The 62,829-nt window shown below is 41.1% G+C and overlaps 2 protein-coding genes across 5 annotated transcripts; one reads left to right on the forward strand and one right to left on the reverse strand.

Moving 5' to 3' along the window:
* The first annotated feature begins 475 nt into the window (after window positions 1-475).
* klf12b (Kruppel like factor 12b) lies at window positions 476-44,421 on the forward strand. 4 transcript variants are annotated; one of them, XM_058619856.1, is made up of 6 exons: window positions 476-641; window positions 19,335-19,417; window positions 25,954-26,506; window positions 32,049-32,184; window positions 38,974-39,131; window positions 39,879-44,421. In XM_058619856.1, the coding sequence occupies exons 2-6, from the start codon at window positions 19,352-19,354 to the stop codon at window positions 40,058-40,060; spliced, it is 1,095 nt and encodes a 364-aa protein (XP_058475839.1). In that variant the 5' UTR covers window positions 476-641; window positions 19,335-19,351; the 3' UTR covers window positions 40,061-44,421. The 4 variants fall into 4 exon arrangements, with proteins under 4 accessions (XP_058475839.1, XP_058475829.1, XP_058475848.1 ...); XM_058619846.1 differs by lacking the exon at window positions 476-641 and adding an exon at window positions 661-899; XM_058619865.1 differs by lacking the exon at window positions 476-641 and adding an exon at window positions 6,230-6,318.
* Window positions 44,422-45,682: 1,261 nt separating this feature from the next.
* klf5b (Kruppel like factor 5b) lies at window positions 45,683-50,803 on the reverse strand. The gene is made up of 4 exons (XM_058651958.1): window positions 50,398-50,803; window positions 48,437-49,358; window positions 47,934-47,993; window positions 45,683-47,578 (listed from the first exon to the last, which is right to left on the reverse strand). Exons 1-4 carry the CDS (start codon window positions 50,575-50,577, stop codon window positions 47,400-47,402), a joined length of 1,341 nt encoding a protein of 446 aa, XP_058507941.1. The 5' UTR covers window positions 50,578-50,803; the 3' UTR covers window positions 45,683-47,399.
* Between the last annotated feature and the right edge of the window lie 12,026 nt (window positions 50,804-62,829).

The raw sequence follows: 62,829 nt of genomic DNA on the forward strand, positions 1-62,829 counted from the left end.
TTGTCAAGGGAAGCAGCTAATCCTCAAATTTAGAAGCTGCAGAGGAAATGTTAATGAAAAAAAGACAATTCCTTATCAAATAGTTCCTTGGTAAAAAAGAAAAGAAAAAAAAGAAAGAAATTTTTACAGTTCCACTGTCAGTAACTCCCACTTTTTTAAAATTTATTTTAGGAAGCAACGTCATACGTTTTTATTTTCAATTTCAGTTCAATTATATACATATATATAGTTTTAATTTTATTTAACTTTTAGAGAAGGGTCACTTAAAAACAGATCCAAATATTTAGTCTCTGCAACTGTGGCACGACTAAGAAAATAAATATATAGTTGGCTAAATCAACAAAGTTCAAATTTCTAAACTAAACCCACTTCTCCACACCTTCTCCTCCTCCTCCCGTCCCCTTTAAACGGGGAGGTGCTCCGGTGCGCACCCCCAGCCCGCGGATCTCCGCTGCGCTCCGGGAGGGGCAGAGAAGGACCTCGGTGTGGCTGAGAGCGCGGACACGTCGGAAACCTCCCCGGTGGGGCCCCCATGTAATTCGATGCATGCTGTTAAAGCTTAGAGTATATTGTCTTCCCTTTTGCTTATGAAGCCTCCACCCACTGGCCCACCCTACATTTAGCGGATCATGTGACTCGGGGTAAGTCATTTGCAAGTACAACAGTTCTCTGTGCGCTCCCATTCATTTCCTGAGAACTGCCTAAGCTGAGCAGCTGAGAGGCAGAAGGGGAGGGTGCTGATCACTCACACACTCACACACACACACACTCACACACACTCACACACATACATACAGTACATACACGCACAGTGAGAGGAGAGAAGAGGGAGAGGAGGCGAGGAGACAGAGAGGGAAACACTGTCCTATAGTCTCCACGGCTCTGCAGCTTCTGACAAGGTCTGTGCATTTTTCCTCACCCTGTTCCTCTTCTGCTGCTGCTGCTGCTGCTGTTTGCTTCATTTGTGTCACAGTGTTGGGCTTTGTGCTCAGTGCATCCTGTTTAGCTGTCATTGCTCTGTCAAACCAGATGACAACTCAGATCACATACGTGTCTGGTGTCTGTCAGTGGAGGGGAAAGAGTCTGCCTGCATTCTGCTCGACTGGACATGTAACTCTCTCAAACCTAAGTGAATTCATAAAAGCTGTCATGACAAGTGAAGGGGGACAAAAAAAGTGATTATACACTGACTGAGTGGCTGTGGACATGCAGAGCATCCTGACTTTACAGTGCAGGCACCAGCTGTGGAATCTTTGTGTCACTTATTTACCTCGAATCAACTTCAAAACACAGCTTATCAGTGCAGCACTGTTAGTGCCGTGACGTTGAGTGGATTTTGCGTGGAGTGTGGAGTGAGACACACACTCTCCCTCAGCACTTCTCACTGGAAAGAAAAAAAGTTTGCTGCTTGTCAAGAGTTTTGTGACTTGTCTGTAGAGCGTTGTTTTGTGCGTGTGTGTTAGTGTGTGTGTGTTTGTATGTGTTGTTTGACTGACCTTGTCAGGAGCAGTAGTCCTCATAGAGACCAAAACCTGGTCCAGAACCTAATTTCTGAGGAACTGGTTAAGTTTGGGGCTAAAATTTAAATTGTGGTCAGGTTAAGTTTAAGGTTAAGCATTAACTGGTTGTGGTTAAGGTGAAAGATGAGGCTTTGTTTAAGCTGTCACTGCAGTGTCATAGGAAGAAAAGTTCCGCAAACCTCGGTGTGTGTGCGTGCGCGTGTGTATGTGTGTGTGTGTGTGACTGTGTGAGAGAGAGAGAGAGTGGTCTATGGTAGCAGCTTAAAGATACAGAGAGAAGGCTGTTAGCAATGGGTTAAACATTAGGAGGCTCGGGTAGCGGAGGAAGGACACTGGGGGGGAGGTGTGTGTGTGTGTGTGTGTGTGTGGGAGTGTTGCAGGGGTGGTGTCTTGGATGTCATCGCCAGTGCTCTCACTTCCAGTGTAATAGTCATTGGTATTGATGGGTGGCTGTCAGAGAGGCAGAGAGCCACCAGGCTGGGGAGAGTGGCCGGGGGCTGGCCCTTGGCTGTTATTTTCAATTACAGGGGACCAGGGCAGAGCTGACAGCAAAGGCATTTGTACATCCAGAGAGGGGAGGAGGAGGAGGGGTGTGTGTGTGGTGGCAGGAGGACAGGAGGGAGGGAGAAAGCTGGTGGTGGTGGTGGGGGGGATGAGACTCTGGCCTCTGCTCCTGGGTTTGATGTGGAAACTGAGCACTGACCTCTGTGACTTTACCCTGCGTTAAGGAGAGGCCCTGCTTTGCCTTTAACTGTGTAACAGCCATGGGGTGTGAGTTTCTATGAATTTAGGTGGGGGTGTTATCTACAAAAAAATGATGAAGGGGGTGATGGGCTATTATGTGTAGCAGAGACCTCCTGTAGCTCACGGATGTTCAGCGAGTGAGATTAGTGCCCATTTAAACTCTCACTTAAATCCATTTACAAAAGGGCCTTCTCCCTGTGCATGAATAAGCAGGCTGATATCACCACTCATGTGGAGATTCTATATCCAGGAGGAGCTGGTACAATACTCGGCATCGATATCTCTCCAATACTCGCTGGAAAAATCACTGGATTGAGTATCACAAAAAAAAGAAAGAAAAACATGAAATGTAACCAAAAGACTCAATCTGCTCTAAATTCTTTACTAAGCACAGGCTGTAAAAATGTGGGCTGTTCTTTTCTTCTTTACAGGAGCAGAATGTTTGTTATACAGTTGGAACACTGTTTTGGAAATGGCTGGTTGTGACCAGGTGGTAGATGCATCAGCGTAAGTGTGTTGTAAAAAGCTTGATGATTTAAAAGATTGTATCATATCAGTTGATACTCAAGGTTGAGTTTTTGGTGTTGCTGGTGTTTAACCACCTTTGCTTTACTGTATTAGCAAATTATTAATTGTAATTGCAAATTTCCCCATGTAGGAAGAATCAAGGATTATCTTATTTTAGAGTGTAGAAAAGTCATGTCTCTAAAAGTATTATTTTTCTCAATTAATCCATTAGTTGTTTGGTACATAAAAAGATAATGATGAAAATGATGATTAATGCTTTTCACACATTAAAATTACATCATTAAGTAGACATAATCAGCCCATAAACCAGAAAATATTCACATATAAGATGCTAAAATCAAAGAATGTTTGTTTTTATTAATACAAAAATTATTAAAATATTTATATAAACAGTCTTGTGAAAATAAGCATATTTTTGCAGTGTATTTTACTGCTAAAATAAGTCTTTCAGCCGAATTGACTGTGACGCATCATCAAATTTGTGTCTGAGAGCCTCATTGACAGCTCAACACGAAAGTCCCAGAAACAATGGTGGTGTAATATGACTGACTGATGTGCACTCCTAACTGTATCAGCAGTGCATGTGTAGTTTTTGTAAAGAAGGGAACGAAACAGCGTGAAGCAGCAGCAGCAGCAACAGATTGAAGCGACTGTTGTGCTGAAGATATTTCACATTTTCTCACAGTGGCACACATGGTAATATGTCCACTTACTGATGCACAGAATGAAGTTCATTTGAATAGTCACGCATGTTGGAAAAAGTAAACAAACTATATAGTCACAGGACTCAACCAAACAATTACAATCATCGGAGTGGTTTGTGGCTTTTTTTTTCTTTCAGCATTTTCCATAAAGCAGGTTTTATTCAGTTGTTCTTTTCAACTGTTTTGATTGGCATTTTCAGATAAACAAACACTGGCCACTTTGGTAATTCCTTTTCCCTGTCCTGCACTGCAGGTCATATGAGTTAAAGCTCCATAGGCAAGAAAGCTGGAAAAGTGTAGGATCTCCGTCCTTAACCTTTCCCACAACGTGATTAAAGACACTGGGCTTCATACACAGACAGACAAACTCCTCATCTCCAAAACAGTTCACAGATATTGACATGCATTTTATTGCGTTCATTATTTCACTCTCTTTTAGACTGTTTTTCCTTTTTTTAAGTTGCTTTACAGCAAAAGCATTTAACCTAAAGAATGTGTACAGCAGCTTAATAGAACAGCCAATAGCAGAGCCATCCGTCTGAAATGGTCAAAGTCTCCTACTATGAATCAGATTTCCTCAAGGCTGGAGACACAGCCCAGAGGAGGCAGTAGAGAAGTTTGAAGACGTTAATGATGTGAGATTTGTGTGTGGACAATCTATGGAGGTTGCTTTCCATGCAAGACAAAACAATTGGGAGATTGGTTTGGTGCGATGCGTTACACAAGAGGAGAAGGACTCGCTTGAGAAGAAGCAGGAACCTACAGAGATTCAGATTTTCCCCCGGAGTTTCACCTGCTGCGTTCTCATATGAGCTCACCAGGACATTAACTAGAGATTATACTGGGGAGCTGGCAGAGTAATCTATCAAGAATCCGTGTTCACACATACAGCCCTCTGGAGAATTTCTGAAGAATCGGCAGAGTTCAGTGGGTGTCTGAAATCGGCTTATTAGTATCTAGCTATCAGATCACTTCATTTAGATTATGCTGAAAGGTTACTTTGGAATAATACCTCAATAATGCCTAAGGATACTCACTATCAGTATAGGTCCAATATACTAATCAAAGTCACTGGATCAAATATTGGGCGAAAAAAACAATAATCAAATTTGATTATGTTCCATAAACCCCAGATATCTATGGAATTAGATTTGTGTCATTATTTTAACACTTTGAACAAACAAAAAAATTAAATCGATATTTTATTTGCAATTTGTGTATTTTGATTTTGTTCATAAAGTGTTGCTTGCTTCGTGAAAAGTGTTGTTTGAAAATATTGACACAAATCTTATCCCATAGATATCATGTTAATGCTTCAATCAGCACAGGTGACATGCAAGAGAGATGTGCTCCACCACAGTCATGTGACTACGATGTGGGTGTCGGCTGCATGTGTCTGCCTCACTGATGGAACATGCATGGAATTTTTTTTTTAAACTGCTGGTTATAGCTAGGCGGTAAACGCTAAGTTGATTCAAAAGAAGTAAAAGACTTTATTGATGGCTATCGATATCTGTAGAAATTCAAGGTAGTGATATCAGTATTGGACATGAACAGGTTGTATCGAGCCCTCCCTAATCGCGCCAAAACATATTGCCTACCCCAACTTTAAATTTGATCATATTAAAAACCCTACTGATGTTATCATGAACACTATATTGTGACACAGCCCAAGCTGTTTTCCCATCACAACTGCAACAAACTGGTGCTGCCACTCTGATCCCTTGAATGGCTCAACCCCCTCTTCCCATGGACATGGTCCAAGAGCTTATGATAGAGATCAATGCAGGTGGTGGTGGTGGTGGTGGGGGGACTCAATTAAAAAACCAGTCACTACAGGATAGAGGCTATCTGTCCATCATCACTGCTCTGCCCAGCACATTTAATTGCCCACAGTACCCCCCCTCCCCCCATAAAGGCATCATCTGTCTGCCACAGATCACAACACACAAATTGAGATTGTGTTGACAGATTCAATCTTTCAGAAAGAAGCGCTTTGCTCCTGTCTGTCTGCTCCAACAACGCATAGGCTCACTGCCTTATTCAGGGCGATGTGAAATTCCTCGCATTACCCCTAATCAGCTGGGTTAACTGCTGGCATATTGACTGACTGACTGTGCCATTGATCCAGGTGGGTGTTATGGAGTGTATCGTCATTGATTGCAGATAGGCTGCACTGGGCTTTGTGGAAAATTCTCTGCCATAGGAGACACAGACTCAGAGACACACACTGGCCCATCAAAAGACCAGCGACCACACAGTCAAGATCATGTGTGAAACAGACAGCAGCCAAACAGATGCATTTGCATATTGGTAGATGTACCTGATTATGTGGCTAACTAAATCAATGGGACAAAAAAGTCATAGGTCGAGAGGGTAAAGCATCCATCTGGAGTTATTTTGCAGCTGTTTTTGAGCAGCGCAGTGAGACATGGTGCTGGTAGCTGCGTATAACTTCATGTTTGTGAAAGAAGACTAATATTTGTCCGTGATAGCTGTGAACCAATCTCCCTGAGCTGTGATTTCATCATGTCAGGTGATGACAAAATGTTCTTTTCCCTTTTGCGCTTTCCCCCGTGGATCCAATCTTTGACCCCGTTGTCCAGCCCACATTTGTTTACCAAAATTGAGTTATGGGTGTACATGGAGTGCTGGGGCATGTGTGTTTTGTGACTGAGTGAGAGAGAGAGAGAGAGAGAGAGAGAGAGGGAGAGAGAGCATTCATGGAAAGTATTGTGCAAAGCAGTGAGGTTGATAGTCTAAACAGTGATCACAAAGAGAAAGAACTTAACTTGGATCATTTCAGCATGACAAACATCACTGTGAGTATTTAGCATTTTTTTCAACTATTACACTTCAGCGCAACCAAACATGTCTTTTGATAAAAACCTGTTGTCAAACAGCTGCAAGGGGAGGTAAATATTCAGGTGGTTATTTACTCTGACCAGCGCATTCTTCCAAGTTCTGTTCATATGACACAATCTCTAGAGTGGAACAGTCAGTGCTTACTGGAAGTGACTCATATAGCAGAGTTTGCCCCCAGACTCTGATTTAAGTTTGCTCAACATGTTTCTGTGGCTCACATGGAAATGCATGTCAATATGTCTATCTGTGGTTATGTTTCCTCTTTCAACCAAGTAGCTGCTTGCTTTAGCCAAATATGGTTATTTTAATAGAAGAAGAGAGAAAAGGAAGGAAGCCAAGATAAAGTGGATGGAAGAGCATTCGTAGTCCTCATTTTCCGATTGTTTTGGACCATTTCTGAGCTTGTATTACAGGAAGCGTTTCCCCTTTACACAGACTTTGGGTGGCTGCATCTCTCCAACCTCAGTGCAGATGATTTCAGCAGACCTGCGCAGGGATGCTGCATGGATCTCTGTTTTGTTTCTAGTTTCACTGTAGGTCAACTTTAGTGGGAGGAAATTACGCAAACAACATGTGGAATCCATTTGGGGTGCCCGTGGCATTCCATGAGCTCTTTGGCTTTTGCTGAACCCACTGTTGGTTAATACTATGTGCCATGACGGCACTCGATTGGCTGCTTTAACCAGGTATCGGCACGGCAGCACATCAGTTAAAAAACAGAGGAAAAATAATCAAAGTGAAGGCATGATTTGATGAGTAATGGAGGTAAACACAGCTGCTGGCTTTTACTGAGTGGTGCTGGAGAGCTGGATTGGGTCAAACCAAGGGGAAAAAAAAACTCAGCGAGCGAAAATAACTGTGCATGCATTTGATGTAATAAGTGTCAGAGTGTAGGAATGTTTTGGTTGGGTCCATGATATGCTCTTTCCATATGCAGTGTGTCGGTGTGGATTTTGGTTGTGTCAGCACAAAGAGGGGAGGTTAGATGGGGTATAGGCACATGGTGGTGCTGCATCGAGAGGACTTGGCAAGACAATTAAAGACTAAGGGCGAATGCATTAATGCTTGTGCGTTTGTTTATAGGTCTGCATGCATGTTTCTGTTTCTATTACAAGACATGACAAGTGAGAAAAAAAGATCAGAGGGAAAGAACTGGAAGAGTGTTGGAGATGGTATATAGTAGATGAGTCAGTGAATTAGTGCTTGCATTGTACAATCATTGTAAGACATCTAGGTCGATCTTTTAGAGTGCATGTGAGTGCACATGTGCACATTTAATTCAGCAGACAAGCCGTTGTAAGTTGTATATACACAGTGCATATGTTGGGGGAAGGGGCCACAAACACATGCTTAGCACACACATACACAAACTATCAGAGCCTGGGGGATAAAAGGCAGTAGCCTACTCAAAGAATTCCCCATTAGGACAGGAGTGTACTGTCATCCCTTGAGAGAGAGGAGGAAGATGGAGAGGGAGAGAGAAGGAGAGTATGTGGGTGGTTGGCGGTGATAGTGGTGGTGGGAAGGATGCAGGTTATTGTGAGGATGCTAATCTAATGCATCCCACCTCAGTGTTCGTGCAGCAGATGAAAGCACCCGCCGTATAAGTGAGCGCAATGCAGCCGTAACCCTTGCATGAGGGGAGCAAAGCCTGAGTGCCATGATTCACTTGCTTATATCTTCATATGTACTCCCATGGGCTTTTATTCTAAAAAAAAAAAAAAATATATATATATATATATATATATATATACTGTTTGTATTGTAGTAGTGTATTACAATGTCTATTCATTGGTTTTCCAGTATTTTATTTCCAGTGAATTCTGTGCCAAAGGTGCATCTTTGACAGTTACAGATAATTGCTGCAGTGTGGTCACCTCAGCCTCGGATATGTGCACTGAGAGTAAATAAGAGACGAGGACAGAGTTACTTAGTGCATCTTTTATTGATCCACTGGAGCTAACCTCTTTCCCTCCATCTTCCTTCCTCTCATGCACACATACAGCATGGACCCACAGTGTGAAAACCTATAACCACAGACATTGTGAAATGAAATGAATATTGTGCTGTCTTCCTGAAATGCTGTGCCAATTGCTCCATGTGTTTATGTGGCTTTGCTCAGCTTCACCTCCCCCTCCTTTTGGTACAAGTGAGGTTTTTGTGTCAGAGGCTATTTTAGATGCACAGCCACTGACCCCGCTGCATTTATCGAGGTGAGTGCATGTGTGTGAAGGGAGGTCACCCGATTATGTTGAAACAAGAAGAGCTCATAGCGTATTGGCTCTTAGGGAGTTACTTTGTATGGAGTAGTTTGTGTTTTTTTTTTTTGGTTTTTAAAACAGTCCAGCCCTCACATAGAATATTTGAATAGGAATAATGTACTTATTATTTCTTGTATAACATAAAATGCTTTTCAATTGGATTTTAACTGTCTAGAATGGTGTCCCTAATTGCTTTGACTTATGAGCCGAAGCTCACTCGAGTAATGCCAGCTCACTTTAGAGCTGTCATGGTCACAGCATGTTTAGCTGTTCCTCTGCTGCATTTGACGCACATGATGCAAGAGGATGTCAGACTCTTCGTTTACCACCCTCTGGAGCACTGTGAGGGAGTGTGTGAGTGTGTGTAGCCATTTATGTGCATCTGCGTTCGTGTGTGAGAGCATACTGTAGGTGTGTGTGGGAGGCTGTTTGTGTTGATCAGGCATCCTTATTCTTCTTTGATGAGCACAGATGAAATGTTGCGAGACATGTTTGTGTGTGTGCATAAAGAAATCTAAGATAAATGTGGTTCACTGTGGGTGCAGGTAAAGGTCACAAGATTTGTTTTCGTGTGTGTGTGTGTGTGTCGTGAACAGAGCAAGTGTTCAGGAAGTCATCTTGTGTTTGACGCGCAGACACAGACAAACCAGACAGCCACCAACTCCTTGTTTCGCTTTGAATGTTTCCGCTCAGAATAAATAGCTTCTTCATTTCCCACAGTTACACAAGACCTTAGAAGGCATTTGTCAGTGGATGCACAGATCTGTTCACAAGCACTGTCACATAAAACAAACGCAATCATCACAAAAGACTTCTCCGTGTCCAATTGAAACATGACATTTCATAATTATTCACAGGTGTGGGTTTTTTTCGAGTGTTAGTACTGGACAAGTGCATGTGTGATAGATTTTTTTTGTTGCAATTTTGGAGCAAATTCTAACTTTATTTTAAAGTAAAACTTCAAGCTTGTTTTGAAAATATGCTGCAATATTAGTATTGTGTGTGTGTGTGGGGTATGCATGTGTGTGTGAAGGGAGTGGACTTGAGCTACATCCGGCGACCTCATCCCCCTCATCCCGACAGGATTACTGACACAGGATCCCCCTGCCCCTGGCAGAAATAGCAAGGACCCAAGGGCAATCCACCAGAATATGGGAACTTCCGTGGGTGTTTGTGTGAGAGTGTGTGTGTGTGTGTGTGTGTGTGCATGTGTGTTTATGTTTGTGTGTGGGTGTGTTGTCTGTGTATTTACATGGGTATCAGCTCTTCAAACAGAGCTGTTTCCTCCCAGGTGCTGAGGTCTCTCAAACATGAGTTTCCTGCTCTCTCTCTCTCTGTCTCTCTCTCTCTCTACACTCACACACTCTTACATATCCTGCTGTTCCTTCATTTCTCTTGCTGTAGTAACAGTTTATATTAGACTCTGTGTTGTATATAAAGGACATTTTTCTCTATTATTTTTCTGAAGACTTTAGGAGTCAAACCAACAAATGGCACACCACATTGTTTCTGAGCCCATTTCCACATACTGCACCAAACCCTGCGAACCCATGCTCATTAAACTCAAACTATCATTAAACTTTATGGAACTAGTGACACAATGTAGTGTTTTTCTATACTGGGTTACAAACACAAGTTTTGCAGCATTTCAAACTGGGTTTCATCACAATGGCGCTTGATTTGTGTTCTGAGGTACAGATCAATCAAATCAATACTCTCACTTTGCCATTTCCACTCAGTCCATGCAAATGGTTCTGATGTCCATCTTTGGGGCCGTCTCGCTCCATTGCCCTCTGCGTCTTTGGTTTTTATAAATGCCTCGCTTTTGCTTTACTAGGCATTTTGTGACAAGCATTCTGTCGATAATATCCTCCCTCGCTAGCAGCCTGAGTGTGGTCATGCAAGGCGTAATCATTAAGGAGACGTCAGAGCCATATATTGTTGCTGGTGACAACCTATTGATAAATGATCCTATACTATGTGCTGTTGTGACGTCAAGAGGAACCATTATAAATATATTTTTTTAAATCTGGTTACATGACTTGTGAACTGAAACGACAGTTGAAGCTTGGATACAATCAAATCAGAGACAGAATGACACTAATTTAAAAAGACTGGATGTCCACACACTTACCACTTGTGCCTCACACGTTAAGGTGGTTCTAGATTTGAGTCTTGGTTTGATCGTGGCTTTCAGCATCAGAGTGGGTTTTCTCTAGAGCCTCTTTCAGACTAAAATTAGCAGGCATACCCAACCATTGTGAACACTTATCAGTGGTTGGTCTGCATTGTGTTTTTTTCTCCCGGCACTTCATCTCAACTGTGCTAATAGTAACATCGGGAACGTGCTGTCAACAAAATGAGTTAGAGGAAGAAGAAAACAATACCACCGTGGTGTTCAGTGACAAAGTCACAGTGGTTGCTATTCCTTTACTTTGGTCCCTTTTTCAGTCAACTTTCTTTCAACTGAAAAAATATTGAACACAATCCCGAGCTGTAATAAGTAAGGTTCACCACAATATGTAGGGCTATTTACTGGCTGGAACATAAACGCACAACATAGTGTCACACAGGAAATGAAGCAGAAATTTGCATTGCTGCCAAAAATAAAGAAGAAGAAGATGTTAGTAAATTGATGTAGGTAGTGAAGCCACGTGCATTGCAGAGTGATTTGACCAGGGAGTGATAGCTGATTAAACACATTCTAACTGGTCCAAAAACCCTGTTTAAACCCAGAGCTAAACGTGACAGGCCTGGCGACTTCTCCAGAGTCTATTAGTTCAGTGTCAACCGGTTAGCTTTCCCCGTGACCCACAAAAGAATAGACGGTGCACCTCATGGATCGATGAAGCTCCCCTGGCTTCTCAAGTTTGGTTGGATGTCCCAGAGATGAAAACATCCACAACATGAGAATTGCATTCTGTCTCATAATAGCTGTGTTCATGGAGACAGAGCTGTGCTGTTCCTCTGAGGGACTGTTTTATTCCCTGGGGAAACACGAGGAGTTTTGAGGTAAAATGTATCACTTGAGTGCATCTTGAAGGTTTTTTTAATCATAAAGGGAACACACTTCTTTCAATGCAATGCACACACACTGGTTTGATGCCGTTGTACTTGTTGATGCTATTTGGTTAAAGGAAGGCTGAATTGTTCTATGAAGGGAGAAGTAGCAGCACTCTGCTCTCTTGAGTTCAAAAATGTCCCAGAAGCATCCGAAAGACTTTGCCTATTGCGCCTGCCAAGGAAAACACGGCTTATGAAATGGAAATTCTGAGACCATTCACAGAGTGCCAGGAATGATTAGAAAAAAAAAAGACTGTGTCCATCTCAGAACATCCAGGAGTGAAGTTTTCAGGGAAAACTCGCATTCACAACACCACTCGAACACAGAAACATATCATCAACCCTGTTTACCTTATATGTGCTGTTTGGAGTTGGAAAGTTCTGAAAGTAGGAGTGTTACTCAGCCTGTGAAAGCACTTATTGTACGGAGTGTCTTCTGAAGCTCAGTGTTTTAGTTTGTCAAGTCCGATTTAGCAAGACATGATGATGCCACCACTTTTCTTAATAGCGGAACACCAGTGTGTTGTAAACTGTGGACATGTGGATGTGTTTATGAGAAATGTACAGTGTGGGAAATGTAGGATCCAGTCATTTTAAATGTGAGTTTAAAATGACTGATTCGATTTTTTAAAACCTGGCTTTTGTTAGCCTACAAATATAATGGAATTTGAATGCTACATTGCAGGAGAAAACCCTAATTCAATCCATTCCCATCCAGTTTTATTTATAAAGCACATTTAAAAACAAAGTCCGCTGTATTTTTAAATGGACTGCTGTACAGCCACATTAGAATAAAATGTAATATAGTATAACATAAAACAAGTAAAAGGTATAAAAAGCCATAAGATACCAATGAAGTAAACCATGTTTCGGGATGTGTGTACTTTTGGAGATGTTGATCACCCCATGTTTTGAAAATCCATAGGGTTTTAAAGCTTGGCAGCTTTTAAAAGACAATATTGAGCACTGCAATTATAAGCAATAACAATTATTTCAGGAAATGGGTCAGAAACGTATACAGAAACATACTACATCTGCAAAATCCTTATCTATTATTTATCATCAGAGAGGATGGACTAGATGAGCCCAGACTGGCCCTACTGTCACCTATACTTGATCCTGCTTTTCAGGATTGGTTTCGTACCAATATGTGATACCTGTATCACATCTCTAATGTCCGTGTTTTGTTTTAGAAGGGCATCACTCGCCTCTATGGGTTGAAGGTTCAACTCTGTTGAATCTTTGACCACACTATGTGCTGTTCTTCTTCTTCTTCTTCTTCTTTTTTGGCTTGGTGTGGTTGCTCTTTATGTAGTAACTCTGCAGGGAACGATTTGAATGACTCTCAAGATCAGAATGAGGCCAAGAAGATGAGGTCATGAACAGACACAGCCTAACATGAAGCAGACTGAGGTTGAGATCAACATCAGCTGTGATTCGGTTGTTGCTCTATTGTGTCTGCACTGCGAGGAAACGAGCGAAATGCGTGTTTTCGACAAACATGTATTAGACCCTTATTTTCCAGCGTTGTCAAAGGTGTTATTCAGCCAAGACTTAGTCTAATGACTATATCCTGGTCATACTCAGCTTTCATTGCTTTGCATAAAGTTTCTGCACTGAGTGACTCAAAAGAGAGGATGCAGGGAAGTGTGCTGGTGAGCGAGATGCAAGCTTGTTATCAGACCAGTGTGTCACATAGGGGCGTCCAGGGGCACAGAAGGGGGAAGTGAGCTGTGGCGAAAAGGCCAGTGGTGTATAATACAGGCAAAACACACAGGAAACGCAGTTCACACCAGCATGAAGCACTTTCCTTTTTATTTAACATGCTTTTGCACTTAAACACAAGTTAATTATTTGGTTCTAATTTGCAATATTTCAATGTTTTTCTTTTCTTTACAGTTTCCTTCTCTTCTCTCTCCCTTTTCCTTTCTATCTTCTCTTTGGTAGTGGACCGGTTGGGAGGGGGTTTGTTGGCATTCTTGCACCGTGTGCTCTGTGTTTGACCGGGCCTTGGCTCAGGTCCATATCCCCTCTCTACCCTCTCTCGCTTGTCTGACTAGAGCCCCTCCTCCTACCCACTAACCCACCACCCCCAACCTCTTCAACTCCCCTCAGTTGCTTCCCTAACCGCTGCTCCTGCCAGCAGCCCTGCTCCTCGACAAGCCCCCACCCTCGTACACTTCCCTTACTATCACCTTCCCTAATCCTTCCTCATGTGTCTACCATAATTCATCACCAACCCCCCAGCCCTCCAGCCCACTAGCCCCCCCCCTTATCCTTTTCCACCTCTCCTCCATCGCAGACCGTGGCAGCAGGTCCAGCCTCTGTGACACAGATGCACCCAGTTGCTCTGGGCACTCAACATGGGAACAAAGCATTGGTGGGGCCCGTCTGTTACAGTGTGTTTCTTGTTGTGCGGTGCCTGTGTGTGAGTGAGAAGCAGAGATGCAATAGAAAACAGAAGAGTAAACACTAAACTGCTTTCATGCACTTGGTTGAGCTTACTTTTTCCTTACATACAATGATGCTTTTGAGATGCTGAGGAAACAGACTAAAAACAAACAACAAAGTCCTGCACACTCTAGAGCTAGATGCATACATTTGTACTTTACGTGATGACGTTTCAGCCCTCAGGCCCTCTGTCAGATCAGACACATTGTGACATGGCTCCCACTTATAATGTAGGTCACTCCTTCTTGACATATGTGCTGGCAATCACAACAACTAACCTCCACCTGTTGGGAGGGAGCAATCAAGCAAGAGACTGAACACTGACTATGAGATTAAGTGTGTGCTTTGATGTATCATTGTACAGTTGAATAATTATTAATAATACAAATAATAACAATAATACAAAACATTATTTATGTAGCACTTTTCTTAACAATGTGTTACAGTGTTTTTATTATTATACTATATACTATATACTATATTAGTATGGCGCTAAATCACATTATCTCAAGGAAAGGCAGCGAAAAGCAAAGAAACCCTGAAACAGATCACACAATGAGCAAACACACACAAAAAAAATCTTGTATGACAGAACCAGACACTCAAAAATGTGCATCGGCCAGTTGGGTAAAAATGGGGGACAGAGAAGAGGTGGGGGGCAAAAAAGGAAGCAGAATGAAGGAAAGAAGAAAGGGCATTATGGAGATACAAGAGAGAGACCAGGGTGGGGTTGCACCAATTTGGCGTGTCTCTACTAAATTCAGAATTTAGTTATCGCTAAAGGCTTAGGAATTACTTGCTAGTTTGCAGCTATTCGTTAATTAACTTTGGTTGCACCAGACCAATATACACAATCCCGTAGGTCGTAAACTCATACTAATGTGCACGTGGGTACTAGTCGCATTAAGTGACGGCAACAGGCTGTCCACTCAATCAGCATGCAAAGCAGAATGTGAACAGTGCCCATCGAGATGCTGGCATGAAACCACTGCTCGGCACACAGTGCTTTTGTGTCTTCCACCACACTCTGCATGGACCCTGTGGCAAAATATCTCAATGAAATTCAAACTTGAAGAAACTAAGGCAGAGGCCTTTTCAGCTCTAAGTCCATGATTTAGATTTTTTGTCATGTCAAAAACAATAAATATCTGTTTCATCGTACTCATCTAAAGGGTACAATCTGTTGCGGATGACAGGTTCTTCTTCTGGTAGTGTCATCATCCTCTCTAAATTAGCCCTTATTCTCTTTGTGCTCCTTTCTGATGGCAGCTAGCTAGATCATGCTAGACTTACACCACCCATGGGGTGTAATTAGTAATTACTAAACTCTACGCAACTGCTAGTAAAAGTGGTGCAACACATTTTAATTTTGATTTTAATTTAGGTGGATTTAGTAAACACTAACGTTTCTGAGTTATAGGCGGTGTAACTGGCCTCAAGAGCAGATAGAATGGGAGAAAATGAATAAACGAATGAAGACCAGTACATGAGAACAAATAACAATCAAGAATGCAAAGAATCTCCCAAGTGTAGGGTCAGGAAAGACCGATCTTGATCTAAACAAGTACAAATCACTTGTTTCCAAAAGCTTTGATAAAGTTTTTAAGAAGAGATTGAAGTAAAGGTACATCTATACAAGTAATAAAAGGTGTTTTTTTGGTATATTGATGTTAAAACCTTGCCAGTACATCTATTAATTAATAATAAAAAAAAAACTAATCATGTTAAATGCTTCAGGTCATAGTCAGTGTTCAGTCCCTTGATTGATTGCTCCCTCCCAACAGGTGGAGGTTATTTGTTGTGCTTGCCACCACATGTGACAAGTAGGAGTGACCTACATTATGTGAGTGCCAGTGTCACAATGTTTCTGATCTGGAAGAAGGCCCAAAGACCAAAATGTCATCAGTTTGCATGGGTTTTCTCCGGGTTAGTTGGTTTCCTCCCACAGGCCAAAAAACATATGGGGCAATATGGGGTTAAGTAAATTAGACACTCTAAATTGACCGTAGGTGTAAGTGTGAGAGTGAATGGTTGTTTGTTTCCATATGTGGCCCTGCGATGCACTGGCAAACTGTCCAGGGTGTACCCCGCCTATCGCCCTGTGTCAGACCCTCATATGGAGGATAAAACAGTAGAAAATGGATGGATGGATCAAGAGTGTTCAAGACTTTGTTCCACTCCTAACGTTCTCCTCAATATGATATGAGTTTCATGGCTGCATGAGCAAACACTCTGCGATACAATTAAGCAGTATCTGTCTTCACACTCCATATGAACTCACTGTGATTTACACCACCCACTCATCCAAACACACACCTTTGAGCCTTTGTCCAATGAAAACACTTCCCGTTTGGCTATTAACAATGAACGATTACTGGAAGAGAATCCATCTTCATTTAATTCAAAACTAGAAGAAGTCGAAAGTGAAAAAAAGAAGCTAAAATGCATGAACTGAGCCAGACAGCTGCTCTTGAAGATTATTGAAGGTTCTTTTAAATAATAGTATTTCTTTTCTTTTGTTCTTTATTTTTTGTTTAGATTATTGGGTTTAATGTGGTGCAACATCTGTTCATAGGAGTGGATGATGTCACCGTATCATGGGGTCATTGCTAGGTTTCAGAAGGTCAGCGGTTTTCTGTCGATTTTCTTTCATCAATTGATTCAGCTCGTCTGTTCAGAGTTGCTTTGGCTGAGCCTCGTCTTTTCTCTCCAGTAAGTTGCTATCTGCAGTCAGCACAGAGCAGATAGCCATCAGCGAGATGGGAGATAGAGGACCTGAGGTCACAGATGTGGATATGAGGTGGGAGTTGCAGTTCGTACTTGCGAAATGCATTAACAGCCACACAAATAAGCATAAACTGAAAAGCGAAGAGAGCAGCATACGCTGAAATATTCTTTTTTTTATTTTGAGCTTTTTCGCTGATAGAACTGGCCTCAATCTTCACCTGCTCCCTTTACATTTTTTTTTCCTCTCTGGATTTTTGGTGGGGATGGAAGAGTGGGAGGGTAGGAGGGAGAAATGAGATGCCTCAACACTCCACTGCCCTCCACTCCATCCAACTCCCCCACACACCTGGGATGGCCATTTCATTTCAGAGTGCAGCAAATGGAAAGGTGATCTTAATCTACCCTGTTTCCCTCTAACCCCCTCCCTCTCTTCATCTCCCACACACAGAGCCTCATACACTGATGGACAGCACACTGCTGCTTGCTTGAGCTTGCAGCTAGGACACCGAATGTAGTGATAGAGAAGACTAGATACACAAACAGTTATTACTTTGCACAAAATTCTCTTCATTTCAAACTCAATCTTTGTTTTCTTTGTATTCTATTGTTATTCGTTCAGGCTTGTCATCCCCAAACTGTCCCTGGCAGACAGATATGATCCTTTCATGGGAGCAAAAAGCAGTTGACAACTGACTTCAGTCAAAGTATTTCATCATGGCCCTCTGTTAGCTCATTACTCAGTGTTAGGTCTCTCACCGCTGTTAAGCTCTTTGGTCGTTACAGTCACAAGCAGTGCTATGCACTTGCCATTGATTTCCTATGAATAGCGTGCTGCAGGCCAGTTCATTAGGAAGGTGCTCACACACCACTGGATTAACTGGGCTGGAGGCTCATGGGGAGAGTTTGTTGGTTGCGCAGTTTCTGCTTGGCAGATTTGAAAGGTGTTCATGACCTACGTGGTTTTCAGTGAGAGGAGCATGAAATTTATCAAACAAAACAAACAAAGACAGAAAGTGAACTTCAGCTCATGGGACTATCGAGCTTATCTAAAGTGTGTCCTTGTTAGGAGAGCGAATGCCTCGGCCAATATGATGGTTTTCTTGAGTAAAGCAAACCTCACTCTTAGTGCGCTGCATCTTCTAGACACATGGCTTGAGGCTGGACGGAGGCTGAAGCTCCACCTGCCCAGCTGTTACTATGGCAACACTATCTGGGCCTACCAAGACCTGAAGCCGAAGGACATCCTGGACAACAATACAATAGGAGCACAGGCAGGGTACCTGAGGGACTTAGACCTGAGAGGCGAGATCGGGGTGGGTGTGTGTGTGTGTGTGTGTGTGTGTGTGTGGGGGGGGGGGGGGGTGTTGCAGACCGAGTAAATCCTCCCTCTCTTTTTTGCTCCCTCTCACACACAAACACAGTCAGGATTTGCTAGAGAATCTAAGAGGTAGTGGACCAATACTTGGCATTAAAAGAACCCGTTGTGGCAATTTCAAATGAAACCTTTGAAAAAAAGTCATGTCTTTTGTTAACTGCTGCATTTTTAAGTGGATTTTCCGGTGAGTACTAAAACTTGATTATTGGACGGTCCACATGGATGCTTGTGCGGTGTCGTTATATGTTCAGGCAGCCAGCTGCATAGAGAGAATACATGTCACTTATGACCGTCTGAGCTTTCTTCTGCACAATAGTCATGATGTGGCGGCGCTGCTGACTGCTCGGGCCAGGCCACACATCCAGCTGCTGGTGCCAACAGTTAAGAGAGATGTTTAGAGTCTATTTGCCTTGCTTGCATTCCTCCATGTACTGCTGCTAAAATAATGAGAGGGAGGGTTACCTCAGGTCAGCCCCAGCTGAGAAATACGGAACATGCATTGTTGTCACTGGCTCCATCTGTGTATTCCTCTTAAAGCCACAGCGCAGAGTTGTGGAGACAGCCACTAAACAGCAGTGCAGCGCTCAGAGGCAGCACAGCGAAGGATAAATATTTAGATGCATAAAGAAATCTGATTTTGCTTATGTAAGCAAGTCCCTATTGTGGTATTAATATTACATATATCATGACATATAGTCAATTGCCAAATTTGTTTTTATTTACAGTGTGTGCTCCGAGATTAAAGTCAGTATTCATGTGTTTTCACTGTTGCTGTTGAGAAACTCCATATCAAAGCATGTATTTGTACAGCATTGACGCCTTAAGAGGATTTTATTCAGTTCCACAGCAGCCTACAAGACAATTGAAAACCTTAAATATGGAGAAGGGGGAGTCCTACTCTGCTAAGTGTATATATAGTTTGCATCTTTTGTCTTAGAACTTTTTAACAGTTTGCAACATGAGTTTGTGTCTATTTCAAATGTGTTTATTTCTCAGTGGGTGTAAGCTCAACATTGCCGATGTCCATGCGTGAGTGTGGGACCTGCTTAGTCATGCTAAAACACCCGTCTTACACCTCCTCTCTGTCCCTTCACAGGCAGCCTCAGAAACAGGATGTTAATGCTTGACGGAATGCCTGCAGTCCGAGTCAAAGCTGAGCCCCTGGAATCGGAACAAGGGGTAAGAGAGCAGTTGTTTTCCAGACAATTCCCTTTTTTCCTCCTGCTTTCCTTTCCTTCTATCCTCCTCCCGGCAATGGGCCGATAATCACTCCCAGGCCTAAGCAAGTGAGTGAGAGAGTAGAGTGAGTGTGGGGGCTAGAGGGATGGTCGGATAGCATGGTAGCAAGCAGGAAGGGGAGAAGAGTGTACAAGAGGAGGGGAGCTACAGCTGGGGCAGGAATGCTTTGGGAGAGTTTCGGGGAGGTGACTGGGGCCAGCTGAGAGTCTGTGCTGGCTGGGGGTGATTGCACAGATGCAGTCACTGCTCCGGGGAGGAGGGTCACATGGGAAACTCTAAATCTTATCCATCTCTGTCTGTTCCTGCTACTTTATGTATCTCAGTTTTCCTACATTGCCCTTTTGTTTCTCACAGACACAATCTTCCTCTGCAAGCACTATCTCTATTATCATTTTGGTGTTTTATATGCAATTGAACAGTGTGTAGTGACCATGTAGGGTATAATGGAGTTACCTCATGCAGGCTTTTCAAGGTCCACATACAGTATCAGGGCTCTCTGGTTTGACATACCTAGAAATAAAGTGGTCTTGTTATGGTGAAGCTGTTGCTAGGTTACCAGGGCTTTGTGTTGCTTCCACAGCTGTGTGTTCAGTAGGCGCAGGCCACTTAATTTTTGTAATCATGAATTAGTGTTCAGTTATTACTGATCTCCACTCATAACGCATCAGTAATATCTAGGGCCATAATATATCACCAGACAGGCGAAAAGCAGCACCTTTTCAGTCGAGGCGAATCCAAGAGCATTAGCCTGTGATGGATGAGAAAATGACATACTACCGATAACCCATCAGGTTATCTCAAGTCTTGTAGAGAATTGTTTGGCCGTGGACGTGCTGTGTCTTGATAAGAGCTCGCTCCGTCTCTCCACAGACAGAGAGGCGGCAGGTGGTTACCTTGTGCATATCCTGCTCTCATATGTGGCTCAAGGGCTTTCTAGCTGTGTTCTAACATTGCTACCAAAAAAAAACAGGGGTTTTTGATGTTGCTCTCCATACATGTAGTGATGTCAGCCACACACAGGATGTGAGCTCAGCAGCCCACACAGCTTTCAAGTGCACTGAGATCCAATCTTGCCCTGTAACAGGCTGAGCTTCCCTTTAGATGCAGACAGACAGTTCAGGCCGCTGCAGAAATGTGGTCTTCATTTGGGTGGCGGGGGGCCAAGGGTTTGCTGGAAATGGTCTGCCTCGTTAGACCGCCTGCACGGGTCTGGAAAATCTGGCCAGCTAACCAGTATCCCCTAATAAAGACAATGGCATGAGGACAGAGACAGGCAGGGCGGGTCGAGCATATCTTTATATGTGTGTCAGTGTGTGTCAGTATGTGTGGGTTTAAGTGTGTTTATACCTGTCAGAATGAAAGTGGGGGTGGATTACGTTTTCCATCTGCACTGGTTGAGATCTGCTCTAGAAAACAAACCCAAAAATGCAAATAAGTTTCTGTTTTTCACTTTTGTTGAACACAACACATTGTTTTTGTGACCTTTCCACACAAGTCTTGCTCTTTGTACACATGGGCCACAGATGATTGGCCACATTACCAGGTTCCTAAAATGAATATAATCCTCACTGTCACATTCAGGGTGACACCGTGAATGTGAGCCTTTAAGAGGAAGCACATTATTTGACGGTTATGAATCATTATTGTTGCTAATTATTATTGAGCACAGCAATGAGGTTGTAAAATGGCTACTGAAAATGTCACTTTTGGCTGCTTTGAAAGGAAAATGACACAAAAGTTAGCCTAAATAAATCTGTTCTCAGTAGCCATTATCCTTTCATGGAATGCTTCCTAATTGCTTTTATGAAACCCGCTACTAGCATTAGATCAGTTTAATGATGATTTAATCTTTACTAATCTGAATATTGGTAGTCTGTCCAAAATAAAGTCTTCTTCTTTGTCGGTCAGTATGGATTTTTGGTTTAGGTTCTAACATAACATGTATATAATAAACAACTATTCCTATGATCTTTTAAATATTTTGTATTGGAATTTGAGAACAGTATATACAGTTGAAAATAACATATATACGGCGTGAAGAGGATTTGCATTTGCTTTACACACACTTAAAGTGATGTCCAATGGGCAAATATACCCACTCTGGGTTGCATGCACCGGAGTGTATTTACCACATTCTCTTCAGAATAATAGAGTGTCGGGACTATACTCGCGGTTGGCAGGAGAAGTGTTTTCCCTCAGATTCCTGTTTATTTTTTTCTGTCATTGGCAGAAGTTGCGTTGCACACAGTCAAGTGCACGCACCGAGAAAGACAAGATTTCCAAAACACTGATACAGTATCAGCCTCAGTGGATCTAATGGCTTCAAAGCCTTCAGGCAGTTTAGCTGCAGGCAGTCTGTGACACTCATCCTACATATAGCACGCAAACACAGAGATCACATGCAAAAGCAGCTGGAGGATAGCTGGAGGCTCTGTCAAGAAAGGCTACAGCAGGAGCTGCTGCAAAAGAAGCAATCCTTCTTGTTTCTTTCACGTTTGAGTTTGAGATCACAAACATACACGTGTTCTTTTTTTATTTTTATTTTTTTTTATGGAATAGTAACCGTAGCTGTTGGATAATCTGCAAAATCAGTTGCGAACGAAGATCTTTTGGATAAATCTAAACTTTGCTCACAAGTAGGGTCAACAGTGACTCAGAATTGCTAACGACCCAAGGCTGCATCACAGCGTGTCTACAGAGACGGCATTCTCACCACATCTTTCAGTTGTTTACATCACATGTCTGGCGGAACAAATATCCTTCTGTCCACAGAGTGAAGCTGAACTAATAATGTTTTTTTAGATTGTAAAAAGACACTTGTAAAATATCCCAAAGGCTGCAAGTTAGAGCTGTCAGCGGTTTCACAAATCCATGCCATCCTCAGTGTTTGTCATTCATTCATTCATCTTCTACTGCTTTATCCTCCACATGAGAATGAGGGGTCATGCTCAATATGCATTTATGAATGACTAACCATTAAACTACGTATTATTACTAAGTATTATTACTTTACTTATTTAACTCAGTCACAGTATTTGTGAAATATCCTTTTTTTTGATTATTTCACTATGACAATATGATAAAATGCCAAATGCTTTATACATGTTGGAAGCAATTCTTACCTTGCCATATCATATTTACTGCACTAGAATTTACACTTGTGGTCAATAACTCAGTGGTATCTCATGTGGTAATGCTCCACCAATATAATAAAATAGTAAATGAAATGACAGAAAAATAGGCTACGTAATGGTTCAAGTTGACTGAGTGCTGTTAATACGTAAATGCCACCTGAAACACACTTAATCATAGTGATGTATGTCGTCTATATGAGTCTGTGAGCCACTCTCAGTCAGTTCTGTGTGTGTGTGTGTGTGTACAGATGGAGGTCTAAAGCTGCTCGGCTGACACGCTGATCACACTCTGCCTCCCGTGTAGACTTGGTGTTATGAGTAGACAAACTCAGAAACTGAGCGTTTGCGTGAAGTAGAGTTGTTGGTATCTGCCGCTTCATCCATGCTTTGCTGAGAGCGGGCCATTTATTAGACGATGAATAAAACCCTGCCATAGTCATACAAATGTAGAAGACAACCATACATCCTGACAACATGCTATTCCATCTTATTCCTGGAAGCACTCGTGGAGAAATAATTATGAGTGAGACTTCTGTAGCAGAAGCGGAAGCAGTAATAAACTAGTCCTTTCCAGTGGCTGTGGCTGCTATATGGCGTCAGGATTGCGTTGTTGTTGCAATGCATGAGCATCCTGCAGTTTGACAATCAGCCGTTGTTGAGATCCAGGCTTGATAATGTGGGAAACTAAGACTCTGACTTTGCTCTTTGTCTGCCTTTTATATAAATAAGATCGCGTTCCACCTCTTTTCATCCAAATGCCACTGATCACTACTGATCAGTGATTGAGCTTTTTGCATTTTTTTCTTTATTTGGGAAATGTATTGTTCTCGTGTGATATTTACACACAGCAGTTAAAAGAGTCCATTTAACTATTTATGTTGAGTAACACAAATCCTTTGACTCTCATACTGCAAAATGTACTGTGTAATAAAAGGCAGTGAGTGATGACGTCATCTCTTTTCAGGCAGAACAAGTTCAATTTTATAATTGCTCCGTTGCAGCGTCCAGTTACCATGGAAAACACTGGTTCTGCTTTAGTGATAGAACACGCCGGAAGTCACACTCGAAACTCACAGACTATCATGGGGTCATAGGAATATGGTGGCTGCTCCTACACCTGAAACTAGTACTACTGTTAGTGTTACTACTATTACTCAAGCTCCTCTTTTTAAAGCCTTTGGTATTGCTGACTTTCTGACATCTAAAATGTGCATCTGTGTGTTTGTGAAGGGGGATTAGTTCACTGAGCAGAACCCTTATTACTGACTCTTTGAGAGCCCCCTGAAAAAGGCAGTGTCTTATCCGCCAAATATAACAGAGTAACAAAACATTTGCTATAAATGGTCAATTCCTTGAAAGTGCCTCTGAGCGAACTGTTCTACAAAGAAAAAAAAAGAGTAAACTATCAGTTTCCATGAAGGAGGAGCGATGATTTCATCATCATAATTCATCTTATCACATTTTGGCTGTGGTTAAGCATTTTGCTGCGGTGATACCTGCAGCTTCACGAAAGATAGATGACATCTTTCTCCCCAAAGAATGCTGTCCAGTACGGAGGATGCTTGGTGGGTGGTATTATGAAGCCATAGTGTGCTGTGAACCTTGACCTGGCACTGCTGAACCTGAGCTGAACCTCACAAAAGTCCAGAGGTCACCGGGGGGCATATTTCATGGGGCAGGGTTTGTTTTCCAACTGGGGAGGAGTCACACAGTGAGAAGAAGCTCTTTTTGATTCATGGGGTCGTAACATTTCCTGTAGGCTGAAAACGAGAATACAAGTCTGGAGTAAAAATAGTACGAAATGGAAGAACACACACACACACCACCACCACCACTCAGTAAAATTCGTAATACACCACAGAGCCCTTCTCAGCCAATATTACATAAGGGGACAAAAATGTGAGTCTGAAAAACAAAAGTGAGGATGAAAATCCACAGTGCACAACATTTTTCATTGTCAAGTTTTTCTTTAGTTATTCTTCAAAATCCTGGATGTGAGTCACTGAAAGAACAAAACACTGGGAGGATAAACACTCACTCTTAACACCCATCCCACGCTGAATATAGTGAGTTTAGATCCACTTCATTTCACGTACCATGGTTATAACAAAAGTTTTGGAAGACCGTAAACAAATAGTAGCAGCGTGAGTGTTGTTGTTCTTGCTTTTGTATGTTCCCCATCATCTTTTTCCAAGTAAACCGGTTCCTGAAACTTGCGCAGACAGATGGAGCAGTTGCGTTGCAGTCTGCTTGGCGTTAAGTGAAAGATATGTTGAGGGATACACTGAGCCACCAGCGTTGGCCTTAGGAGGCTCATCGCTGAGAGACAGAGAGAGAGACGGTCAGGAAATTGAGCCCATATGATGTTTTTCCAGCGTCACAAAGGAGATTTAGGAGAGATACTAGGGGAGCCAAGAGAGCTGCGTTTCTGTGGGAGTGATGGAAAACAGGAGGAAGAGAGAGAGAGAGAGAGCAAGAGAGAGAGAGAGAAAGCAACCCACGCCAAGGAAAAGAAAGAGAGAGGGGGTGAAGGGAGGCGTATGTGAGAGACACTATCTTTACTCCTGTATTTCATCTGTGTATGACATCATGCTAACTAAGAGGACTTCATGGGAGGAGTTGTGAGCAAGAGGAAATTTACTTCTCCTTTCACAGCATTTTGTAAACTTTTCTTCCACATCGTGCAGTTCTGTTGTACCCGAAACTAGTTGTTTTTAAAAGACAATTGTCTTGAATTTATCAGTATATCAGTACATGTGAGAGTGCCAATTAACACAAGACATAAGTGAAAACAATCACTTTTAAACAAATAGATTTAAAGTTTCTTTATTCCTTGTGTCCCTGTATGTATGCAAGTAAAGGTTTGTATATTGGTCAGGCCGAGTCCTCACTGCATGCGTGTTCAGCGTGTCTGCGCTCGTCATTTAGGTGCACATGTTGAATGTTTTGAGCAGCCACACGTGAACCGCTCAGCTCTCAGATGTGTCTCACGCTGCTCTTTTTGGAAATAGGAGTCTACTTTTTCCCCCTGAGCTGTGCTTGTCTCACAGCAAAATAGAGAGTGCAAGTGAACTTTCACCACAGTTTCATTTGACCATTTTCAAAGTAAAAGCACTCTAGCCTTTCAGTGCCTTGAATCCTTGATCATAAAATATTTGCAGGATTGACAGATGTTAGGGTTCACAGTGAAGAGATTCTTAGTCAAATACTGATGATTATTTCAAATATTTCCAAGTATATTTTTTATTTAATTTGAAAGGCAAAGTCTATGTAAACATAGCAGTAACATCAAGACAATGAAGTGACAACATCTAACCTCACTGTTTCTCTCACCTCCCACAGTCACCTAAAGTGCGCCCTTATTCTGCGATGGACGGCGTCCCTTTCTTCCTCAGCAGAGTTAAACAGGAAGCTCCCGATGACCTGCTCGCTCACAACCTGCACTTCCACACGCAGACCGAGCCTGTTGACCTGTCAATCAACAAATCCCGGCCCACCTCCTCATCCACCACCCCCACCACTACAAACTTATCATCATCCCCTCTCAGATCCGCCTTCTCCCCGTCGTCTTTATCGTCGTCATCGTCCTCCTCCTCTTCCTCCTCTCCATCAGTTATCACCTCAGCCTCATCGGTGCTCACACCAGGCCCTCTTGTTGCCCCTGGCGCCGGGGTGAGAGGTCAGCCATATTTGCACATCCTGCACTCTGTGCCGCCGCCTCCATCCAGCCCTCTGAGCCTGCAGGGAGCCGGGAAGCTGGGCAGCCATGTTCACCGCATTCCGGTCGTGGTACAGTCGCTGCCCCTCATGTACACCACTGCGGTTCGATCACCCTCAAGCCTCAACAATGCCATCGTGCTACCTCTGCTGGACGAGTACAAGAGCCAGGGCAAAGGTGAGACCATGTTTTTCTAATTGTACTTGATATGCAGACGGCATGTGTAGTGTTGCATTACTGCCTTCTTCATCTCTTTCCTTTGCCTATTCCTTTTTGTTTTCTCTTGAATTGCTGTGGTACGTGGCCTTTTAATTAAGCATTCATATTGTTACCCATTATTTAGGTTTAGTTTGATCTGAATGACTTTAAGCTACTGCCTCATTAGTTTTACATTGCTACTTAAGCTGTATGATGTGTTTGCAGATATGAACTCAGAGCAGACATTTTGCAGAGTTCACGTTCACAGTAAATGAATGCAGCAGCGTGTTATCAGGGTCAGACACTCTCACGATAGCAAGAGAATGTACGGAACATCCGTGCCGGAGGTGATGCCTGACTATAGCATGGAGAACATCCGCAGCACACTTGTCCCTCACTTTGCTTGGAATTATCTTGACCTTTATCCTCTGTGAAAATATCTTTGTGCCTTTTGCCTTCTACCCTCTTTTGCCCCTCTGTGTAATATCAGGATTTAAATGCACGTTTGAAAGCAGCTTTAAGAGACTTTAGCCTTCAGCTTTAATTTAGACTCGGACTGGGTGTAGAATTTTAATACTTCTGTGGCATGGCTCGAACGTCAGGCTGGCTATTGAATTTCAATGCCTTCGTGATGTCATTCAAAATTAAATTTTGATACCTATGGGGTTAATCTCTTTAGTGTCAGTGAGGCAATATGAGCATGCTGTTTGACTAATATCACAAAGTGCTGGTGATTGGCTGTCTTGAGGTGCGATGAAGCTCATTCCCAAAGAAGAACAGGGAGGTGAGGCCTGACACGTGTGCGTTTGCACTGTAATTTGAGAGGCTGGTGCTTGTTTAATGAATGAACCAACGCCGTGGAGAGCTAAAGCGACACGACAAAGCAAACGAAACACTCGAGCGTGCACGAAATAAATATGAGAGCGGAACGTTGCTTCGTAGAAGAAGACGATCGGGCCAGCGAAAAAACTGAATCTCAATCGTAATGAGTAAGATTATCTCTTTTTTTAAATTAAGTTCACAATATTGATACTGTATCCTTTTTTTTAATCAATCACCCTTTTCAGACATGAAAATAAGTCCATCACAGAAACAAGGGATGATACAGACAGGTCGGTCATGGCTGGATTTAGGATTTTGTACCTGTGTGATATGAGTTATCCCAGAGACTAGCAAAGGCTTATTGTGTTTGTAAATGCTTTTAGACGCAGCCTGTCAGGTAATAATGTCCCCCACTTAGAGTGAAGATGAGGTTTCCAGGTTTGAAGGTCCTCTCATCTTTCACTGAAAGAAATGTTGTTTGGTTGTCTTAAACAGCCTCTGGAGCCTCACCAGTTTTGTTTTTTGCTTTTTCCTTTATAGAGAGGCAAACATCTTGGGCAGCTAGAGTTTTAGACCTCTCTGGCCCAACCTAGACAGTGTTATTGGTTTTCTCTCTGGGTGTGGTTTTACTGCCAACCGCTCTGAGTGGGCATACAGTACAGTAGGTGTTTTCTCTGAGTGACACACAGGGCAACTGTTGCTTATGAAAGAGTTTGCTTTTTGTCACTTCCTGCAGGATGGACAGACGCACGTAGACTATAAGTCACACCCATGTGCATGTGCTGTACATACAAGCGAGCAAACAAACACACAGGGATGTGTAATTAGTGCTCAGACAGACACTTGGCTGGCAGGGTGGGGTGGTCCTGGGAGATGGGCGTTTTAAGTGCTGGATGTCTGCTCCCGTGGAGAGGAGAGGAAAGAAGTTAGAACAGGAAAAACAAGACTTGCATAAGAGGGTGTGGATGGATATTGAAGATGGACGGCACTTACACAAACACATGCATGCACACATCCACAGTCTAGCATAAAATGTACTGAGCTGTGAAGGCACCAAACAAAAATAACATGGGCTGAAAGAGCGTAGAGAGTTGTTGTTGTTGTGTTTGCACCCACTTGAACTATCACTTACTGTTACTGGAACTTCATGGAACTCTTTGGAGCAATCACATGAAATAGTTAGAGGCCATGTCCTCGAAATACTACAGATTTTCACTCCTCACTCTCACATTTTCTCAGCCCTGTAACATTGTGGCTATGTTCTGCAGATGTAAGTTTTATTGGCAGCTGTTACCTCCTTCCACCTTTGACATATATATTTTTTTCCCACTATATGATGCAGTCAAAAAAAAGAATCTCATGCAGAGATTACGTTTGGAGGTTTGGTTTGAGCGTTCATCTGTTATTTCGTGACTCTCGTCCTCAGGCATTGTGGTCTGTTGTGGACACCCATCTGTGACATCATTTGCAAATCTGTGCTTTCCTGGTGCATGAACGACTTTTTGTACCAAAACAATGTCCATGCAACAAAAGGCTTGTTTTTTTACGTGCCACCTCCTCAGATCTCTCCTTTAAATATGAGATACAAAAATATTATTTTCACTATCAATTATTCTCTCAATTATTTTGGTGATTACTTGGTCTGGTACAATGTTAGACGATTCTCTTGTTTTGTCTGCAAATCACGGGGACAAAACACTCATTTGATTCATCAAATAAGGGTTGTTATTGTTGTTGCAGTTATCGTACTGCAGATTGCTTGCAGGCATGTGTGCAAGAACATCATTCAAAACTAAATTGTCATTTTAAAAAACGCAAATAACAAACTACAGAGGCTTCGATTTTTGCTTGTGCTGCAACAATCAATCACTTATCATTTGATAATTCATTAATCTGTTTAAGTGTGTGTTTTTTTGTGATTTGAGGTTCTCAAATGTGAATTTTTTTGTTTTTTGCTTCTCCTGACAAAACAACATGTTTTTTTTTTTTAGATATCGGAAACACTGATCCACATCTAACATAATATAATAAATATGGCTAATATATATGGCTTACTATAACTATTTCGAATCATTCTTGCATTATATTATAGGACTTATTTGTTGTCATGTATTTTTTACATATATATCTATATATGTGTATATATATATATACACATATATGTGTATATATATATATACATATATGTATATATATATATATGACTCAAATCGCAGTCACAATACATGTAACAAAAAAGAAGTCACAATAAGATATTTTACTAAACTTATTCTGCCCTTAAACTAAATGATAATCTTTGGCACAACAAAATAATCAATAGTGATTGGACTGATGGTTCTTGGATCGTATGACCCTGTTCATCTGTTTTCTAAAGAAAGATTCTTTTTTTTTTTACATTAAAACATTGAGGCCGGCCCCATTAACACAAATATCTGTCCCTGACTGACAGAGAAACTGGTCGGCTTTTCATGACCAAATGTCACCCCTCAGAGATGGCCAGTCCCACCATACAAGCCTTTGGGGCAGACAGTGTAATTTGGCACAATAATAAAAAAAGAACAGCTCTTAAGTATGACCCAGTTCTCCTTGTCAAATCCTGCTCATTTGCAAACGTAACTATACACATGAATAAAAGAGTGCGGTGAGAAGTGATAGATGTTTTTATTTTCTTTGGTCACATCATGATAATACTGTCATATTGCACTCAGCCCGGGTTCTGCTTCATGTGGAGTTTTGCCTGTCAGATGTCACCATTGGTTGATGGCTGAACAAATAAGTTGTTGACATCAGCGAAGTCACCGACTATTGCCTGCTCTGTCCATGTCAAGTTCAACCTGATTATCAAAGCTCTTATAAGAACAAGACCATGCACACACTCATCCACTCTCACACACACACGCACACGCACAGGTTGGCCATCCTCTCTTAGAGAGGGTGGGTATGCTTCTTTTCACTGCTGTTTCCCTGTCTCCGGCGGGAGGTTGCCATGGAAACAGGGCTTGACTGGAAACAACAGGAGAGAAAGAAAGAAATCCAGTGCTCTGCCCACCTCTCCAGCACTCCTCCTTTGTGTCCCTCGCTCAAAATACCCCTTTTCCAACACACAATGCATTTCTAACTAATTACAGGTTTTCTGTAGGGCAGGCGAGCTGGTGACCACTTTGCATATCGTCGTCTGCGACAACACGTAGAAATCTTTAAAGGCAAAAGCTCCAACTGAGACACTGCATTTTCTATGTGCCCCCCAAGTAATAACACCATGTCTGCTGCTAACTGTAGACCTCTATTATGTACCATTATGGTCACAGTCTCAGCTGAGAGGGGATAAGAGGTGAAGTCCTGATAGCTTATAAAAGCACCAGGATTACAGTGGACAAAACTCAGCAGAACAAACTGTATGCCTGAATATGTTCAGCATTCGTGATGGTTTAACTTTTAATATTAAACAAAACAAAAAAAATAAGAAATAGATATCATCATTTTTGTGTTGCCATATTGCTTTCATAGTAGAGATTAGATTGCATTTCTTAAGTAGTTGTTTTTCTTTCTTGACCTTCATCTCTTCAAGTTTTTGAGGATGTATGCAGTCTGTGCCGTTGGGGACAGAGTGGATAGGACGACTGCAGGCTCTGGCTTTATATCTAATGAGCTGTCACGACTTTTGGAAGAGATGCAACTCTGAGATGGAGAGCAAGAGACAGAGACTCCTGTGCTCATTGGCTCAGAGGGTCAGGAATTGATGGCATGCTGGCCATGTTGAATGCATTGGATGTCGTCTTCTGTTTGCGAAACAAACTCCTAATGTGAAGCCTCAGGTTTTTGAAGCTGGAAGTTCACAGACAGGCAAACAGGCACATATTGGACGATACTAGCTGTCAATCACACTGGTGTCCACTCATATGTGCCATACTTTATGGTCTATTTTCCTCTAATTGTGAACATAATTTGCAAAATTGACATCGTGTTCGACTGAAGAAGACATGAAACCAGCATTTGAGACCATTAGCACCTCAGGATAAGGTGTTACTGATTTAAAAAAAAAAGTCTTCAGTTCTTTTTGATGAACTGCTAGTTCTCTCCAACTTTCTGGGCTTCACTTTTCAACACGTAACGCATTTCTCATATACAGGCTAGGGTCGAACGTTCAGCAAAGTTCGCTTGGTAATTATCAGGTTTTGCTGTAAAAAGAATAGAACAACAAATGAAGTCCCACTTCTGTGTTCTCTCCAGGCCTTTTATGTAAAGGTTTGTTATTGTCATGAATACGGTTCTGTGTCTGTTGCTCATTTAGGAGAACAGAGAGTGTGAGTCCTCTACAGAGCTGCAGCTACTGCTACTTTTAACTTGCACATATTCAGTAGGCGCGCACACACACACACACACACACACAAAAGAAAAAGGAGACGCCCAAACAATGCTCCACCCAGCTCCTTATCTCTATAGTTAGATGCTGATAAAGAATGCATGTGTGTGTGTGTGTGTGAGATTCCATATGTGTGTGTGTGCATGTCCTGTCCATATAACCGTATGCAACTGCATATCATAAACACAAAAAGTGACAGTGTGTGTTCTAAAGACGATCAGCTCATTACAATTTGACACACTTTACTGCACACTCATTGTGATATGCCTTACAAGTTTCCAAGGCCGGCTCCAGTGTCATGTGTCTGACTCCTGTGTCTGTGTCCCTTCCTCGCAGCACACACAGACCCCAATGGCCTGTCGCCAAGGCAGATCAAAAGTGACAGTGATGACGACGACCTGCCAAACGTGACCTTGGACAGTGTTAATGAGACCGGCTCCACTGCGCTGTCTATAGCCCGCGCTGTACAAGAGTGAGTATCATGATCTGTCCACGTGTGTGGGAAATTGTCACTTCTGACTTTTTTCCTCTACTGACCCTAAAAGCTATAACAAGAAAAAAAAGGAATTCCCACATCTCCGTGTCAAGCTGTTGTATCTGTTCAGTCCTGTCACTGTAGAGTATGTGGGAAGTATGGCTTTGATCCTGACACTCTTCACTGTTGGCAGCTGTTATATTTGGTGCAAGGGGAGTTTGAGTTTGATCGACTGGTAAAGTAACTGGTCTAACTGCTTTTCTTTTTTTTTTTAAAGTCCTTCACTATCAAAAAGTACTTATAGTACTTTATTTTATTGCAACATGTATTTATTAAAGTAAATACCTTACTGTAATTTGTACTTTCTCATTATGCAAATATAAAAAAATGCCATAGTTTATTCTTATTTATTACCTTAGGCTGTTATTATTTAATGAATCAGCCAAGTGTTATTTTATGATAAATGCAACTAAGTATCAAAAACGTTTTTCATCCAAAAGTTAATTTAAAAAGGATTTTTACCTGTTGTATTTAATATTTCATTATACATTACTCTGATTTGAACGTTGTAAATTCACTTCAATGCAGACATAAATGCAGATTGGAGAGGCAGACTGGAGAAGTTTTTATTTAAAGTAAACAACTTTGTGTATTATTTGTTATCATTAAACTGTGAGGCATCATGCACTGGCCGTTGGCTGCACTGACTTCTAAAGAGTGGCACTGGCATCAGCCATTAAAAAAACCCATATCAGTCATCCTTTAAAAAAAGCATAAAAGAAGTATAAATATGTCACAGTGCAATCAGCTTAACATACTCATCCACCTTAGTTCTATCATTTATCTTTCGCACAATTTCTGAAACCAAAACATGGTCATGTTGCTAGACCTTGTTATCACAAGGCTGACATACAGTACAGAGCAAACATATGAATTCATGATCACGTTCATGCAAAATAAAATTAGATTTAAAGAAAATTGAAGAAATAAATTGCATAGTTCAGACCGATGAGTTTTAAAAATGTTTTCCCTGACACCCTGAATGAGAGAGCGGAAGGTCTATAGTGTTATGAATTCCTGCGCGATTTTCTAGCTGCTCTGAATGTATCTGTGTGGGTGTGCAGTTATATGACTGCATATGGCTCAGACATACTTTATGCCATGTTCGGCCTACAGACATCACAGCTCCTGCAGTGCCTGTCCATCTGTGTTGAATGAAAAGACTTCCCTCTCCAGTGAATGACAGCCCGTGGTATCCTGATCAGAAAGCAGGAAATCAGAGGCAGAGAAGCATTTGGCTCGGCCGTGCCCTCTTCCCCTGCCACTCATAAACCCAGAGCAGTCATAACCAGTGGCCTGGCCAGACTCAAGTTAATACCCATGGGCTTTTTATTTAGACTAACTGTGAGGAAAATATTCCCGGACTCTGTGAGAATCCTGCTAATGATGAAGGCTGACAGTAGGCCAACCCCGACTGGCTGTGTTTTGGTGGTTTGTGTGTGTTGGACCTTTTGCATTCCTTGTCTGTGCACTGAACATCTACTGTAATGAAACTAAATGAGTTGTTGTGGTGGCACTGTGCAACACATTACAGTAAGAAACTGGTGTTGTGCCTGTGCTTGTTCAGTGGAAAAAAGCCTGTTTTCACACACACACACACACACACACACAGAGTGAGAGACACTCGGTGGAGGACTCAGGTTTCAGTGCAGGTTATTGAAAGGGACAGGCGTACCCCTGAGTGCCACATGTGGGCACCGGGTGGTCAGAGGAGAACAGAGGTTGGCAGGACCCAACCTTTCAGTGCCCAAGCTTTCACTATGGAGATAAATCACCAGCCAGGCTTAGCAGTGCCCTGCCAGGGCCGGCCCACACACTCGCTCCTCTGTGTGCAAAGTGCAGACTGTGCGGTTTGGAAACTGTGCTCCTGCGTTTGCGACCGTGCGTGTGAAAAAGTGTGTGATCATGCCTGCAAGTAAAAATCCTCTGTTTTTGTCCTGAACACATGCACGTGTTTGTGCACAATGGACAGAACAGCTGGTTCCAGAAGGAGGTCAGCCTTTGTCAACAGGAACACACACTTGCATGTTTGTCTGTGAAAAACAAAGACGTCTGCAGCCTGCTTGAGTTACATGACGGGAGAATGTGCGCTCTGTACTGACACAACACATGCGCTCTATGGACATGTGCGCCGACAGCACTTTCCTGAAGCATGTCACTCCATTGTGTTGCTGTATTTCTTTTCCTTTCTTTCGGAACGTGGACACTCGGAGTGTAGAAGCAAGTGCTCTATGTAATTTAGTCTTCATATTTACACAAGCATTCACCCCGAGAGCATCAGGAAGGAGAAGTGAAAGGGCGGAGGATAGGAGCGACTGCAGCCTCCAATCCAGGTATCCACATATAAATAAATGAGTGAAAGGAGAGAGAGAGACACACACACACACACACACACACAGAGAGTGTCATGTGCTTCTTGGACAGCCTCCTCCATATTCATGCGTTTCCCTGGGGACCGGTGGATAGGCTATTGTGGGAGAGCATAAGCGAAAGAGAGACTGCCACCGAGAGATAGGTGTGTGTCAGTGAGTGTGTGTGTGCATATATGCATATGCACTGTATATCGGTGTGTGGATATATTTTATATGCGTGTACACCATATAGTGGGTGCGTGCGACAAATTTTGATTCACACCTGTCTTTGTGAGGACATTTTTGACCCTTTGAGGACATTTGAGGACAACGTTAAAGGGCTCCACGAGGGTTAAGACTTGGTTTTAGGACTTGGGTTTAGGCATATGGCTTGTGTTGGAAGGGTCATCTCTGTTGAAGTCTGGCTGGTCCCCAAGGACGTTGGTGCAACGAGGCATAGCAGGTGGAAGGAAGGGAGAGGGGTGAGGTGGTGAGTGGTAGTATCCCTTGACAGGTACAGGAATGCCCAGTGGGCTGTCTTCCAGTGGACACACACACACACACATTCACACACATCCCCTTTCCTGTTTTCCTCATAATTCCACTATGACTTTATCTCTGTGTAAGAGCCATGTCCAAGTGGTGCTGAGTCGAAACTGTTGGTGTGACCCTGTTTCCTTTGAGAGGTTTGGAAAATGTGCACCCTGTTTTCATTGTGGGAAACCCCTGTTACAGGTGACACACACACACACACACTCAGTCTCCCTCAGAGCAGCGGGGGGGGGGGTGAGTTTGCAGAAACAAAGGAACTAAACAGAGGTCAGTACTATTTGAAATTGTTCTCAGCTGTACTTCCCATTTCTCTCTGCTGCTCTGTGAGGCACAACAGGACACAGTGGCACAGCGATGTAGAAACGAGGCTGCGCCGACACATGGTTTAAGGTAGTTCTTAATGTTTCTCTGGGCTCACATGAGAAAACACAACAAACTTGATGCTCCCACAACAGCCACAATACATATAATCAGAGACATGTTGTTAGATATATTGTTTACATGATCAAAAAACACTTTGCATTTTATTGTTTTCTTCTGACTGTTGTAATGCCACGCTGCCTGGTCCTTTAAAGACACAGTGCATGTATTATTCTGCCACTGTTTAGTGCAGAAACAATGTAACTATGCCGCATACTGCTCTGTCAAGCAAAACTACCAGACCTGGGGTGTGTTAATCCCATCAAACTGCTGAACGACACGTTGTTTTTTTGAGAGCTAGATTTCACCTGGAAAAGTTTTCATGTGTTTTCAGTTTTCAGTCCGACTCCAACCTGTTTGCAGCCGACTCGCTTCACGAGAGAAATGTTGCTGTTGCCTCCGCCTGTCTTGACATAAAACAAATAATTTTTGTTTTATGTCAAGTATTTTTAAAATACTGGAAAATACAGGGAGTCATAGAAGCTCTAGGCCTAATCATGATTGTGTGAAATCATTGGACAATGTTTTATCAGTGACATTTGTACATTTACAGTATTTAAAGTAGTTTGGAATTGCTGGTTCCAATCGAACAAAGCCAATTGTAGTAAGGTTTTACTGTGTGGTTGCTCATGCAGTGAACCTGCTGATATAAATAGCTTCATACACTGCTTGTAACATTTTTCAGGAGCTTAGCAGAAAAAGACCAGTGGTGGTGAAATGTTCCCAACCCACGGAGAAGCAATGAAAATCCTTCTTCAAAATCAATCATGTTTAGTTGATGCAGTAGTGAAACACCGTTGGCCTTTATGGCCACGCACAGTCAGTTCTATCAAGTAGTTGATAAATCATTTATTAACTTCATTATGTCGGTAAATGTTGAAAAATGGCAACTTCCCAGAGGATAAGGTAATGTCTTCACATGTCAAACGTTGTCCAACCAACAATCAAAAGCCCAAAGATTTTCAGTTTACATGATGGAAAACAATATTCTCACTTTATTGAAGCTAAAACTATCGATAAATACGGAGCCCCAGACATGACATGGGGAAAGCGAAATACTAACTTGTTCCCACGAAATATGCGCAACATTCTCCTGAATTACCTGGAGAGCTACACAAGTAAAGCGAGCGAAGAGGGCTGAGGCTTCGGGATGTACAGAGATAGTGTTATTGAGTTGTATTTTAGGTTGGGAATCAGTTACAAAGATATTCTCAAAAGCCTGACATTGCAAGGAATCATTATTATCGATTCAAACAGAATATTAAGAGCCAGGTTACTTTACAGGTAGCAACGGAACCCTGCCTCTGCCTCGCTAAATGCATGTGCGCCCCTGCAGCGGGGATACAAATCCTGTCGGGGATGACGACACTTGCACACTTTGTTTCTGCATATTTTTTGTTGTCTTTGTAAGCATCAGTGTAAAACATGGGTGGTCAGGTGTTTTGTTTCGAGGCATTCTCACTGTGTCGTGTCATAACTGTGGGTCTAAATGTTATGGCACCTTATTTTCAAAAACCAAGCGACGAAGAAAAGAGATCACTACATTTAATTAAATAAAGCTAAACCAGAAATCTGTCACCAGGCTGTGGTGAATAATCTGTAGCATTAAATACACTTATATAGATAAGTTGTCGTTAATTCTCAGTTTTACAGAAGCCGCTGTAGTCGGAGTTTCCTAAATCACTGTGCTGTATTTATATATATATATATATATATATATATATATATATATATATATATATATATATATATATATGATAATCATGGAGTCAGATGAAGTGATGATCCAAATCTAAACATCCGCCTCATCATCTGTTCAGTGGCTGAGCTGTGCTGAGTGCTTCCACTGTAAATCCTGCCTCTCCTCTTCACACACACACACACACACACACGCGCGCGCTCACAATACCTAGATGGTCCTCTGCGTGCTTTATGAATGCAGCTCTTTGTCTTCACGTTCAGTTTTGTCCTCACGTTACTGTGTTATATTTTCTGAACTTAGACAAACGCAGTAGAGTGAGAGCAATGCGCGGGGAGTCAGAGTTCATTTCATGTCTGACCCGTGTGCTCATTTCCTGTACAACCTCAGATTGGCAATAAGCCAAGAGCAACAGGTGACCTGTGTGTGTTTTTTTCCCGCTGTAATTCTGTGTATTTGTGTAGCCTGTGTGTATGTTTGCGTCCTGATTGCACCACACACACATATCTAAGTCTGGGTAAAGACAGGAAGTGGCCTCCGTGCGATGGAGACAGACACTGGAGGGCCTCCCTGACAGTCCCTGCTCCTCTTTCAGATCCCCCCTAACTGAATGTGAAGCTGTTCCTCTACTCCTTCTCATTTTCTCCCGTCACCCTCTAGCCTTTTTTTTTTCTTAAATTCCACAACAGAGACTCTGAGACCTGAAAGAAAAGCATTTGTGCTCGTCCTCGGTTGAGTGAACCCCGTTAACCGTATCCCACAGATATTACTCCTCCCCACTTATAAACAGAGATGATCCTGTTTTCTGTCCCCAATGCACATCTTTCTTGCCTTCTTCCTGTGTGTGTGTGTGTGTGTGTGTGTGTAGCAGTCATGTGTTTATTACTGTGTGAAAGGTGCTGTTTCATGGTCCACAGTCACTGGTGAGACTGTTTACCACCTCCCTAGCTTCTCTTTGCTCCTTCCTGTATTTGTTTGTGTGCATGCGAGTGCACTTGAATATTCACAGACGTTAATTTTAATTTACCATGGACGATTATACTACTATTAAAAACCAAGCCTGCACAACACACACAAACAATAACATGCATCGTGAAGGGACAGCTTTGCTACCGTGACAAATGACATACTCAGCTGTAATATGGATTAGCTATTGGAAAGGAAATGTTGTGCCATATTTTACTGATGGCAGAAGTAGCTCAGGAGTCATTAACTGCACTGTGAAAAACACTGTGAAGTAGACAGTATCCACCTCTGATTGATGAAAGTCTGGGAGCAAAATGAATACATCAGCCTCTTTACCTCATGGCAGTGTTGCACTGCCACCTGCTGGCAAAGCCAGAGTTTTGCCATGATACGTGGCATTTATCTCTGCTGTATTGCTGTGTTAGAAGTGTGTGATTAATCTGTACAGGAATTTAATTTACTCAAATAATGTAAAAAGGAAAAATAAAACCTTACACCAAATGTCAGAAATTCAGAAACAGTAAAATGGTGTTTTTTTATTCCATCACGTTCTAATTTGCTTGCAGCTGTGTGCAGCTCTCAGTTGCTTTTTTGCTATAACGCACTCAAATATCAAATATACTTTAAATTTGCACTAATTAGTATGAGTGTTTTGAGTAGATTCATTTGTGTGACTGTTCCTGCATTTCACAATTTAATAATTCTGTGTTAACACTGGCTCTTATTCTCCTGTTGCAGTTCCATGTCCCCGTTCAGTATTGACAGTATACGGCGCCCCCGGAGGTCAGAGTCACCAGATTCCAAAAAGAGAAGAATCCACAGATGTGACTTTGAGGGCTGCAATAAGGTGTACACCAAAAGCTCCCATTTAAAAGCACACAGAAGGACGCATACAGGTCAGTAATGATAAGTGTGTTGTGTATCTTGATTGGAATGCAAACACCAGGCATTCAATGGCAGCCAGCTTTGAATTCACACATGCACAAAATAAAAGAAAGATCTAAATATATGTATATTCATGAGAAAACCATTAAAGTGGATGATTATGGAACAAAAACATCAGTTTTTCTGTTTTCTGTTTCAAGTCAAACACAAAGAAACTATCGGCAACAATTATAAATCAGTATCTGCTCAGTGGTAAGAAGATAATACCCTTCACTATTGGAATCAATTGTGTTTATAATGTTGCTGTTATTGATGATTTGTTGGTTTTACTTCCATCCATCCATCTTATCCTCCACATGGGGAGAACATGCAAACTGCATGCAGAAAGGCTCTTGTGTTGTGCCCTTATATATGTATATATATATATATATATATATATATATAACATACATAATGCATTTTAATGCATGATGCTTTAATCATGCATTTGAGGCTGTGTTCCAGTTAATGAAGACAGACTACTAACAATCTAAAATATGTGATGTAGCAAGTTAAAGCAGAAAGTAGGGACCATAAGTTTCAAGGTGAGTAAGGGAGCAAAATGTAAAGTGACTGGTGCTTAAGTGCTATTCATACTGCACATGCATTTTAGAGAGTTAAAGAGATAAATGACGCTCATTTTATAGCACTTAGAGTTGATGTGATCTGCAAGCTATTGAATGCACGTTCTCTTTTCCCTCCTCTCTCTGCCACTTCAGGGGAAAAGCCATACAAATGCACTTGGGACGGCTGCACGTGGAAGTTTGCCCGCTCTGACGAGCTGACGAGGCATTACAGAAAACACACGGGGGTCAAGCCTTTCAAGTGCGCAGACTGTGACCGCAGCTTCTCCAGATCTGACCACTTGGCTCTGCACCGGCGGAGACATATGCTGGTGTGAAACGGACGGAGAGCGATAAAGAGAAGGAGCAGGAGGCAGAGATGAGAGATCAATGGGGGGCACACACATGCATACATGCACGCACATATACCACAATAGCAGCCAGGGGAGCGGGATCTCCCTGTGAATGTTTTTCAGCTGGCCTGGATGCACACACTCACACTCAAACGCACACACACACGCACACACAGACACACACACACACACAAACATACTCTTATCAGTCTGAAGGAGAGGAGACATGGAGGAGCACAGAGCTTGTGGAGCGCAAAACAGGGTCACTTCTGGATCCTCTCTGGGTTGGAAGGAATAGACGGCAGGATCTTTTATTGTCATTGGAATATAATAGGGAACTGTCTTTTACAGTACTGTTCACAAATGTTTCATTTTGATTTTTGAAATGAACTCGCACTCTTCATTTGGACAAAAAAAAGGTATAAAAATGCAATCGCAACTGTTTCCTCTTTTTTTTTATTTTTGCCATTTTTTCTTTTCAATATTATCCATATTGCTGCTTTTCTCAGCATTCATAATGTGAAAGACCCCTATTGAATGGAATGGATTTACTGTGTGAGCAGAACTGTTAGGCCTGGACTGGATTACAGCAAAGGATGTGGGCTTCATTTGGAGTTACAGGCAGTATTTTGTCAAGCCTCCCTCCAAGTCTAATTTATGACCAGCAGAGGGCGCCATTTAATCACGGATGATTTGCCAGCTGGAGTCTGCTGCTCTGTCAGAGGCGTCCCACAGAAAAAGCTACAAACTCTGGACTTTCAGTGTTCCCATTGCCAGCAAACCATAAAAAAAACACCACCTCTCCGGATCAACCTCATCAGCACCTCCACTGTTTCTGAAACTCATTGCTTTATTCCAGTCAGTGGAAAAATGACATTGCATTTCATCCCACCAGCAAAAAAAAACCCCCACATCATTTCTGATTTACAGGGTCAGATTACCCAGATAACACCAGTGCTATTCTTTACATTGAGCCTCTTAAAGTCTTTTGGTTGATTTTGTGCTGTGATTAGCAATCAGTAAAAGTGCAATCTTGAAGGATTTCAGTATCACAACATTGTTGTTTTTTGATTAAATCTTGCTGATGACTGCTTATGTCTGAAAAATACAACCCCTCATGTACAGTTCACTTTGAAACAATCAGAGGAGATTTTCCAGTATGTGAAGAGACACATAATAGAGGCACCTTACAGTCTCACGCTTTCCTTCTGTTTTTAATATTTAGCTCTGGTTTTCTCGACTGGGCTCCACAGTGAAAGGAATTTGTGTTGGTGGTTTTTGCACAGCAGCACTTGACCATAAGCTGACATTGACACCAGCTACAGTGTTACACAGATCGCGTGGTACCTGATGTACAATACAGAAGAGCAATACATTCTGAACAAAGCGATAGGACGGAGTGTCAACCTCCTATTCGATCTGTTTGCTAATGTCAGTATCCAAGGAGAAGTTTCTAGATGGGTCAGCCCCTCGTTCTGTATCATGACACCCCCGTGTTACCGATTGGTTTGTAGCTCCAGCACAAGACTCTAATCTTACGTGTCTTAGTTAATGAGTTCCTTTATTTCCTCTTATTATATTTTGTTTGTCTCAAACAAACTTGAAGAGTTATCACCTCATATGTTATTATCTTATTTGCCTGCGATTTGGCTGTGGTTGTTGTAAAATGCTGAAAGAAAAAGGAAAAAAGAAGTAAGAATCACACATGCATTCACCTACACACACACACACAGAAATATTACACATACATGTACCATATGATGCATGTGCAGTAGGGCTTCACTTTTAATGCAGTTACTGGCAAATATATCCACGGAGAACATCACTTAACCTTTATCAGGTAGCCTAATTTTTATTGTTTTAATGCTCATAATAGGAGACATTTGTGCAGGTGTTTCCAATGTTGTTACGCTGAGGAAGAGCCGCAGACATAAACTTGAGATATCAAGCCAGCTCATATTATTTCATAGTGCTGCTAAATGTATTTATTGGACCGAAGCCAGTAAAAGGAAGTGGTAACTTTTCTGATATTGCACCTTGAAAACCGTGCACTTACATAACACGTCTCACACACACACACACAGGTTTGCACAGCAATTCTTCTTAGGACACTGCATTGACTTCCATTCCTTTGGACAGCCTAAACAAAATGTTGTCCCTAACCTTAACCACAACCAGTTAATGCCCATCCCTAACCTTAACTTAACTACAATTAATATCTTAGCCCTAAACTTGCGAGGCTCTGCTTCGTTAGGACCAGTTTTTGGTCACCATGGCGACGACTGGTCCTGACAAGGTCAGCGTTTATGCCAGGGAAGGTCCTAAACAGGTAACACATACAAGTATACACACATTACACACAAATACACACATGCATTGGACGTCCTGAACTTCAGTAAAGTAGCCAAATCCAGGAGGTCATTTCCACACATTCACCCAATGTATGTGACTCCCCCGTGATGTAATGGAGAATGAAAGTGTATCTTGTCATTATTTATGCATATTGTTTGTGCACAGCGTCATTATGCCCAGTTGTATTAACATTTTGGCAAAAAAAAAAAAAAAAAGCATATCAGCACCTTGTTTGTTTCGTATGATTTTCAAATGATTTTATTTCAGATGTCGATTTATAAACAAAGTAATCATCTTCATATTATATATATATATCATCCATATAATGTATGAGATCTGTTGATGACTGAGGGGCACTTCATCATTGCATATAACTCTTTTTCTTCTGTAAAAAGGATCTTTTGAAATGTTGTAATATATGTGATAGTGAAGACGGAAAATTATTGATTACAAAGTTCTACATCCTGTATATACATTGGAAAAATAGGGCTTTTGATTAGTAGATGCAGGAAATACATTTATACATGTAAAGTCTTTTTCCAGAGACTGTAATTTATCTAATTTGGTATACAGTGAAATGGGGCTAATGGAATTCATCATGTAAATGATCATATGTGGTGTTATATAACTTTTTTTTTGTCTTGTTTTGCGGTTAAAAAGTTCATGATCAAATAATTTTATTCCCAAGGCTGAATCAGTGTTTGCTATAATCAACAAATTATTTATATACAATGACCGTATTAAGGTACTCGATTCCCTGTGTTCTTATTTTGCCATACCTTTGACAAAAAAAATCTTTATTGATCAAGCACATATCAACAACACATGTACTCTACTAAACAGTATATGACGTTGCATGCCTTAATACACCCGTTTTTAAACAAATTCAATTAGACTTGAAGTCAGTGTCTCCACAGGACAGGGTGAATTGTATTTCCCTTCAGCCTCTCTTTCCTCATTTTAAAGCATAATTTTGTAACGGTAACCAGGGTCAAAGTTATGCAATAATAAAGAATAGTGCCTCATATCACAAACGTGTAATATCGACTGCTCTGTGCAGGGTTTCGATTTCCATTATGTGTGCTCAAATTAATACATTTCAAGGGAGAAATCCCGAATTCTTGGAGAGAGGTGGCGGGGGAAAAAAAAGCACAGACAACGTTATGCAAGTCGGACCTCTAACGTTTAACTTTGTTTTCGCACTGAGCCTTACACCGTTGTGTCAAATGCAGCATCCTCCCATAACACATTCACAGGCTGTTTATAGCTCGCATTATCACTTTGCTTGCAATAAGTCCTTTCCTCTACGGGAACAAAACTGAGTGACAAAGGCCTCTTGATGTTTCAGCTTCAGCACATTCATGCAACAGAGCGATTCCATTAAAAGATAATGAGGGATCGTACTCGCAGGACAAAATCCTGTGGCTGCGATTCCAGCTGTAGAGTGATGCCTTTGTTTATGAATAATGATCTTACACTTTCTATCAGTTCAATATCTATTTTTACTTTCTGTGTAACATCTGCTTTTGATTTCCTGGTTTTAAAATTTCTAAGTAGTGAAGCCAATGCCTATGTTTCAAGTTTGCGGATATTACGTACAGTAATCGTTGTTCCTGTATTTATGTAAAGTGAGTGTAGTGTATATATATTCAGATCTTTTTTTTCATTCTTACTGTTTAAAAGAATTGTGATATTGCTCAGCATCGCTTCAAAAGGGAGATCTTGCTCATGGAATTCCACAACTGTAAAAGAAATTTTTACTCCTGATATTTTTCAAAACTTCAAGAACAGGTTGTCCTCTTTTTTTTTTCTTTTTTTTCGGTTATGCTTTTCTTTTCTGTAAGAGTTGTTTAAGTATCCAGTCAGTGTTTTTGCCTTTTTCTCTGTATTTTTCATATGGATGGAGCTGTGAAATTAAAAATAAGTTCAAACATATACATGTATATTAATATGAATGGAGGCATGAAGGTTAATAAAGTTGCATTTTGTATGTACGCTGGTGTGGAAAAAGTTGCTATCTATGACTGAGTGGGGTGTTGGTATGTGGTTTTGATGTCACTTGGACATCTGAGTCGTGTAGTCATGTTCACTGGCATTCACAAACCTAATCTTGGTATTAGGGAAGCCATTTTGAACGATAGCTCGATATTTAAAAACAGTCTATTTAAAAAACATACATGTGCAACCACTCTGTCACGTCTGTGGTTATTTTATAGCATGTAGTGAAAAAGTGTTCCCATGAACAGGTTGCACTTAAAAGAAAACGCCCAGTACATCCTGCACGGTGCTCTATTATGGAATGGATCTGGATGAATGGGTTCTGTCTGCCAGTAAACGGATTCCAATGATTACAATAACAAGGCTTCAATTCCCACTCGGCTAAGCATTTTGGTGTGCAGTATATCACATGGGTGATTTATTACTCACGCTGTTGTGTAAGCTACACTGTACAAGTAAAGTACAGTCAAGCAAATGAGGGTGATGGAGTAACTATCCACACGGGGAACTCGCTCAGCACTCAGGACAAGCTCAGACATTTTCTGTGGCTTTTGTCAGCACCTCTGCCGTGACTCATCTCCAAGACACTTAAAAGTAATAAAAAAAAACAAATACACAAAGAGGTGATCCTGTTTTGATCGCATTCAATTGTTTGCACTGTTGTGAGTACAACTGCATTCCTGCAGAAGCAAAACAAAAATCATGTGTGGCTGTTCCAGAAACAACGACAAAAACAACCGCTGACTTATTCAAACTGTGCTAATAATTCACGTCAATAAAACATAAATAAATTAATTTTTTTCCTAAAAAAAAACCTGTCTGTCCTCTTCCTCTTTCTCTCATATTGAGAAGAAAACATCATTCTTTTTATATATTTGTATATTATTATATTTATATTGAATGAACAGGTCTCTCTGTATACTGCTCAAATTAATAATTATTATAAATTGTATTATCTTTGACAATAGAATCAAAAAAAATAATGACCAAAACGAAACTAAGCTGGATTCAAAATCAAAGACTGTAATTATTACGTGTTCTTTTATCCATTCTTTTTAAGAGCATACATTACAAAACCTCACCACCTGTATAAAGATAAACATCATAAAATACTGTTCATTTGTGGTAAAAAAAAAAAGGCTTGATGCTCCTTGTTTTTCTTTTGTCTGTTTTGACTAGATTCACACAAGAATGATGGAGAAAAAAAAGAACTTCCTAAAACATATGAAATGTCAGACATTAAAAATGTTTCACACATTTAATTTTCAACGCAAAACCTTTATTTGCATCATGAGAGTCACATGGCTTCATAGCAGTGTACCAATTTAGGTTACAGCTTTTTTTTAAGCATGTTGTGAAGCTTTGACACAAAGTATTGTAAAACTTTACATGTGTCAAAATATGTGTGTGTATATATATATATATATTGAAGAAGTATTGCAATATTTCACTGGCTCATACTCCTCTGAGCTGCTATACCTTGGCTGGAGAGAGTTTTGACAGCATAGACTGTGAGAATATTTTATAAATCGATCCTTCTTAGGCTTCGCTAAAAAATAATAATAATAAAAAACAGCTATACAACAACCAATGGATTGTATCCTCGATGATCAGACACGAAATATACATCTTAACAAATGATAGAAACTTCCAAAATCAATTTGGTTAATTATACATTAATTTGGTCATAAATAGAAATTGACGTGTCGTGGAAATAAAAAGGGAAAGCCAACATAGAGCATCATTTGTTTTTCATTCTTCCAAAAATAGGAGAAAAAGAAAATCAGTTAAAGGCACTTTCAAAGGTGTTTGAATTCACTGATCATAGTCAAAGAAACCAAAAGCTTTCACATATGTTCAGACTGGCAGGTGCTCAGTCAAGGTCTTACCACTCAAAGAAACCAGTTTGAAACCACTTCAAGGACGACAAACCGTCAGTGATTCGACGTAGTTATCCTGTTACGACCAGAACAAAGCATCTGAATGTCAACTTGTCTATCATGGCAACTTCCAGGCTGAGAAATAAATAACTCCGACTCACTGCTTAAATGTCACGTACTCAAATCTGTTGAGCAATTTGTCACATACAGTTGAATGTAAAATGATACATCGCTAACTATTTTTCTGGTCGTGAAAACACATTCATCTCCTCATGTGTGTTGTGTTGTAAGCACAGAATTAACATGTGAAAACCTCTTTCATTTCAGATAATAAATCAACTTTTATCTTGACCTAGTTTTGTTTGGGTGAACAACTATATTACGGCAGTGCTTATGCTGGAAGGACTGCACTCACCAGTAAACATCCCAATATTACGATGGCATTTATGAGATCCACGTCCAACTGATATATTAACATGATTACTAGTGCAACAGCACAGCATCCGTGAGGGAAAACTAACCTGTCTCAAGATGAACAAATAAACGACAAACTCGCGTTTATTAGTGGCCGAATAAGCCACTGCTTGTTGAATTCTGTTTCCCAATGACAGGAAAAGCCTCTGTCAATCATGTTACTCCCTCTGGACTAAACAACACATCCTTTGACCTCCCACTTCATTACTTGGTCTCTCTTAGCACTTAAATGATATGGCAGTTTGCTATTCATTCATTAAATGCCCATATAACATGTTGTGAATATAATCTGTACACTGAAACGCTTGAAAATCATGATTTCATATTTCCTGAAAAAGTGTTGGCAGTAAAACAAAGTCTTATGAGAGTAACAGATTATATATTATTGTTATTATTATTATTATTATTATTATCCGTTTTTGACTAACTTATTAAATATCCCCAAGTACTGGGATACACACATGGAAATAAAATAAGGCAACAGTAATATTGAGTCTTTTTACAATAAAATAAACAATTAGTTGTGGGCCAGCACTGCTTAGAAGTGGAATCATCCACAGGTTTTTTTCGATTTATCAGCTTTTTGCTGGTATGGAAATGAGAGTTCTTTGAGGATTTCTCTAGCGCTGGTGTCTTTTCATGTGCAGGGCCAGGTGGTCAGAGCGGGAGAAACAGCGGCTACACACTCCGCACTGGAAAGGCTTTGCCCCTGTGTGTTTCCTCATATGGCGAGTCAGCTCATCAGAGCGAGCAAAGCGCCACTCACATCCCTCCCAGGAGCACTGGTACGGCTTCTCTCCTTCAGCACAGAGAGACAAAAAGAAATCAGTCAGCAAATAGCTTCACACATATTCCTTAATAAATAACACCATTTAAAGCATTTTCTTCATGTCTCAAACGACTCATCAAAAGAGTTTTGTTGATGAAAAAACTGATACGAGGCCTCAGCTGGGGGCCATTAATCACAGCGTGTCCCGTCGTTCTCCCTGTCCCCCTTTATGAGAGCTGCAGGGTTTATGTGATTTGACAGCAGTGAGATGTGGGCCAGGTCTGTCACTAGACAGAATGCAGCTGCATGCCAAGTGCATTTTTCTGCCCGGCAACACTCATCACTTTCACCCCAAAATAAGAATGCAACTCAAAAATATTTTTACCTGTATGGGTCCGTAGGTGGGCTTTCAAATGAGAAGACTTGGTGTAAACTTTCTTGCATCCTACAAGAAAAAGAGCTTGTTTAGTCCTTTTATATTTGAAATATCTACTGTATACACAGAGTACTGTATGTTGTGAAAGTTTAAAGGTCAAGTGTGTAATCATTTAGGTGGTTTAACTAGCAGAACTTGAATATAATAATCATGGGCATATTTGTACAAGTATTTAATCGCTTTAAAATAAAAAGCATTTGGTTTTCTGTAGCTTCAGAATAAGCCTTTTTCATATTATTCTATGCAAGAGCCATGCTTTATTATCGTCTGTTTTGTTTTTGGAGGTGGAGGCGAATTATGCAAGTCAAAAACAACATCCCCTCAAGTGTGCAAAGGTCAATGTAGTTCCCTAAAGCTCTTGGGAAATGTTTGCAATCTGCAACCTCACCATTAGATGTCACTAATTCTTACACTCTAGATCTTTAAGAGCTGCAAATGATCATGAGTCTCACCTGCAACATCACAGTGGTGAATCCGCCGTCTCTCCAGATCAGGATTATTCCTTCTGTTGTACTTAGCTGGAGCCGACTGGGCCAACACTGGGGACAGTGGGCCAACATCTGTTGTCGTCTGAACTGAGGACAGACTTGAACGCTGGACCGGTCCAACACGTGGACTTTGGATAACTCTGGCACAGGAACTTTGGTCTGCACCTTGGATTGGAGCGGCACTGGAAGTCTGCCCTGGATCAATGGGATTATGGGTGTGGAAAGTTAATTTAGAGGCAATACTGGCTTCATAGGAGGGAGGTGGGGACAGATTGTGAAGGAGCCCCTTCCTCCTGTCTGGACTCGAGGGCTCAGAGTTTGGAGGAGAAGGTGGCAGATAGGTCGGTCTCTGCTGATGGCCTAAGTGTTGATTGAATTGAAAACATTGACTCTGACGACTGCTTGTAGGCTTGGTAGGATTCTGCACTGGGTTTACATGGATGTTCCCATTTGGAAGACTTGGCGGTGCCATGTTGAGGGAGTTCCGCTGCGATCCATGAACGAGCTGCTCCAAATCAGAGTTCAGCAGCTGAAACAGGGGAACATCCTGGAAGTCAGGCACTTCCTGTTTGATGAAAAAATGACTGCTCGCCGCGTCGACTGTGCTCAGAACACCTGGGAGTGTCGGTGGCGCCCCGTTGCTCTGACAGGTGGGGTGCATCAGGGAGTGCGACGGCTCTGATTTGATCTGTCTCATAGTCCTGCAGAGACCAGGGTGCAGGTATGTAATGTCAGGAAGGAGCAGGCTCATGTTGACACTGTAGGGTGAGGCAAAGTCCTCGGGGAAAGGTGGTTCTGGCATCAGAGCGCCATCCCTGCACGACATTTTGGAATTTACAACTTCCTGTGGCTGTGGAGACAGGTAGGTGTCCATCTCTGACTTACCCTGAAAAACAGAAGTAAATGAAATGATGTGTTTGTGGATTAAAAAAAACAGTTCACTATAACTGGATATGTTTACATGGACTGTTCAAGCACTAGTACTATAACACACAGTCATGTGAACAGAACAGAATTATCTAAGGCCATATTCAGAATAAGCAACAATCAGATTAAGACATGTGGAGTATTCTGATTGCAGTCACATAATCAGATTATACAATAACATTCTATGGAGTTTTTGGTTCAGAGCACTGGGTGTAATGTAGAAAGAAACTCTGTAATATAGCATGTAAAGGCTCACATTGATTCTTGAAAGAGCCTCTTTCTGAAAAACAGTACATTTTGCTTTCAACACTCGACCTTTTGTAGGATTTGGCAGCAGGTTTCTCAGGAACATGTGAACACCTCACTGGATCTGTTCTTCACTCTTTATTTATTTTACTTTTGTTTTTGCAAAAATAAAACAGATTGTGTGGTTATAGATTGTGTGGAGTCGTGTCCTGTTCAAGAATCATAAACGCGCAAAATGACAACATGTGCGAGTGTGAACGTGGACACATTTGGGGCCTGTGTGTGTGTGTGTGTGTGTGTGTACACAAGGCCACATCAAATACGCCCCCCCTCCCCCCTCCAAAAAAAATCACACACACACACACACACACACACACCGCTGCTCAGCAAAGACGCACCAGCCTGAGCTGTTTATGAAATCCATGGCTGAAATTAGAATATCCAGTTGCTCTGCTGCGCTATGTGCATCTCCTCCTCACAAGTTTCAGGAGCGGGTGCAACGTTTCACATCCCAGCCCTGCCCCTGCTGCCTGTTCACTGACTGTCAGCATCAACACACTCATCCAAAGCGCACGGTTTTTTTTCCCGTACATGTTATAACCACAAGTAAACGGGCCTCTATCTCAATCTTGCGATACACCTCCATGAATGAAAACTGCCTGTTTTGCTGCCATGAATGAAAACGCACCGCGCGTCCGTAAACACTGTGATGCCGATGTAAAAAGAGGTATAAAAAATGCACTCCTCCCTACCACATTGTAATCATGAAAGCATGAAGTTCCCGGGATGGCATCCCTCGTGTTACACAGCACTTGTCCATGATCTCCACCTCTCAGACCGTCCGCTGTCAGTGGCGCGGTGGTTTTGTGGAGAAACTGCGCGTCCTGCTGCCCCGGAGCAACCCAGACATTATTCCTCACAGCAGCGGCCATATAGAGGCAGATGTACTGTCTAACTATCCGAGATCTTTAAGGCATAAATTAAGCATATGTTTTCTTCTTTTATGTTTTTGTTGTTGTTTTTTTTGTTTCGAAACAAAACAATCTGCACGGGAAAAGCGACGCGGCGGCGGCGGCGGCTGTCAAATCTCCATTCTCCCTGTTTTGCGCTGGCTTGTCAAATTACGCAACTGCGTGGTACCAGCGCGTCTGCAGGGCGGGGCTGAATGAACATGAACAAAATAAACAGCACTAACTAGGCGATCGGGATACACCTATGCGTAATGAATACTGTGGTTATGGGATGGAGGTTATGCGGAACAGAAACGATAGGTTACTGAACATGTGCGGGTAAACAAAGAGGCAGATTGCGGGGAAGTGAACCTGTCACAGGTTTCAATGAAGAGCCGGTTCACATTGAATGAATGGGAGTCATTGGTTTAATTCGGGCAGGATTCCTCAGACTTGTGGGGTAGCTTTAGTTATGTGAGGGACAAAAATAACTCATAAAATATAAATTTCCTCAGTTTATTCCTTTAAAAGATCTATTCTTCAGTTCTCAGACAGATTGAACTTCTACTTGAGCGAGAAATGTTTTTTCTTACAGTTTGAATGTAACAAGATACTTGGATGCCAATTTGATTCATACTGCAATTCGGATGTATTGCGATTCCAGAGTCAAACCAAGTCAATTCTATATATATAATATTATATTTCCTGGAAGGGCTTTACAATCTGTATAGCAAGTGACACCCTCTGTATCCTTAGAGGAAAAAACTCCACAAAAAGAGGGGAGAAAGCATATAGAGAGACAGTATAAATGTGATTGTCTTTTACTCCTTAAACCATAATTGAATGTTACATTTCTTGAGACAATATCCCATGACTCATATTTCCAAAATCAGTGCACATCACACATGTCAGTCATCTGATTTGCAAATAATATAACAAACACAATTACCAGGCCAAGTAGAAAATAAAGTGTTATTTGCCTCTGCCTATATCTTGTGTTGACTGAACTTGTGCTGTAAGAAAATACAATTTAATCAAATGAACTTAGCCTCTCACAACAGACACTTAACAAGCCTCAAATGAAAGAGGAAATACACAGATGAAAACATTTACTGTGTGGGGTAAATTAGCGACTGCTATTTTTTAGCTGATTTTGCTCATCAAAACTAAGTCTAATTCTAATTCTGGGGGAGAAAACACATTTTCAAATTGACAGGGAGGAAAAAAAATGATATATTAACTTTTAGATATTTTCTCCACCCCTAACTTCTTCAGCCAAATTGAAACTGATATGTTCCTCCGCTCTTTGTCTCACCTGTCACTGTACATGGAATCAAGCTTGTGCAATTTTTCCATCGTATCATCTTCAGACACAGTTTGTGATTTTCTTTGAGCCTCCAGCACACTTGGGTTCCTGGTGTGGCATGTTAAAAACGCCACTGCAGTGCAGCTGTCTGTCAGGACTGCATACTTGATGCCAACATTCCTCAGCCATGCAGTGGAACACACACACACACACACACATAGTACATTGGTAGTGGATGTTTCCATCAAAATAGCTCAGCATTTCACTCAAATTGTGCATTGTGTATCATAATTACAATCAGCAACATATCAATTTTCCTGAAGTAATCTGTTGGAAATAATGCTAATTCATTTCTTGCTTAATCGATTAAAAAAAAAAAAAAAAACCTGAAGAATTACAGACATTTACTGAAGCAAAGAGACCAGAAACTATCCACATGCAAGCAGGTGAAAGAGAAGAACTTGTTTTCCTAAAATAATATTAATTTATTTGATTAACTTAAGCTCTATACTGCAGATGTTTGGACTTCTCATCCACCTTATTTGCCTTTTGTCGTGACATTGCAGGGGCTTTGTCATGTGATGTTTTCATCTGCCCTTGTTTGTTCTTTATATCCTCAGGTGTACAGCAATGAAAAAATAATCAGTAATTCAACCTTCGGGCCCCTTGAGGTCACAGTGACAGCAGCTTTCAGCCCCGGCGTAGCAAATTGGAATCAACTTGTTGGAGTTTTTGCTTTTTTTTTTTTCTCTCACCCCCAAACACATGGTGAATGAAGTATTACCCCAAGTCAGTGATCATGCCAGGGCAACAAGCTGGAACTGGAAACACAAGTATGACACAAGACTGGGACGGCCTTTGAGGTTAAGCAACGTGATAATAAAAAAAAGGTCAGGCACTGTTTGTAAAGGATGTTTCTTTAAGTGTGACATTCACTGCCACTCCCATCTATGTTTTTCTTCAGGCAGTTTTTGTCCTCTTATTAATGTTGTAACTACACCCTTTAAGGCTTGACTGAACAAGTTATAATTGTGAACTCCTCTGAGGTTGAACAGGGTCATGTGTAAAGAAACTGGAAGGAAAAAAACAATGTGGACACAGTGTCTCTAAAACGACATTTTACTCTGATTAACCTGTATAACCTGTAAATGTTAATCGTCTAAAGCTGTTTATTTGGGGTTCATACAGAAAGGCACCCTCTTGTAATGTTCTCTCACTTGCTGTCTCTCAAAACTGTAATTATAGTGACTTTATAATCTTCCTTTGCTGTTTCCTCCTTATTTTACTGTAAAACACTATGTTGCTTTTTTTTTAAAAAAAAAATTCAAAATAAAAGATATTGTCATCATTTTGAAATCTTGTATTCTCCAAATGATTAAAAACAATTATTATTATTATTATTATTATTATTATTATTATTATCAAGGATGTCATACATTTAAAATCGCTTGATGTGGGTGTCACTGCACCAAGAAAATATTAACATATTCATGTTTTTTTTCACTATTAAAAAAAAAAGAGGCATATTCAAATGACTGCTGATCATCCAATTAGGAGTTGACCGATCGCCTGTCATGTGCTGACCTTTCAAAGTGCAATTCAAATCCATGGATGTCTCAGCTCCAAGAGGAGCAACTGTCATTCTTGGCCGTGGCTCTTCCTGTACGGCGAATGTGAGCCGAGCCCTCCTCCATGGATCCCCCTGTATTAAAACCTCACAATATGCCCAACAACTGCACGGCAGAGGAGAGAGAATGCATGGTATGTGCTTACAGCATCACAACTTGTCTCTGCTGTCACATGGACTAATATGGACAACCCAAGTGGGGATAGGACAACAAACACATGCAGCACTTTGCCACTGTAATCACTTTGGTGTTGTTGTTTTTCAAATGGTTATTATTATTATTATTATTCTTTTAACATGAATTTCAGTGATCATATTAAATGACCTGGTGTTCTTTTGTTTTTTGAAAATCAAGGTAACTGTTGGTGAGTTTTTGTGCACAACCCACATCTTTTTTTTTTTTTTTCACGTGTGAGCTATTTTGAATGATAGGACATTCAGGAGGACAACAAGAGCAACACCACCACATCTTAAGAGCGCTCTGTATTTAGTTGATCCTCGAGCAGGTGCTCTGCACCCCCACCAGAGGGCAATGGTCAGCTGCAGCTGAACCTCATTTGTGCATTCATGTACTGTATCTCTGTAATGCTTCACCATCAAAGTAAGACGGTTATGCATTCCGGTTTTATACTGTGTATAATTACCTTCTATAGCCAGCGAGCGGTAACAGCAAAGGGATGTTTTTGTGCAATAAACAGGCACTTTGATTAAGTGCTGTTAATTAGCAAATTAAAATTTTGTTGTGTGAATGTGTTCTGAAGAACACACAAGTTCATTTTAAACACTTTTTTATTTTTACTGCTAAGTAAAAGCTTTATGTGTGCATTAATACGCAGACAATTATTTCCAAAAGCCTGCTTAATACATATTTCGTTTGACTTTCTATATGCTCTTTAAAATCCCATGTAGGCCCTCAGAATGATAATTTATATGATGTCAGCTTTAGAAAGCCTGCCCTTGAGAAAATACAATCAATAATGTCTTCTTTGGCTTTATTATTTTTGGTTTTAACTTTGGCTGTGCTACAAGCTTGGCTTGTTGACTCTGCGCAGCATTTATCTGATCTGACACAGTTTCATTAGGCATTAGTAATCATTTCCATAGCACACAACATTAGAGTACTCCTGTTTGTAAAACAGCAGATGAGGCTAATGCCGTCCTCTGGGGAGAAATTCAATATAATTTGTTAATTAAATGGAATAATTTAATTACAGTAACTTAGAAAGCATTCATCAATATAATTGTTTCTGGAGCCACCATAATAATTGAGGTTTAAGTGAAAACAAGTCCGTTTCTAATGTTGGTAATGTGCTGACATAGTTCTCCCACCCTCCATTTGTTCCTCTCTCTGATCTTCCACCATGCCATTTCTCCACAGCGTTTTCGTTTGATAGCCAGCCATACCACATCAGCAAGACCAAAACATTTATTACAGCCATTTAATTTAACCTCTCTACAGGCACGGACAAGAAGACAGAGACGATAGCACAGCCGCACTGAAAGACTCTCGCTGTTCAGCCTCTAATCTGATCCTTTCTGTTGCCCTTTCATAAAGACACTGGAGTATTACCCTGACTCCAAACATACCTCTGCCATTTAAACTGTCTTGGATTTCACCACAAGGACGACCAAATAGAGTCCAATTCATTCTCCTGGGCCCAAAATAATAAAACATAATTTTGGTCTAATCTGCCTAAAGAATGTCCTCTGTTTGAAGTTGACAGTGCTCTATCTTCTGGGAGGAATAATTGCCTTTTTGAGTACAGCAGGAGAGGCCACTGAGGTAAGCCTGTCGAGGGTCTGCACCTTACAGGTGTGCCCTTGGACAGACAAGCTCCTCGTTGTTTGAGATCAAGAGAGACAGAATGAGAGAGAGAGAGAGAGAGAGAGAGGGATGGAGACGCGAGGGGTAGAGTGTGTGTGTGAGAGAGAGAGAGCGAGAAAGAGCCCAAGTAAAAGAATTCATCTGCCAGTTGAAACTTTACATGGCTCCGGCACAGTAGCACCCCTCTTTGCTCTCAGACCACAGTGTGGCCAGTGTGAAGTGAACAAAGACGCACTTGATCTCCAGTAATTCCTCCTGTCTGATACAGATGACAAACTCTTGTCGTTAAAGTTTTTATCATTTTGTTGCTGCAGGTTTGTCGAAATTGACCGGGTTTTAATCTGTTTGATTTGGGCAACCGCATTCATGACGGAGCCACTGACAGTTATTGTCTGGAAATGTAAACGACACTCCTCAGATATATAGTGCAGGCTTTGTGTGCTGTCCAGAAATCCAATACATCAGCCCCGTTTGCCCATATGACCACTGCAAACCTGTCTGATGATAGATCACGAAGTTAAACATTAATTTCCCAATAATGTCAGTTAACGTGTAGCTATTTAGCAGATATATAAGATAGTTATAGTGCAGCCTATACAACAAACTCAGTTCCTGCTTCATTTGTCAAACTTCTCTCTTGATTTTTAATGGGGCCTATTAATTTAGCAGAGAAATCTGTCCTTTTCTGAACATGGCATTGAAAGCTGCCGAACAGCTGTCCTAGCTCTGGAGAATCATATGGAAGAATGCATTATCGGCCTTGTTTGAATATTCCCTTAGATTTGGAATAATCAGGCAGCTATTCAGCAGTGAGATGGCCACGCACAGATGCCAAAGCACAGCTGAGAGGAGCACAGCGGTGCAATGCCGCTGAAACACACACAAAACCGACGGCTTGAAAAGCGTGAATAATGCAGGTGTACTTTATGTCTGTATGGTGTGTTTTTCACACACAACAGCTGAGACGCTTTCTTTTTCCCCCGTCCTTTTATCTCCCCTTTTTTCTTTCTTGTTCAAGGTGATCCGAGCTTTGCATATGGCTGATTAATCTTATTGCACAGTAGCTAACATTGATCACAGAAATGATTAGAAATGCATTAGTCAGCAGACTGTTTGGAGTGGTTGTGTTTAAGTGCTAGTGCCAAGCCATTTTCCATAGGTGTCCATGTTTTTAATTTTGTTATATAGAATTTTGCAAATGGATGCATGCATGCCGCCCAAATACAGCATCAAAGCTTTAATGCTTACAGACATAATTTAATCTCCTAGATGGCAGGCCTGATGGACTGTGTAGAGAAGGCATCCCTGCTAAATTCATTATGCTAAAAGTTGCTAGATATCACTCGCTGATGAGAGCAAGACAGGAGAGCATCATCTTTTTTGTATTTTTGTACCAGGAAAAGAAATATAAGCAGTTTCAGATTTCATGAAGTGAAGATTGACACAGTAAACGTGCAGGTATAATTTAGTATTTACATCTAATTTTAAATGTTTGGTTGTGTTTCTCTTTTCTGGGCTCAAATAAATGAAGGGTAGACATAAGATTGCATTACCAGTGTGTTTTAAAAGTGACACTGACACCCAGTGAGTCAATTTAAAATGACCTGATGTTGCATATCCTGAATAGCAAAGCAATTAACATCAATTTTCCTTGGTTACATTGCTGCCGCCTAATTAAGCCCTACACAATAAAATATGAAATGCAGAATACCTTAGCTTCATCCAGGTTTCTGAAGCCTTTCTTCATTTTCCCTGACCCCACTGATTCACTGCCCTCCTCAGCCATGCCTCAGATGCCTGAACAAAGTCTTTCTTTATCCACAAATTTGTTTTTCGCCCCCTTACTTCAAAGGTAACGAAGGTTCAAGTTCACTCCAAATGCCTTTCAGTTTTGTTTTGACCGTAATTTGATATATTTTGGTGTATAAGCTGCATTAATATAATTGACTGACATTAAATGGCTTAATAAAACCAACTAGATAGGAATATTTAAAAAGTTATCAATCAAGCCGCTTTTATTAATTGGTTTGTACAATTTCCCAAACAATAAAATACACTTGATTACTTAGCAAAGGGACACCTTTACAATTAAAAAGCATGGCATCCTTTCAACAGCAGAGGTGCAACTCTTCAGGGTCCCACCAAGACAACTCTTGCCACATGTTCAACACTCCCCATTAAAAACCTGGGGAAATTAATGAGCTTCCATTGGCACCCTCACAACAAAGGGATCTATAAAGCAGCCTTAATGTTCTCAGGGAATCTTTACTCTTCAGTAGTTCCCAATCAACCGGTAGCAGCAGATTTTGTTTTATTTCCCCTGTAACCTACAACAGGAGCTAAAAATGCAACTCACTGCAACTTAACAAAAATGTTATCCTTGATTGGAACTGCTTTAATCTCATTTTAATCAAAAAATTGTCAATAGTTTACCATGTTGGCTTGTCAAAATTTAATTATGTAGAGATATAGCCCACTGTATATGTTTAAATAACAGCTGAGCAGTGCTTTCAGGAAAATCTATATTTATGTAAAATATTGCTAAACAACATGTATTTGGGTTTTGTTATTTATTCACAGTTCTACCAAAAGAATTAAAAAAGGAAATCACAAATGTGCGCAAACGGAGAACAAAACTCTCCCGCAGTGTTTGCACTGACTAGTACGTTCTTCCTGCTTCAGTTAAGAACACTTAGGAATCAAAGAGCGCAGAGGTTTGCAAAAAGGTATTAATTAGAACTTTATTTATGCAGATGCTTTGTAAATTTGCATAAAAAGCAATTCCACAGATGGGTTTATGGCAGTAATGACTGTTCCAGTCTGCAATAAAACATCTGCTTAATCACAACACAGACAGTCAATAGCTGCTGTGAAAACAGGCTGTCCAAGTACGTCTCAAAGAAAGTATGGAGGTGAAGAGCCAGTCTGGACAGGTTACAGTGAAAAAAAACCTTCTTTTTTCACTAAACGAGATTTAGGGAGAAACCTGTTCAAAAGCAGAGTTAGTTAAAAGAGGCACTCTTTTTTTTATGAACATTTGCTTTTGGTACTTTGAGGGCTCTGATGTTGAGAAAAAATACCCTTATCGTGTTGGCAGGACAATCCACTTTTTGTGTCTAAGAGAAGTGAGAATTCTGTTCCAAGTCAAGCCAAGTCTTTGGCTATGTGTGCCAACTATTTTGAAAATATTCCACTTTGTGTCTTTTTAATCCATGAGAGCCACACAAGTATGTGCACAAACAACACCCCCCCCCACACACACAAACAGACACACACACACACATGCTCTCTCTCACACACACACACAGAAGTGTGGCTGCAAGGTCACTCCAAGTATTGATAAATCACCCAGCTGTGATTCCCTCCTGACAGCTCAAACTAACATCAAGCTGGATGGGGGAGAACAAAAGACCATCAAGCGGCCCTTTTCCTGACACTTTTATTCAATCACGGCCAGATTGCTTACGACAGCACCAGCAGCTGTTTCGTCTTCATCTTTCCCCATTTGATAAAGCGTGTCAAGTCATATTTCTGTAAGTACTTCACCTCACCCCATACTGTGCAGATCCGCAGCGATTCAGCATATGCACATTCCACATGAGGGGATCGTCAAATGGGTCAGGGAGTAATGACACCCCTCTGAAGGTCGCAGCACACTGGCGTGGGGGTGGGAGCAGGTAGGTGGGTGGGTGGTGGTGGGGTGACGACAAAGCAACAAGCTGAAGGTCAAAGATAAGAACAGCCGCAGAGATATCTAAGATAGCCAGGAGAAATTAAACAATGAGGGAAAGGCAGTAGGGCTTTGATTGTGCGATTGTGTTGTTTAAGACAGAAGAGGGGGTTGTTAGTGCTTGTTATTTTGGGATCACCATCACATTTGGAACTCTTCTATTGACCTTGTTCCTCGTGGGATGGAGGCTGTGATAGGACAGAGAAATATTGCAGATGTCTATTGTTTGTTGGTTATCAGACATGAGATTTCCATTTTGCAGTTGCCTCTTAATGGTTACATTCAAATTGCCTTAACAGGCCTTGTTTTCCTGTGCGAGTGTCTGAGAACAATTGCAGGGGCCTCAGTTTATTGTAGCAAGGATGAATGCCTTGTTTGAAAATAATAATTGCAAGGATGAAATACTCAGTGTTGACCAGCTATAATTATTTTCATACAACTATCTGAGGTCACTTGATCAGGTAGGTGTTACAGCTCAGATGCTCTTCTCATCACCTGCTTTATTTAGTGATAATTTGCACAAGCTTTCACTGGCTGCTTTTAAATACACCAACACATCATTTGTTACTTAATGGCTTTGAAATAAACAACCAGCTTTGTATACTCTTGTGATGGTTATGAACGTGAAACATTATCACAAATTTAATTTACAAAGCCCTATACAATATGCCACGGTTCGCAATGTCAGTGTTTTGGTCGTTCTACCACTTTGCTTATTAGACTATTATGAACTGAACTAAATAGATTAAAATTCAGTTTTGATTTTTATGATGCCCAGATGTGTCCCAGATGTATCCAGTTGACTTTGTCATTTTCCTGACTTTTCCTTTAATGCCACAGTGAAGGTGACATTTGTGATTTTGAAAGCTATTCAAAACTATTGGACTGTCATGCCAGGGAATTTGAGTTTAGACGTTAAAGTTCCTCAGGAAAGAAAATGCACCATTTTTTTGTCTTGCATTAAGTTTGTACCATGTTGTTGTTGTGCCATCAAAATCAATCAATAGCATTCCCCTCGATCTCAGGTTTATTTTGAATGTTATGCTAATTAACAGGTGTCATCATCATGACTCAGTATACTGATGTGGTGAACATGGTCAATTCTACATAATGATGTTTTATTATTTCTTTGGTTTTGTTATTTTTTCAGGTTGTTTTGACAAACAGGAAAAAAATACAGCTTTTTTCTGTCATCCAATTCTGAGATGTTCTGATGACACACTTTAACATGCATCAAACTTCAATCCTTAAAGCATAAGTCTCAAACTCCTGATAATCACTCCAATGTAAAAAAAATTAACTTTTTTCACTTGACCTGGCCCCTTCTGACCAGACTAGATACTTAGTGGCTCCCAGGTCATTTGGGTTTAAGACCCCTGCCCTAAAGGATAAGAACAAGAGTCACACCACTAGAACCTGTAGCCCACTGCTCTTAAAACACGGTCACTGGGTAGACAGTTAGTTACACTGCTGTTTGAATCACACACTGAATAACACTTGATCCGAAATGTGTCTCAGGATTGCCTCTCAAATATCTTTGGTCGAAGAAAAATGAGATCCAAAGTTTAGCCTGTGTGAATGTCTGCTCATTGTGGGGTAAAAAAGACACGAAAATCAGGTGGAATGTAGGAGATGCTTGTATAAAAAAAAATGGGGCAGCTCACTCCACTCAGACTTGGCCTGGCTCCCAGGAATGCAGTTAGCTAGCATACAATCACTGCCTATTCACGATGGCACAGCTGCTGTGGACATATGTTCCCCAACAAAGGAGGAGGACATCAACCAGGCACACCTTGAACAGGTTAGCAGATGAATGGCGTTCAGTCCTTTGACAGTCTGCCCTCGTCTCATTGTGTTTTCCCTTGCTCAACAAATAAGTTCCTCTGCAGTGTGGCCTAAACTTTTCCTATTCACTCATCCATGACAAACAGAGGAAAAAAAAATGTGACAGTAACACTACTGTTTTCTGAATAATGTGTGTTGGATGACACAAATCAGTAAAAAAAAAAAAACCTCTGTAAATAAATATCTGAAATCAGTTACATCGCTCAATCATTTGGGTGCTTTAGAAGGACAATGAATCTCAAGGAGCAGTATAATAAGTAATATTAATAGCAAAAGCGCATACAAAGGCTTTTTTCCCTGGCCCTCAGCAAATGACCAAATGTGAGAGAAAAGATTACATTTATTCATAGCTGTCTTTCATCAAGAAGCTTAAAACTCAAACTTTGAATGTAACCCCAAATTATATGCATATGGAGCTGACCTCCTTCACCCCGTTCTTAAAGCCACAGCAGAGGTGCGATATGCAAAAACCCACAGATCCTTCAGTTCCTCATTTAGACCATTTCAGCACTTTTGGTTTTCCTGCCGTCCAAGGGTGATCACCACGTTAGTCACTAATAGATAAAGAACAGGCTCCTCTGTTGGCATGGAGGTCACACTGTATATGTGATGTAAAAAAATCCCAAACCTTGCTGCCATTGCAGTCAGAGGAAGAAAAAGAAACAATGTGACTAACACTTAAAAATTCATCTGACGCAATGTCAAACACTTTCAAATCATGAGACCAAGAAAGCTAGAGATAACTGCAATCTATTCTCACACATTATCCATTGTTAACACTCATGCTTTTGTCACCCATCTCTGCAGCTATGACCTATTAGCTTTAGTGAAGTGCTGTGAGGCCACAGAGCCATGCGGAGGTTGTTCACCCATCCAACAGGGCCATTTACAGGAGCGAGACCCCAGAGCCGAAGCGCAGCAGCTCTCTAATGACTCTATCAGCTCCACTGATGGGAGCAAATGGCACCCAGAGATTTCAACACATTCTCTGAGCATGCATTACATTTTCTCTCCATTTTTCCGTTATTGTGTTGTAATGGTAATGCATGTAAGGACATTGTGAAACACTTGACACTTTGCGACAGCAATATCAGCTTTTTAAAATAAAGTATTCATCACCCACCCATGCACACACTCAGTATTGTTCCTCTGAAATAAATAAAGTATGATGCCACTGCCATCTTAACTCTCAAGCCAATTTCCAAATGCTCTGGCTCTTTAACCTAAATACAAGCTAAGTATAATTATTGCGATTTCTGAGGGAAGCGGGGCTGATCTTGTGCCTCAATCCAACAATTACAGGAAACTATGTGTAAGATAAAAACAGAATATGTGCTTCCCTTTGTGAGAGATGGTGCGAAGTCACAGGAGTATTCATTAAGGCCGTTGTGTCCTGTTTGAAATAGTGCTGTTAAAGGGTTTAGCTGTGGGCATCTCTCTGGAAGAGATATAATGATCCTCCAATTAGAGACAGAATCATGAGACCTGTTTATTAGTCCTAATTCATCTCCTCATTGTGCTGAGCATATCAAATACCACAGAGGAAAAAAAAAATCAACAATTTGCCCACCATAATTACAGAACTATTAATAGTTTCACAACAATGACAAGCAAAGCCATTCACTTCATTTTCTACTGTCAAGAACAATACCATAGCACTGTCAATGTGTCCATTAAGGCCCACATTTATACCAGCTCAGTGACATCTTGCATTTCAAAGATGACTCTGAGCCTCTTCAGATAAATTACACTTTTTCATTAACAAGAATGGTTTTGGTATTATTAATTCTAAATGGATTTTCTGAGACCTCTACATTTGCAGCTTATCATACAATAGCAGGCTTTTGTGGCTGTAAAAGTATTTTCCATTAGGGTAAAAAAAAAAAAAAAAAGCAATGCAT

This window comes from Solea solea, chromosome 2, assembly GCF_958295425.1.
Source record: "Solea solea chromosome 2, fSolSol10.1, whole genome shotgun sequence".
Lineage (NCBI taxonomy): Eukaryota > Metazoa > Chordata > Actinopteri > Pleuronectiformes > Soleidae > Solea > Solea solea.

Bases quoted from the DNA above. Each gene is read 5' to 3' on its own strand.
- klf12b (XM_058619856.1), top strand. From the start codon at position 19,352: ATGTTAATGCTTGACGGAATGCCTGCAGTCCGAGTCAAAGCTGAGCCC. The intron at 26,507-32,048 runs GTGAGACCATGT...CCTTCCTCGCAG, and splicing joins GTACAAGAGCCAGGGCAAAG to CACACACAGACCCCAATGGC. The intron at 39,132-39,878 runs GTCAGTAATGAT...CTGCCACTTCAG, and splicing joins ACACAGAAGGACGCATACAG to GGGAAAAGCCATACAAATGC.
- klf5b (XM_058651958.1), bottom strand. From the start codon at position 50,577: ATGGCCGCTGCTGTGAGGAATAATGTCTGGGTTGCTCCGGGGCAGCAG. The intron at 47,994-48,436 runs GTGAGACTCATG...TTTTTCTTGTAG, and splicing joins TCACCACTGTGATGTTGCAG to GATGCAAGAAAGTTTACACC. The intron at 47,579-47,933 runs GTAAAAATATTT...TCTGTGCTGAAG, and splicing joins CCACCTACGGACCCATACAG to GAGAGAAGCCGTACCAGTGC.